The sequence below is a fragment of the Lygodium microphyllum genome, chromosome 9 (genome assembly GCF_053477565.2).
Source record: "Lygodium microphyllum isolate KBCC chromosome 9, Lygodium_microphyllum_v1.1.10, whole genome shotgun sequence".
Lineage (NCBI taxonomy): Eukaryota > Viridiplantae > Streptophyta > Polypodiopsida > Schizaeales > Lygodiaceae > Lygodium > Lygodium microphyllum.
Window position 1 is genome coordinate 125,586,713 of NC_141143.1, and position 65,622 is coordinate 125,652,334.

Sequence of the window (65,622 nt, forward strand, 5' to 3'; positions counted from 1 at the left end):
TGGCATGGTAAATAGGATTGCTAGCCAACATAACACTGCTGAGGTTATCACAATGCAATCTCACTTTGCTTTCCAAATGTATTCCCAAGTCTTTCAACAGTTTCATTAACCAAACTACTTCACAAGACACTAAGGCAGCTCCTCTGTACTCAGCTTCTGTATTAGACAATGCAACAGTAGGTTGTTTCTTACTCTGCCAACTGATCATACTGCTGCCCAATCCAAATGCATAACCACTGGTTGACCTCCTGTCATAGGCACAACCAGCCCAATCAACATCAGTAAACCCTGTTAAGTCAAGGAATTTTCCATATGCATAAAACAGCCCATAACCTATATTACCCTTTACATATCTCATTATCCTCCTGACTGCATCTAAATGTGGTTTGCGAGGCTTCTGCATGAACTGACTAATCAGCTCCACTGCATAACATAAGTTAGGACGGGTAATAGTCAAGTATATCAAGTTGCCCACCATCGGTCAATACATGGTCACATTCTCTATGTCATTCCCAATATCAATGTGCAACTTGACATTTTGATCAAGAGGTGTCTCCATAGGCTTGCATTCAACCATTTCATACTTCTATAACATGTCATGAGCATACTACTTCTGTAGCAGCCATATACCTTGAGGCATAGAGACCACCTCAATCCCAAGAAAATACTTTAGTTTACCAAGGTCTTTGACTCTGAATTCAACCTGTAAACATGATTTAATTTCAGCAATGCCCTCTTCATCATCTCTAGTGATGATAAGATCATCTAGATAGACCACTAGATGTTGGGGGTAAAGGCGCCTCCACCTAGCCGCCCGTGTGTTACTACACTGACAGTCAACGCCACTGCACACTGCAGGTGGCAGGTGCCCGTCACCATCACTTTATTCTTTATTCTTTTAGTGACAGTTTGAATAAAGGAAGGCCCAGTCACACATTGTGACTGTTGGAGTTCCCATTTCTTGTCTTTCTCTCTCTTGCTCTTGCTCTCCCTCCCATAGCTCTCGAGTCCAAGCTTCGATCCTTCTCTCCCTTTCAACTGGTATCAGAGCTCGGCTTTCCGACTCTTGAGCTTGGTTCGTGGCATTCTCAGCTTCCCATCGACTCCCCACTCGCATTGGGTCTCCTTCCCGACAGCCATAGCTCATTCTCTTGAGCTCCCGTCACTCCCCGGCTTCCCGAACTTCTTCCTTCTTCCCGGCCTATTGAGGCACCATCAGAGCATTGACATTGAGGTATTGCTTCATTATTTCAGGGTTTACTTCAGTTCTCAGGTCTCACAGGCTGTAAACAAGTTGTGGGCAGCCATAGCTCACACCTCTTGGAGCTTCCTTCACCTGGATCTTGCTTCCAGCCTATCAAGGATTGTTGAGGCTTGGTGCAGGCCTTCTTTGGCCCTCATTTGTGCCCCCTTTGGGCCCCATTGTTGATATGTGGGACAGTAGACCCCCCCAGCCAGCTCACGTTTTTTTTGCACCTATTTCAAAATCTGGCTCAAAAATCACTATTTTTGTCACATCTCGGGCATTCGGAACCCAATGCAGGCAAGGTAAGAGTCTAAGTTAGGGTTTTGGCACGCTCCGGACGCGATGGTGATGTCGGATTTGCCAAATTCTGATGACAAAATCTTCTGTAATAGATTTCAGGTCTGAGACAGCATGTATTTGTATGCCTATGCTTGTTTGGGCATGACTACATAAGCGGTTTGATGCCTATTGCATCCTGATTGATTGGGGGATTGAAGCTACATGTAATGCTATGATTTTGGCCTGATTTTGGGGCTAGAAATACAGAGTTTATAACAGTAAATGCATGCTGAATACTCTTGGGCTGAAGCTATCTTTCATGCTTTGACATATGTCTATTGGTTCCGGATGTATGTCTTGGGTTATGCTATGATGTATTGATCATCGAGGGACGACTTTGAGCTTGTCATTGAATCCAGATGCTTTTGGAATCTTGAGCTTATTTCAGCCCGCACTTATTGACATTGGTATATGCTTTGACAGTGATGCTTCTTGGATTTATGCATACCCATTGCCTACGGCTTGATGCTCATGTCATGGTTGATTACCCTATGTATACGTTGAGCTTGAGTGCTCATTGAAGCTCCACCTTAGATGCATTTTGGATTATCTGGAGTAGTCTTGGATATTACTTGGCTTGTCAGAGTTTGGATTGGGATGTATTTGATGTCTTACATGCTTACGGATGCTCTAACGCCTACATGTTCGGGATGTACTATTGATGTATTGTCTTTGACTTATGTCATTGGTATTGTGTCTTGACTTGGCTTGAGCTCTTGAGCTCGTACATACAACTTTTGTGCAAGTGGGAGCATTCTTGAATGCTTATCAAACATTGAGCATGCGGTACTTTTATGCATTGAGCCGTTACATGCTATTGAGCAGTTACAGACACTTGAGACTTTGGGACTTCTTACCTTTTGGGATGATACATCATATGTCTTGGTCCATTGTATGCTTATGAGCTAAGTCTCAGTTTTGGATCCGTATCTTTGTGAGCTAACACCTACTTGCGTCAAGTTTTGGTAGTGGCATGAACACTTTGCCCCATTGCCTGGGGGATGTGCCTACTCACTGGCAGATGTTTGTATGACATACTTAGGTGTTGGATTCATGCTTATCGACCGTCTTCTAGTTTGATGCCTACTCATGATACTGTGGATTGGGTGATGCAAATCACAGTCTATTCACGAAGAAGACATATCGGCCAATTACATTTGCATGTATAGCTGCAAATTAGCTATCTTCTGATCCCATGTTTAGTAAGGTACCTGTCAAAGTAATTAGAGGCTAGACATATTCTCCACCTCCATCTAATCTAAGACATGAAATTTTACAGCTCAACTCATTTTCAGCATGCTTCTTGAAGTCCTTGAATGCATCAAACACATCATCCTTATGTTTCAATATGTAAAGCCAAGTATACCTAAAATCATCAATGAAGGATACATAGTAATGAGCACCACCAAACGAAGCATTATGAGACGGACCCCATACATCTAAATGTACCAACTGCAAGGGTCGTGAACTATTCCGTACATGTCTCATAAATAGAAACTATGCTTGCTTTCCAAACTGACACGCATCACATACATGTCCAAAGTCATGATACTTGAACTTAGGTAGTCCAAGCACAATCTCCTTCTGCTGCATAGACTTTAGCTTTTGTACATTCACATGGCAAATCCGCTTATGCCATATCTCACCATCCCGTATAGCACCATCATCATGTGCAAACAGAAAAATAGTCACTTGAAAAGAACTAACAATCAAGCTTTGTAAAGTGATAAAGAGCTTAGGAAAAAGTGTGCATGTGAATCAAAGGCCCTAGTGTAGGTTCTAAAACTTAGAAGTCAACTCAAGAGGAGGAACAAACATTGAAAAAGCAAGTGAAGGTAAGCTCTCAAGAACAACAAGGCCACCTACAAGGGTGAAACAAAGAGCCTAGAGCTTGCAAGAGGCCTAACCTATAGCAAGAACTAAAGTGGTTTATTTGTCTAATTAGATACTAACATGTTAGTTGATGCACTTATGGAATGGGCTAGATATTCCAACTTTGAAATCACTTAGTCCACAATCACTTAGAAAATCAACTAGGGATCAAGAATGACCCCATCCTGCAACTCATTGATAGGATAGTGGACCTATCAAACCTAGAAACCAACCAAGGGCCACTTAGTAAGATGGCAATTGCAAGATATTGGATTGAATGTGTAGCTTGATAGACAAGAGGTGGAGTAGAGAGTGAGAGTGAGATAGACATACAAAGAAGCAAGCAAGAGTACCTTTACAATAATGAATCATAAGAATGAAATTACAAGATCCAACTGTAAGGTCATATAGAACTACTCACTGCAATGTGTTCACACAATGAGAAAACCTTCCCATGCAAAAGTGTAAAATGTGTGTGTGGATAGGGTATGTTCACATTAAAAAAACTCAAAGGAAAATACAAGGTGTATTTAAAAACTCCCTCGAGAGATGTGGATGAAACAATGATGTTGTAGATCAATCCCCAAATGGAAGTTAGCCTAAAGCTTTGCGAAAATCTACAAACTTTTCTTTAGGTAGAGCCTTGGTGAATATGTCTACTATGTTTTCCTATGTAGGCACATAAAACAAATCAATCTCCCCTACCTGAAGTCTCTAGCATAGTAATAATGCACCTCAATGTGCCTTGTTCGTGCATGAAATATTGGATTTCATGCAACTACCAATGCACTCTAACTATAGCTATAGATACATATAGCTAATGAAAGTGCAATACACACTCATTTGTACTTGCAAGAGCTTCCTATATTCAAATTTACAATTCAAAGTGGCCCCTTTCAGTTGCTTCTTGCTATGCCAAGAGATGCAAGCATCATCAAATTAGAAACTATTATCACTAGTGGACACTCTCATGTCAAAACATCTTGCCTAGTCACTATTTGTAGAAGCATGCAAGGAAATAGAGGTTCTATAAGGATAAAATAGCCCCAAAGCTTTTTTAGATATCAAGAAGAGACACAACTACTTTCCAATTTTGTGAGCTTGGGCTATGCATAAATCTACTCAATTAGGATACAACATATTGAATGCTCAGCTATTTATTGCACAAATAGATCAAACATCCAATTTCTTAATAAAGGGAAGTGTTAAAAGGATCAAAGCCTGACTCAATTGAAGTAGAGATATGTTTGTAGTCCTCATACTGAAAGTATTGTAGTAACTATCCAATGTACCTAAACTACCTCAAAACAACCATCCCTTAACATTACTAAATTGGATACCAAGATAGTATTGCAAGTGGCCAAGATTTGTGTCATAGCAAATGCTTGTTGTTTATCAACCTCAAATGCCAAAATTTTTCACTCGCCACCCCTAATCAAGAGCATATCATTAACATACAAGATCGAAAAGAGGAGAGCATGCACCTCATATCAAATGTAAAGTGTGCTCTCAACCAACCTCTTTTATTATTCTAGGCCAAAATCAAGTAAGAATTATTCTTCTCATACTATGCATGTGGTCTCTATTTTAGCCCATACAAGGCTTTCCACACGTGGCATACTTTATTTTCCATATTGTCTTGTACAACCCTAGTGGTTGGATGACCTGCTAATCTCAATGTCAAGTTCATGTATAATCCATCCATGATGTGCTACCAGAGCAATGACTATATAGATGGTGGTCATTGCACTTGACATGGGTGCAAAGATATGCTTGTAATCAATGCTCTGTCTTTGAAAAAATTTGTTAACCGCAAAGGAAAAGGCCTGTAATTTTTAAGAAAAAATTATTCTAGTAAAATTTACTTGGATCTTTCGTTGGGAGTTGGGGGCTCCCTCCCATGCAAATTGTATCTAATTGAGCAACACCATCTGGTTACAATTTTACATAGTTAAAACTAAGGCCTAGGTGCATGCAATAGGAGGTAAATCTAGTCATGTAGTCACAAAAAGGGGTTGGATGACCAAGGGGGATGGGGAAACCCTAACACTAGAACTCATTTATAAAAGAGAAAAAATCATGGAACTAGCTATTCATGTGTGTGCAAACTTTTTCTTCTAGGTTTCTTGTTACTCTATTGACTTGAATGAGAGTGAAGGAGAGGGAGTATGAGAGTGTGTGTAGGATAAGGGACATGCCAATGAGAAGCTCCTTGCATTCTCCTTCTTCTCCATCCCATCCCTTTGGTGAGTTATGAATGAAAGCTAGAGTGTGTGAATAGAGAGCGTGAGGGAACGAGGGATGTGGCTCATGAAGCTCTCTTCTTCTTTTCATCTCCTCAAGCTCATCATGGGCATCTCCTCTCATTCATGGGAAACAATGGAAGCAAGGTCAAGAGGAAAGAAGTGCACACATGGATCAAGGATAACATGGTGAGTATTGATACGTGTGCTCCTTTAATCGTAACTAGTCATTAGATCTATCAAGCATATGAGTGGGCTAGATGAGAGAGAGTCATGAACTTTGTAGGTAGTAATCCTTGAAAGTATAAGGATGTATTCAATAGGTCCAAATGTTGAGCTCATAGAATGCGACAATAACCCTTTTCCACAAGTCTAGCTTTGTAGTGATCAATGCCACCATATGATGCAGGATGTTTAAGCTTATAGACCCACTTAGTGCCGATGGCACATTTGCCCTTAGATAAATCACGTAACTCCCGAGTAGTATTCTTGTCAATGCTCAGTAACTCTAATCTCATAGCATCCAGCCAAAGGCTCTTCACCACAATTAGTGGTCAATAAAGCATAGTGTGTAAGACTCCTTAATGCCTAACATGCTCTAGTATGTCTAGGAAGAGAGGAAACCTATCTCATCCTATAAGGTATCTAATAGCCATCAAGACACTATATTTTCTTTCGAGATAGCAACCCTCTATATGGTTGTTGCATCATCATGATTTGCTACCTCAATGGATGGAAAATTAGGGTGAAATGCTCCTTAATACCTAACATGCTCTAATATGTCTAGGAAGAGAGGAAACATATCTCATCCTATAAGGTATCTAATAGCCATCAAGACACTATCTTTTTTTTTGAGATAGCAACCCTCTATGTGGTCTTTGCATCATCATGATTTGCTACCTCAATGGATGGAAAATTAGGGTGAAAATTTAACATGGAGAGGTTGTTGAATTTGTTGCAATAATGCATGAGATTGAGTGGGTGCATGCTCAAATATATCTAGCAATGACCTAAATAATGGCATAAGTGAATCAAAGTATTTTTAGGGCCAATAGTTGGTTGATTTTTGCAATCATGCAAAGGCATGCATATAGGAAAGGCATCCAAAAGTACACATACTAGTTTTTTTTCCCTCATAAGACATAACAGCTATTAACTCGATGCAAACGAAGCAAGAAAAATAAAAATTGAATATTTTTTTTCAATGTAAGTGCTATAATGCCATCTAAGAATATAAAAGGCCGTGTTTCTTCAAAATATGACGTGTTCAGGGCTCACTCTATGAAAGTTGTAATTATTTTAGTTTGGAGTTGAGCCTTACTTGGAACCCAAAATGCATGTAATATAAAGGCTAGTCAAAGGGATAGAAGAGTGGGCTAGATGCCCAAAAAGTTAGAAATCCTAGAGGCTGTGTTTAAAAGAGATAGAAAAGAATGAAACAAGCTATTTATGTGTCTGTAAACTTGTGGTCTCCTTATTCTTACTTATCCTTTCATGCTATTGTGAGAGTGAAGAAGAGGAGAGAGTGGTGTGAGAGTGAGGGACTTATTTGAGAGAAGCTCTTACTATTCTTCTTCTTCCATTCTTTTCTTTCATGGTGAAAACTGAGAATGAGGGCATGTGTGAGAGCTAGAGCTGAGAGGGATTGAGGGACACATTAAGAAGCTTGCTCTGCTTTGCCTCCACCCTTCTTCATGTTTCTCTCTCTACATTGCATGTGAAGTCAAACATGAGGACATGGAGAAACAAAGGAGCATCACATGGATCGTGAAGTGTACTCGTGTTGAGACTTTGCGACTAGAAGGAGATAGGTGGTAAGCATATTCACAACACTCATGCTTTGAGTCATTCTATTGCATGTGTAGTAGATAGATTTGTTGTAAGGCCTTCTTGAGTGTGGGTTGGCTAGGTGAGAGATAGTTGTAAGAACATGTGTCCTACCCTTGGATTAATAAGGGTTGCATCCTATGTCTTGCATTGGACCATGGAGTGCAACACGATTTTCCTTTACTGGGACCAATGACATGCCAACCATTGTCATTTGGTTCCATGTCTAGAGGTTGAAACTTATGGGATGTCTATTAGTGTTGATATCTTCATCTATGTGCACGTAAATAGGTTGTTCACTCTTCTATTCATAGCTTGCATAAGGAGTTCTACCGTGAATTGGGTGCAATTTATTGCTCTTACTTGTTCTGATTAGAGGCATATTGTGGATAGATTTGAGGTATACCTATTGCACTATTGTAGGCAAATAAAAATAGGGATTTTTGGCTAAGAAAAGAGTCTTCTTGAAGCTCTAGGATAGGATAATTTGATATATGTGGGCTGGTACTAGGTTGTTTTGTGCATGTTTAGGGCTTGATTGGGAGTGAAGGGTTGAATCCATATGGACATAGGGCGGGCTACCTATTGCATAAACTAGAGTCGAGGGCATAGGTAAAGGATAGAGGATAAACCTCTTCGAGGTTTTCTAGAACACCTGCATTGACGTGGGGTGTTCTAGATAGATGATAAACCTCTTCATATGGACAAGGCCTTGACTTGCAAGGCATGATGATTTTTTTCAAGGCTCCCTTTTAAAGATATTGCACAACTTCTAGAAAATGCTATTAGAGAGTCTTAGCTTGAAATGGCCTTGAAAGTTGATCTTTTAATTGCACTAGCTAATAAATCATATCCCAAGGATACAATAACAATCATTAGAATCGAGATAAAGACCTCATAGCAAAATGATGAAGACAATAGTCATATCCTACAAATTTTTTAATCATAGTTAATCTCATCCCTTGCACCCCCTTTGAGTGGTCAAGCCTCCATTCAAGCCAAATCTGAGCCCTTTATTGTGGGATGCCTTCCCTCTAGCATCAAACTTTTAGGATAGAGGAAATTTTTAAAAATGCCTATCTACTAGTCTATTAGTTCATGGGGCAATTACCCTATGTCAATGTGGGGTAGTTAATGCCTATCTACTAGCCTATTAGTTCATATGGGGCAGTTAATGGGGCTAAAACACCCTATCTTAATGTGGGGTGTTGTAGGGTTTTGATTCGCACTTGGTGAACTCCCTAAAGTGTTGCTTTTCATGGAGTCAAAAGTTTCCATGACCTGTCGTTCAACACTACCTTTAGTACCGCATAGCTTGGACCACCCCTTTGAGCTTTCTATGATACTTAGTACCTCCATTACCACTTCTTATACTACAATGTACAGCCTCAGTAGACTCCTTTGTACAACATTGTACCACCTATTATTTTATTTCCATCTTATTATACATATTTGATTTATCATATAGATTTGTGTAGTCATTTGTTGTTCCAAGAGTCTGTTCTTTGTTCACTTAGTAAGTCTACTTGTCCTCACACTCCATGTGGTTGATTGAGATTCAAATGAAAAATTATTATACTTGTTATTTGATCCATTTTCTTTGTTTTCTTGGATAAGGCACATACCCCCAAATGCCCACAAAGGGGGTGCCTCCCCTCCAAAAATTAGCTAAGAGAGCACACAAGAGCCATGTTGGCATTATCCTATGTGCAAATTCAATAGTTTGCAAGATGTACGAATAGCTAGATTCAAATGTAGAATTTTGATATTGATTATTGAGACACTTCTTCCTCTCCTAGATATGCACTATATTTTTTAATAAGAAATGAATTACAAAGAGTTTTTTTTTTGGGACCACACTGAGAACTTCAATTGTGTTTGAAATTGTTGAGAGGCTGGTATGCAAATTGGATGTTGTATGCGCACGTAGTGAATGCCAGAAGGTCCCCAAGAACAAAGAACTCTACAAAAGCTTCATAAAAGCAAAAAGAGATTTTGCACGACAAGAGACAAGAATACCAATTGGGTGCAATCTCCCCCTATGCCTTGTGTGAGCACTTCACAAGGCATGTATTTATAGATTTATTTATCTTTAAGCTAAAAAATAGCCCACTCTACAAATAGCCACAAAAATAATAAAAAAACCCACAAAAGTGAATACCTAGTAATCTACAGCTACAAAATAATTAAATAGGTTGGTTCACAATTGTTAGAAAAGAATAAAATAAAATTCGCAAAAGTGAATACCTAGCAATCTTCAGCTACAAAATAATTAAATAGGTTAGAACTCTATCCTAACCTTAATTTAATACCAGTGCACTCTAAACTCATAAACATCCATTAATTTAATATGTATTTTGCGAAATCACGCATTGTGGAATTACCCACATGCATATTAAATTAATCTAATGCCCGAAAAGGACAAGCATCCCGTCAACTTCTTGCACAAGGAATCCACCTTGTGTACGAGCCCTGCAAATAAATATAGTTTTACAAAATCCACCAAAAAAACTCATGGAATCCATTGTGGAATATGCCTCCTGGCATCATATCCATGGGGGTGGGATAGCAATTGTCATCAATGGCTATTAGCTCAATGTGGAGCAAGCAGTGAGGGGTAAGCACTTAGGTCGCAGGCGTACATCCATTAGGCCTCTTCAACAGGATGATTTTTAAACTTAACCAAATATCTAGAATATCTATGGCCAGTTCTAGTGATCATAAAGTCAATGTCTATAATAGTTTCAGGTTCAAGGATTTCAGTTTCTTCTTCTAGCAAGGAAGGGCTTTCATAGACAGGGTGGACATGTAATTGGCCTCTAAAAGGTCGTAACAAATTGATATGAAAAGCATGATGGATTTTCCAATGTTGGGGTATTTCTAATTTAAATGCATTGTCATTGATCTTGTGAATTATTTTGAAAGGTCCATAAAATCTAGGTGCTAACTTAACAACAGGGTGTTTCTCAACACTTTGCAATCTTCTCTTTTCGATGTGTAACCAAACATAATCATCAACATTGAAACTCATGGCTTTTCGTTTCTTATTAGTTTGTTTATTGTATGATTGCTAGGCTTTTGCAATCATGTCTTTAACTTGAGCAAAAATAGTAGCATGCATATTGGCAATATCATCAACAACTTTAACTTTATTCAACAATGATGTAACATGTGTAGGCAATCTATGTCCATAAATGATTTCAAAAGGTGTTTTTTTTGTAGCTGTGTGTGGTGTATTATTATATGCAAATTGAAGTAGATGCAAGTGTGTGTCCCATGTTTATGGTTTTGAAATTGTGTATGCACGCAAAAGATCTAAAATTGTACTGTTGGTAGCTTCTGTTTGCACATTGGTTTCAGGATGGAATGCAAATAAGAAATCAATCTTATTATCCAAATTAGCAAACAAAGCAGTCCCAAATTTGTTACAAAATCTAGAATCACGATAAAAAATAATAACTTTTGGCAAACCATAGTTAGTGAAAACAGTCTTCAAAAACAATTGTGCAGCTTGAGATGTAGTTAATGTTTCTTACATGGTAGGAAATATGCTTGTTTGCTAAATCGATCTACTATAGTCCAAATCATATCATTATTAGCTTGTGTATTAGGCAAACCAGTTATAAAATCCATTGAAATATGTTCTCATGGACGTTCAAGAATTAGTAACAGCATTAATAAGCCATATTGCTTACCATGGTATCACTTGAATCTTTGACAAATTAAACACTCAGAAACAAAGTTAGAAACATTAGATTCCATTTGTGGCCAATAAAAATCTTCAACCAATGTTTTTAAAGTGGATATAATACCTCTATGGCCTTGATATGGAGGACAATGAATTTCGTGCTACACAAATGATCTAAATTGAACAATGACACACAATCTTTTCTCATAAAACATAAATCCATCAGAATAAGATAAAGAATCAATTGGAATCTAGTTATTAGCAACTAATTTGTTCCAATTAGCTTGAAAATTGGGGTCATGGTTATAGGTATCCTTCATAGGAATAAGGGAATCAAAAGATAGAAGGGAAATATTATGGATACTTGGTCTTCTACTTAATGCATTGGCAACAATATTTTCTCTTCTGGGTTGATATTGTATAAGTGGATGGAAAATTTGAATGAAAGCAACCCATTTAATATGATGGTTAGAAATTTGTGGCTGACTAAGGAGATGTTTGATAATTTGCTAGTTAGTTTTGATCATAAATTCGGATCCCATCAGATAATGTTACCATTGACGTAAGGCTTGAACTACAGCTAATAATTCTTTATCATAGGTGGAATACTTCAGTTCAGAGAGTTTAAGTTTGCAACTAGAATAGACTATGGGATGTGAATCTTGCATGAGGATAGCTCATATTCCTGATCCGCTAACATCAGTGACTACTAGAAAGAATGGTCGATTAAAATTAGGTAATTGCAAAATAGGTACATGTGTTAGAGCATGTTTCAATAGATCAAAGGACTTTTGTTGGTTGTTAGACCAATGATACACTTTCTTTAACAATTTCATAAGAGGCAATGCAAGCAATGAAAAGTTTCTCACAAAATTTCTATAAAAGCTAAAAAAACCTAAGAAAGAACGTAACTCATGCACATTTTTAGGGATTGGCCAATTCAAAATTGCCTCTATCTTTTTAGGATCAACCCGCATACCATCAGAAGAAACAATGTGACCTACGTATTCAATTTGGGTTTGGAAAAATTCACTCTTGTCAGGGTTAGCATATAATTGATTCTCTTTCAACAATTAAAAAACCTAAGATAGATGTTTACAATGCTCATTCTCATTCTTACTAAAAACCAATATATCATCAAAGAAAACAATCACACAATTCTAATACTTCAAAAATATACAATTCATCATACGACTGAATGTAGCTGGTGCATTGGTCAAACCGAAAGGCATAACAAGAAATTCATAATGAACAAACTGAGTTCTAAATGTAGTATTGAAAATGTCAGGTGTATTTAATCATACTTGATGATATCCATATTTGAGATCTATCTTTCTAAAAATAGTGGCCCCTTGTAGTTTATCCATGAGGTTGTCTACCCTAGGAATCGAATATCTATTCTTAACAGTGATCTTGTTTAGGGCACGATAGTCAATGCACATCCTATAGGTATTATTTTTATTCTTAACTAATAGGATAGGTGCACCAAAAGAAGTACTAGGCCTTATGAGTCCTCGGTTCAATAGTTCTTCAACTTGTGCTCGGATTTCTTTCTGTTCAAACTGATGATGTCTATAAGGTGCTTTACATGGTGTTTGAGAGCATGAGATTAAGTCTATTTTATGATCTTCAGGACGTGTAGGTGGTAAGCTAGGTAGTAAATCAACAGTAAAACAATCTTTAAATTATGAAAGAAATTGTGCATGCCTAGGATGCATATGATTTTTCTTAGCTTCAATTTCATTCACCCATACTAAGTATGATTTACTATCTTTTCTCAATGCACGTTTGGCATGTGTGTGACTAAGCAATGAAAAATTATCAAAGGTTTGTAATCCATATAATATGATTTGGTTTCCGTTAAGATAAATTTTCATGGAATGTGTGAAATAATCTATGTCAAGATTATATTTATGACGCCAAGGCATTCCTAAAATAATATCACTAGCTTACAAAGGCACAACCAAGAAATTTCTATGCTCGATATAATCACCAATTTTAATTTCTAAATCACGAACTTCTTGTGTACCATTGTATCTAGTGCCTAAGAATGTAGCCTTTATCCGATAATGAGTTTGAACACTAGGTAAATTCAATTCATTTACCAACTTTGCGAAAATAAAATCATGCGTGCTTCCATCATAATGCAAAACAATCTTTTCTTGACCATGCACAAAACATTTCATCGTTAATAATGAATGAGGATTTGGCATACCTCGTAAAGTATCTGAAGCATTGCCGATATCATCATCACATTCAGTGAACTTTGGCATATCTTCATGGTCTTCGTCTTCAGTTGCTCCCAAGTGATTGATTTGAACAACTTGCTTCTTGGATTGACAATTCATTGCTAAGTGTCCACATTGATGACACTTGTAGCAAACTATAGGTTTTGCTTTGGAAACATTATTGGTAAGGGCTGGAAATTTGGGTATGTTGGGATTTGGCTGGAGAAAAGGCATTAGTCAAAAATTGTTGTGGTTGCTTTTCTCGTCCATAAATTTCATCTTCCACATCATGCACTAAAGAAATCACATCCTCCAAAGTTTTTGGCTTGAACATATTCACTTCCTCATAGAAGCGACCAAGCAAACCGCACATATACTTGCGCTTGTGGATCACCTCAGGAACATCTTCAAGCATTCGAAGTTGTAGTAAGGCACTCCAGAAATACTCAGTGTATTGTAGGATGGATTCACGATCTCTTTGTTGTAGAAGATACTACTATTTGATTGCTTTTTCATGGAATTGAGGTGGAAGGAAATTCTGCAAAAATTTCTTTTGAAAGGCCTTCCAAGGAGAGGGACAATCAACACTCTTATGGACAACAGTCCACCATAACGATGCTCTCTCTGCTAGATGGTTAGTGAGCATTTAAGTTTATCTTTTTCAGCATATTGCTCTTCATGAAAATAGTCATAAAACTAATTGATGAAAGTGAGAACAATTTTTCCATCATGTTGCCCATTAAAAGTATGGAATTTGACATTTCTTTTACTTATCTTGACTTCTTTTCTGAGAGACTATGCATCAAGTGGCGCATCAATCGCACGTTGAATAACATCTTCAAGTTGCGCTCCTCCATCTTGATTGACAGTGGATCGTTGAAGTGTAGCCAGTTGTGCTTACAAATTTTGCCGTGCTCTGTGCTCTTCTTGAAGTTGCATCATAATTAGATCCAATTTTTGCTCCATAGTCAACTCTGGCAAATCACCTTCGCCCATAAAATCTTCCATGTTTTGATTGGACATCCTGCAAAAATCTTAAACAACCTCACACACTCGAAATCTTGTTAGAAGGATGAGCGTAGCTCAAATTTGGGTTTACAAGGCTTACTTTTTAAAAATATATATATGGCTTTTGCTTTCACGATCTTGCTTCTTTCACGGATACATCAATTGATGTCAAGAAGTGAAAATTTCTTCCATATAGACTACATGTGACAATTTGCTTGCTGTGAATCAACTCTACCAAATTACAAGTGTGAACAGAGGCTTGCTAGAGTTTCAAAGCAGGTTCGGGGTAAACTTGGTGTGAACACCTACTAGATAGGAGATTGTAGATTGAATTTTAAGATTTAGTAAAGCTTAAAACTTTAAGCTTTAAATAAAAAGCTTTAAACAATTCAAATTATTTGTGACGTGATAGCGACATCTTCTTGATGACGATGATTGCAGCGAGTACATCCTCCCGCTATCGATCGTTGAATTTTGAAGAGCTTAGTTCAAACTTAATGAACTTATTCTCTACTTCTCTTGGTCAACAAAAAGACTTACAAAAGATCTTCAGAGGTGGTCCTCCGCTTCCTAGGTGAGGTGCTTCGCGATTTGAGAGCATAGCAAGGTGTTCTTCACTGCCAGAAACACGCTTGTATTGATGGTTCATCTCACGAGACTGCCTGTAGAGCCTGTTTGTTTCAGGAGCTTTGCCTTCGCGCGAGATGGCAAGCGATTGGAAGCCCTTGATCTCACTTCCCTCTAATACCACTGATGCACAAATCGGATGCTGTATGCGCGCATAGTGAATGCTGAAAGGTTCCCAAGAATAAATAACTCTACAAAAGCTTCATCAAAGTAAAAAGAGATTTTGCACGACAAGAGACAATAATACCAATTGGGTGCAATCTCCCCCCATGCCTTGTGTGAGTGCTTCGCAAGAAGGCATGTATTTATAGATTTATTAATCTCCAAGCTAAAAAATAGCCCAATTTACAATTCGCATGCTTTTGGCTTTTGTGTTTGCTTTTGCCCAAATAAAGAGTAAAGCATTTGGGCGTCCAAAAATTGAGCTGTGCCCAAATACAAAATACAATGTCCAATAATAAAATATTAAACCGAGCGCCTATGCACATACAAAAATAATAAATATTTGTCAGGTGCTTTAATAAATAAGCGCACCTAAATAAATATTGATGCCATGCCTTTTAGTGAGAAGACATACGCTCATCAAAAATAATAATTCTTCTAGGAAATTTGAATACACGCCATTGCCCGGTGCTTTTGAATGCCACTGCTGCCTGATCTACACATCAACTAAAGCATTCACAATTGTTAGAAAATAATAAAATAAAACTCACAAAAGTGAATACTTAGCAGTCTTTAGCTACAAAATAATTAAATAGATTGGTTTACAATTGTTAGAAAATGATAAAATAAAACCCACAAAAGTGAATACCTAGCAATCTTCAACTATAAAATAATTAAATAGGTTGGAACTCTGTCCTGACCTTAATTTAATACGAGTGCACTCTAAACTCATTAACGTCCATTAATTTAATATGTGTTTTGCGAAATCACCCGATGTGGAATCACCCACATGCACATTAAATTAATCTTATGCCCGAAAAGGACAAGCGTCCCCGTTAACTTCTCGCACAAGGAATCCACCTTGTCTATGAGCCCTGAAAAATAAATATAGTTTTATGAAATCCACCGAAAAACCTTACGGAATCCACTGTGGAATATGCCTCCTGGGCATCAGAGGCATACACAAATGATGACACAATTGCACTATAAAGAGGTTATTTTCAATTTAGTGTTAAACTGACACTTGGGTTTGAGTAGAGTTACTTTGTGAAAATTCTCAACTCTTTGGTAGTATGGGATGCCTTCCCTCTAGCATCATCTTAATGATAGAGAATAAACCTCTTCATCCATATCATTGTCCCTGTGTATAACACTTGGAATTGATAAGGGCAGTGTCTCCCCAAAAAGAGCATCCTCATGACTTGAGAGACCTAGAGGGCCAAGGGCACTTTCTTGGCTTATTGCTAATGATCCATTAGTCACTTAGCTTGTCACCTTATCTGAAGAGCAACTATGGGATGCCATGGAAGACTAGCTTCAAGTTGCTTAAGGGTGTCAACTTGAGGCAAGGTGTCAACTCAAGGTCACTTGGTAGTGTGTGTTCAACTAGAAGTGGAAACTCTAGTTGAAAAGACAAAGCATGTGATGCTGCTACTTGATTAGGTGGAGATTGAAACTAATGTAATCAGCTCTAACCATCTTGAGGTAAGAATGTGCAACTCAAGGTAATATTCAACTTGAGATTGATAGAGGATGCAACTTGGGGTGAGAAGATGTGTGCACCCTCTGGTGGTGGGTAGGATACTTGGTTGTTGCAAGCTTGGAGTCAAATGGCTTGTAAATTGATGAGGGTGGATTTTTGGATTGAAGTCACATTTCAAGGATGCTTACACAACCTCAATACATAGGGGGTGGAAAGCGCATGCTCTTTATGAGGAGAACCCCTTTTTAAGAGAACTTGCCTAGGTATCCAACAACCTTCTTATTATCCCTACTAGTTTTAGGGTTAACTTTACTTACTAGGGTCATCTTTCTGATCGTCTTTCAATTTCTAACCCCTAATTACTGCCCTAACATTATTAGGAGATAAACTCTCACAATGATTGGCAAAGTCTTAACCAGAATTATCCCACTAGGCATTTCCTCAAGTGTGGCTTTACCCCTTTGCAAATTTTTCTTAGGGTCCTTGCTCTTAAAGGGCATTTGTTGTGCCCATAATAGTCTAGCAAGACTCTCCTACCACAATCTTGTCTAGTCACGATGGAGTCCATGATGTAAGGTATTATCACTTCTTTACAAAGCATCTAATAGCAAATCTAGGAGCTTCAAGAAAGTAATGCAAAGCTACAAGAAGCAAAGAAATTGCAAGATTTAGGCTGAGTTGCACAAGACCTACAATGACAACTGCAAGAAATTCAAGAGACAAAGCCTACATCAAGCCTAGAGGTCCATCAACTATTGGCAACCTTCATGATCAACATAAGAAAGGACCAAAGATTAGCCTTCCAAAGAAATTTGATGGCATAAGGTCAAAATTCAAATGTTTCCTCTAACATGTATAAGTATTTATACATATGCAACCAAATCATTACCCAAATGATGCTTCTTAGGTTAGCCTCATAGGGACTCTTCTCTCAAGTATAGCTCTCTCTTGGTTTGTCCCCTTGGTTGAGAAAGAATCCCCATTGCTATATAATTTTTAGGGCTTCATACAAGAGTTCTCTACCACATTTGGAAATCTAGACAAAGCAAGAATAACTAAATCAAAGATTAGAAATCTAGGCCAAGGGTTGAGATCCACCTTAGTATATACATCATAATTTTGGCATCTCACATCCAACTTAACATGGCATGAGGATTATTTTATTAGTCAATTCCATTGAGGATTGAAAGATAATGTTAAAGATCCTTTGCTCACTATGCCAAAGGTGCATACACTTAGTGAATTTATCTATCAAGCAAGTGGATGTGACAAACACCTGTTTGAGAGGAGACGAGAAAGACATCAAGGAATTGTATTGAATTCAAGCATGATGAAGACTTTTAAAGACTCAACTGCCTATAAAGACCAAATATCTAAGGCAGAGCCTATGCAAATTATATGGTGTGGTTCAAGCCACATTGATAGTTTAAGAAAAATAAAGGCAGCACATTAATGGATTATGCATGTATTGTGGCCAATCAAGACACATAGATAAATATAGTCCTAAAAAAGAATGAGAATTCATGGCACCACTACTCCATCACTATCAAGAAATGTCAATGTCCAACCTCAATAGAGACCATGTGGCTGGGCAAGGCTTCAAGAAACCAAAAAGAAGGTCTCCTATCTACAGACCCAACATTTAGATTTATGTTACCAATAAGGATTCACCTGGAGGGAAGATCGATAGATGGACAAGCTTTGTTAGTCTCTAGTGCCACAACATGCTTCAAGGATGAGAAATTCGCAAAGCAACATGGTATACATCTTCTAAGGAAAGCAAAGCATGTATGTGAAGAAATAATTGATGGTCAACCTCTTGCTTCGAGAGATGTCAGTAGGTATGAGACTCAACCCATAAAAATAACCCTAAGGAGGTTGGATATAGCCTTCAACATCATCCATTGCCTAAATAGTCTTGTTTTTATTGGGCTACCCTGGCTAGAAGTACATAATCCTAACATCAATTGGAGGTCTAGAAAGGTTGAACCAAGGCTAGTGGAAAATAATAAGAGGAAGAATTCCCTATCAATATACATTGGGGAAAAAGTGTTCCTGCATCAAGCAAAGAAGAATCCATCCTTTTTCATTTATGTGATTCTAATGGAGAAATCAAAGGACAAAAGCATGGACACACTCCCATCTCAATATGTAGAGATCAAGGATGTGTTTGAAAATAAGAATGTGGATATGCTACCGAAACACCAACCTTATGATTGTGCAATAGATTTACAACGAGTTCAACCCCATCTATAAGCTATCCTAAGATGAATTGACAAAGCTCAAGAAAAATATTGGTGATAATCTTGCCAAAGGATTTGTATGTCATTCAAAATCTCCAATGGGTGCTCGAATCTATTTGTTAAGAAAAAGACGGATCCTTACATATGTATGTGGATTATAGAGGGCTCAATAATATTACTATCAAGAATCGATACCCTCTTCCCTTGATTCTAGAACTCCTTGAAAAACTTGGTAATGGCAAAGTCTTCACCAAGATAAATCTTTGTGGCACTTAGAATAAAGGAAAGTGATGAATGGAAGATGGATTTTTGCACAAGCTATGGGCATTTTGAATATACTATCATGCCATTTGACCTTACGAATACTCCAACAATTTTCCAACATTTGACGGATGATATATTTCTATAATACTTGGATGATTTTTTGTGATCTATTTGGATGACACCTTGATCTTTCCCAAGAACCAAGAGAACAATGAGCATCATGTCAAAATAATATTAAATAAATTGTGAGAAGTAAGCTTGTATGAAAGCTAAAAAGGTGTTTTTTCCATCCAACTGAAGTTGGGTTTTTGAGGTATGTCACTTCTAAGAAGAGAATTTCTATGGAACCTAAGAGAGTGCAAACTATTCTAGAATGGGAGACTCCTTCCTTTGTGAGATGCTAAATGCTTTTCTAGATTTGCAAACTTTTATGAAATCTTTATTAAGGATTATCCTGATATTGCTGCCTCTCTAACCAACCTAACTAGAAAGGATAAGTTTTTATGGAATAAAAATGACAAAAATTAAAGCAAGCCTTCCCATTCTCATCCATAAAAATCCATTGAAATCCTTTATCATGGAGACATATAACTCACATTTTGCACTTGGAGCTATTATATGCTAAATCAATGTGATGAAAATCAAGTTTATCTAGTAGCTTTCCACTCGAGAAAATTCTTCAGTGTAGAAATCAACTATGAAATTCATGATAAAGAACTTCTAGCTATGGTGGACTCCTTGGAGACTTGGCAATAGCTACTTCAAGGTGCCCCTCATAAGATCACTATCTATTCAAATCACAAGCATATGGAATATTTTGTGACTTCTTGTGTCTTGAATCATTGTCAAGGAAGATGGAGTGGTTTCCTATCTGGATTTGACATTGTCATTACCTATAGGCCTAGCCACCAACAAGGAAAGTTTGATGCCTTATCTTGAAGAACCTATATGGCACCTAAAGAAGGTGATGAAGACCATGACTAATAGAATTCAGTAATCTTGAGACTTGAGCAACTAAAGATTCACCAAGATAGATCTTCATGGCGCTTACAATCTTGTCAGGATAAAGGAAGGTGATGAATGGAAGATGGCTTTTTGCACAAGGTATGGGCTTTTTGAATATGTTGCCATGCCATTTGGCCTCATGAGTGCTCTAGTATATGATGAATGATGCCTTTCAACAATACTTGGAGGAATTTATTGTGATCTACTTGGATGACATATCAACCTTTCTTAGAACCAAGAGGAGCAAGAGCATCAATCGAAATAGTCTGAAATAAATTGCGAGAAGAAGTAGGCTTTTAGGGAAAGCTATAAAATTGTTCTTTCCATCAAATTGAAGTTCAATTTTTAGGCACGTCACTTTTGAGAAGGGAATTTCTATGGATTTAAGAAGGTACAAACTATTCTAGAATAGGAGGCTCATTCATTTATGCAAGATGCTCAATGCTTTTCGAATTTGCAAATTTTTGTCGAATATTTATCAAGGATTACTCTGATATTGCTGCCCCTCCAACCAACATAACTAGAAAGGACAAGTTTGTATGGGATCAAAAGGTTGAAAAAGCTTTTCAAAAATTAAAGCAAGCCTTCACCTCAACACCCATTATCATCCATACAAATCCATTGAAGTTGTTTATCATGGAGATAGATGCCTCACATTTTGCGCTTCGAGCTATACTATCCCACATCAATGATGACAATCGAATTCATCTAGTATCTTTCTACTCAGGAAAATCCTATGTTGTGCAGAAATCAACTATGAAATTCATGATAAATAACTTCTAGCTATTGTGAACTCCATGGAGACTTAGGAACACCTATGTGAAGGCACCTCTCATGAGATCACTATCTATATGGATTATAAGAATCTAGAATATTTTATGACTTCTTGTGTCATGAATCACTGCCAAGCAAGATGGACATTTGACTTTTTTAATACCTGTCGACCTAGCCACCAATAAGGAAAGTTAAATGCTTTATCTCAAATATCCTACTTGGCACCATAAGAAGGCAATGAAGCCCATGACCAATAGAATTTAGTAAACTTGAGACCTGTGAGCAACTAAAGTTTCACCAAGATAGATCTCTGTGGTTCCTACAATCTTGTCAAGATAAAGGAAGGTGATGAATGGAATATGGCTTTTCACACAAGGTATGGGCATTTTAAATATGATGTCATGCCATTTGGCCTTATGAATATTCTAAAGTTTTCAACATATGATACCTTTTGGGAATACCTCGACAACTTTATTGTGATCTATTTGGATGACACCTTGATCTTTTCCAAGAAACAAGAGGAGCATGAGCATCATGTCAAAATAGTCTTAAATAAATTGCAAGAAGTAGTCTTGTACAGAAAGCTAGAATAGTATTCTTTCCATCAAAGTGAAGTTGAGCTTTTGGGATACGTCATTTTTGAGAAGGAAATTTCTATGGACCCTATGAAGGTGCAAACTATTCTAGAATGGGAGACTCTTGCATTTATGCGAGATGTTCAATGCTTTTTGAAATAACAAGCTTTTATCGAATATTTATAAAGGGTTAGTCTTATATCACTACCCCTCTAACCAATCTAATTGGAAAGGAAAAGTTTGTATGAGATCAGAAGGCTAAATAGGCTTTTCAAAAATCAAAGCAAGCCTTCACCTCATCACCCATTCCCATCCATACAAATCCATTGAAGCCCTTTATCATTGAGATGGATGCCTCAAATTTTGCACTTGGAGATGGTTTGTCCTAGATCAGTGATGACAATTGAGTTCATCTAGTAGCTTTCCACTCAAGAAAAATCTCTGTTACTACAAAATTCAACTATAAAATTCATGATAAATAACTTCTAACTATTGTGGACTCCTATTTGAAGGCACTTCTCATGAGATCACTATAAGAATCTAGAATATTTTATGACTTCTAGCGTCTTGAATCATTGCGAAGAAAGGTGGAGTGTGTTCCTATCTAGCGCCTTTGACTTCTCATTAGCTACAGGCCATGCCACCAACAAGAACAATTAGATGATTTATCTCAAAGATCCTATCTGGCACCAAAAGAAGGAAATGAAGGCCAACACCAATAGAACTCAATAATTTGGAGACTTGAGCAACTGAAGTTTCACCAAGATAGATTTTTGTGATGCTTACAATCTTTTCAGGATAAAGGAAGGTGATGAATGCAAGATGACTTTCGCACAAGGTATCCATATTTTGAATATATTGTCATGCCTCATGAATGACCTAGTAGTTTTCCAACGTATGAGACTCCTTCATTTATGTGAGATGTACAATACTTTTTCGGATTTGCAAATTTTTATTGAATCATTATTAAGGATTACTATGATATTGCTACCCCTTTAGCCAACCTAGCTAAAAAGGAAAAGTTTGTATGGGATTTAGAGGTTGAACAAGATTTTCAAAAATTAAAGTAAGCCTTCACCTCAATACCCATTCTCATCCATATAAATCCATTGAAGCCCTTTATCATATGGAGACAAATGCATTAGAGATTGCACTTGGAGGTGTTCTATTCCAAATCGGTGATGACAATTGAGTTCGTCCAATAGCTTTCCACTTGAAAAAAATTCTTTGATGCAGCAAAAATTAAATATGAAACTCATGATAAAGAACTTCTAGCTGTTGTGGACTCCTTGGACCTAACGACACCTACTTGAAGGTGTCCCTCATAAGATCATTATCTATATGGATCATAAGAATCTGGAATATTTTATAACTTCTCATATCTTGAATCATTCGCCAAGCAAGATGGAGTGGCTTCCTATCGATATTTGACTTTGTCATTATTTATAGGCTCGGCCACCAAGGAAAGTCAAATGCTTTATCTCCAAGATTTTGTTTGTCACCAAAAGAAGGCAATGAAGACCACCAATAAGGAAAAGTCATATGCTTTATCTCCAAGATTCTACCTGACACCAAAAGAAGTCAATGAAGTCCGTGACCAACATAATTCGGTAATATTTAGACTTGAGCAACTAAAGTTTCACCAAGATAGATCTTCGTGGCACTTACAATCTAGTCAAGATAAAGGAAGGTGATGAATGGAAGATAGTTTCTAGCATAAGGTCCATGCATTTTGAATACGGTGTCATGACAGTTGGCCTCATGAATACTCCAATAGTTTTTCAACATATGATGAATGATATCTTTTGAGAGTACTTGGACGAATTTATTGTGATCTATTTGGATGACATCTTGATGTTTTCCTAGAACCAAGAGGAGCATGAGCATCATGTTAAAATAGTCTTAAATGAATTAGGGGAAGTAGATTTGTACAAAAAGCTAGAAAAATGGTATTTCCATCCAATTGAAGTTCAGCTTTTTGGGTACCTCATTTTTGAGAAGGGAATTTCTATGGACCCTAAGAGAGTACAAACTATTCTAGAATAGGATACTCCTTAATTTATGAAAGATGTTCAATGATTTGTTAGATTTGCAATTTTTTATCAAATCTTTATCAAGGATTACTCTGATTTTACAACATATGATGAATGATATCATTTGAGAATACTTGGACGACTTTATTGTGATATATTTGGATGACATCTTGATCTTTTCCAAGAACCAATAGGAGCATGAGCATCATGTCAAAATAGTCTTAAATGAATTGTGGACAGTAGACTTGTATGAAAAGCTAGAAAAGAATTCTTTCCATCCAACTGAATTTTATTTTTTGGGGTATCTCATTTTTGAGAATGGAATTTATATGGACCCTAAGAAGGTACAAACTATTCTAGAATGGGAGAGTCCTTCATTTATGCAAGATGTTCAATGCTTTTTTAGATTTGCAATTTTTTAATCAAATCTTTATCAAGGATTTTTCTGATATTGCTACCCCTCTAACCAACCTAATTGTTGGAAATGATAAGTTTATATGGGATCAAAAGGTTGAACAAGCTTTTCAAAAATTAAAGCAAGCCATCACATTAGCACCCATTCTCATCCATAAAAATCCATTGAATCCCTTTATCATGGAGACAGATGCCTCACTTTTTACACTTGGAGCCGTTTTGCCCCAAATTGATGATGACAATTGAGTTCATCTAGTAGCTTTCCACTCGATAAAATTCTTTGCTAGGTAGAAATCAACTACAAAATCCATGATAAAGCACTATTGTGGACTCGTTTGAGACTTAGCGACACCTACTTGACGGCACCTCTCATAAGATTATTACCTATACGATTCACAATAATCTAGAATATTTTATGACTTCTCATGTCTTGAATCCTCACCAAGCAAGATGGAGTGGTTTCCTATCCATATTTGACTTTGTCATTACCTATAGGCTTGGCCACCAACAAGGAAAGTCAAATGCTTTATATTGAAGATCCCACCTGACACCAAAAGAAGGCAATGAAGCCCTTGACCAATAGAATTCAGTAATCTTGAGACATGAGCAACTAAAGTTTCATCATGATAGATCTTCATGGCACTAAAATCTTATTAGGTTAAAGGATGGTAATGAATGAAATATGACTTTTTGCACAAAGCATGGGCATTTTGAATATGCTATCATGCCATTTGGCCTCACAAATGCTCCAGCAATTTTCCAACATATGATGAATGATATCTTTCGAGAATACTTGGATGAATTTATTGTGATATATTTAGATGACATCTTGATATTTTCCAAGAACAAAGAGGAGCATGAACATCATGTCAAAATAGTCTTAAATAAATTGCAAGAAGTAAACTTATATGGAAAGATAGAAAAGTATTCTTTCCATCAAATTGAAGTTGAGTTTTTGGGGTATGTCATTTCTTAGAAGGAAATTTCTATGGAACCTAAGAAGGTGCAAACTACTCTAGAATGGGAGACTCCTTCATTTATGAGAGATATTGAATGTTTTTTTAGATTTGCAAACTTTTATTGAATCTTTATCAAGGATTACCCTAATATTGCTACCCATCTAACAATAGAAAGGGTAAGTTTGTATGAGATCAAAAGGCCAAACAAGCTTTTCAAAAATTAAAACAAGTCTTCACCTCAATACCCATTCTCATTCATACAAATCCATTGAACCCCTTTATCACGGAGATAGATGCCTCACATTTTGCACTTGGATTTTTTCTATCCCAGATCGGTGATGACAATCGAGTTCATCCTATAGCTTTCCACTCGAGAAAATTCTATGGTGTAGAAATCAACTATGAAATTCATGAGACAAAGAACTTCTAGCTACTGTAGACTCCTTGGAGACCTAATGACACCTACTTGAAGGCACCCCTCATAAGATCATTATCTATACAAATCACAAGAATTGCATCCCCGAGGAGTCCAACAAACATGTAAGATACCACATGAATTCAAAAGAAAGGGTATTATATTTAGTAAAATTTATATGATTATATTTGTAAAAGGGTTTTTTTAATTACAATTTGAAAAAATTCATAAGTTTAGTAAAGTAAAAGGGGTCATCTAAAGGCATTATAGAATGTTTAAAAAATGGTATTTCTCAATATCCTTTGAATACATGTTATACATACAATTTCTTATAGGTGGACCCCCCCAGGCTTGCATCACCACCAAGCAAGATGGAGTTGTTTTCTATCCCGATTTGACTTTGTCATTACCTATAATCCTAGCCACTAACAAGGAAAGCCACATGCTTTATCTTGAGTATCCTACTTGGCACCAAAAGAAGGCGATGAAGCCCATAACCAACAAAATTTAGTAATCTTGAAATTGGAGAAATTGAAGTTTAGGGCAATTATTAGAAAAGTTACCCTAGAAGACTTTGAATTCTTATCAAAGGTCAAGAAGAAAATTACAAAAGACTCATTCTCCAAGTACATAAGGTGGCAATTACATCAAAGCAAAGAACAAACTCAAAGGGATTTTCAGGACATTGATGGGTTGCTCTATTATGATGGACCCCTCTACATTCCTCCCGGGTGTCCTTTGCAAGTGGATATGCTTAAGAAGAGACATGATCTACCCTATGAAGGGCATTTTAGGGTTAACAAGACAATTGAGCTAGTTTCAAGAGATTTTTGGTGGCCGTTAATGTGGAAACTAGTCAAAGACTTTGTGCATTCTTGTGACATATGCATTTGAGCTAAAGTCCCTCGTCATCAACCTCATAACCTTCTTCAACCATTACCTATTCCAAGTAAGCCATGGCCATCCTTATCCATGGACTTCATTGTTGAACTAACTTTTTCTAGAGGGTATGATTCTATCTTGGCGATGGTTGATCAATTCACAAAAATGGCACATTTCATCCCAACAACCAAGAGCATCAATGGAGAAGGGACAATACGGCTCTTTATGGAATAGGTATATTGGCACCATGGGCTACCTAACGATATTGTATGTGATTGTGGCTTCCAATTCATATTTGGATTTTGGAAAAGCCTCTTTAAACTTCAGGGAGTACAAGTGAATCTTTCTTTAGCCTGTCACCCATAGAGTGATGGACAAACAAAAAGAGTCAATCAAGTATTGGAGCAACACCTTAGATGTACAATTAGCTATCATCAAGAAGATTGGGTGGATCTATTGCTCCTTGCTAAGTTTGCATACAATAATTCCTCCCATCCCTCCACTCAATTCACACCATTCTTCGCTAATTATGGTCACACCTAATGATAGACAATCATGTAAGATCACAAGAGAAGAATCCTATTGCTACTATTGACTTAGCTAAGCACCTCTTTGATATTCATAAAGAGTTGCAAGCACAAATCAAACAAGCTCAAGAGAAATATAAGATAAATGCATAGAAGCTTTGCATCATGCAACATCCATCATACAAAATTGGAGATCAATTTTGACTTTTTTAACATGATTTATATACTTCTTGCCCCTACTAAAGACTAGATTATCAATGACTTGGGCCCTTCAAGATTCTTGGCCAAGTAAATCTAGTCATATATCATCTTGAGTTTCCCTAATTCATGAAAACCCATCATGTATTCCATGTTTAAGTCTTGGAACCATGCCATACATCCAGTATCTTTGGAAGGATACCAAAGCCATCGCCTTCAATCATAATTGAAGATCATCAAGAATATGAAGTAGACAAAATCGTGGATTTGAGAATTTCAAGAGGCAGATCACAATATCTTATCTATTGGAAGGGCTATGAGGCAAGTGAATAAACATGGGAACCAACTTCATATATTTAAAGACCCCATGGCAAGGTTCATGAATTTCATCTTCAACACCCAACCTAGCCAAATCCTATTCAAAAGCACACCACCTCCCCTCTTGGAACTCAATGCCAAAAGGGGGGTAAATATAATAGATGTTGAAGTTAGGACAGTCCTTAGTTTGTATGCAAGCTAGGATAGCCCTTGGCTCTATGATATTTATGAAAGATTCTAAATTATTATAGAAGATATCTACATTATTGCTTATGCCATCGTTGATGTCAGCATGCCATGTGTCAGCATGCATGTCATGCTATATGGCATCCTCTTGTAACGACATGTGTTTTCCTTAACCTCCCTAGGCTATAGTATAAATAGGGGGTCATGGGCTACAAGCTCTTTAGTCTTGCCAACACCAGTTGTGAGGCTTCTACAAAGTAAGTCTTCTTCTAGTTCTTATCTTGTTCTAGTCTTGTCTTGTAATCAAGCCACACTCTTGTGAGCATTCTCTTGTACTCAAATTCTCTTGCAATCAAGTTTTAGTTCAATTTCTCTTTCAAGTTCTTCTCTTGTAAATTGTGCAATCAATATCCTTACTCTCAAAGACCACTTGCTATGCTCATAACAGAGGTGACCACCCAAAATAGTTGACTGCATGCTTCGATTAAAATAAGTCAATTGCTTTTTTATTCAATGCTATAGTGTTCAATTCAAGAGCAAGGCATTCAATTCAATGAGCAAGCCACTTTTTAGTTTGATTCGATGAGCTTAGGGAAAGCTCATTTTTTGTTTGATTCAATGAGCATAATGTTTGTTCAATTTAATAAAGCTTGTTCAAAGAGTCATACAATGGATAATTGACTCTAACAAGCATTTGGTGCTAATAAGTTGATTCACTCTTGATAGACATGCTCAATTCGATGAGTAAGGCACTTTTTAATTTGATTCAATGAGCATTCTATTTGATGATCATAAGCCTTTTGATTCGATGCTAAGTCATTTGGTGGGCATAAGGCATTTGATTCACGATATCTAATAGAAGGCATTTTCACTCTATTGCTAAGGCGTTCAATTCAATCCACAAGGTAAAGGTTCGAGTCCTATTTTGATTTTAAAGTGTTTATTTCAACATTCGATCCTTCACAAAGGCAAGTGTTCAATTCAATCCCACTTTATGGAAGGATCCTACTTTAGTTCTTCAATTTGACTCTCCAAGCATTTGTGTGTATTCAATGTCTATCATTTGATTCTTGTTGTCCAAGAGCTTTAAGCCTTATGGGTTGGGTTTGAGGGACCTTTTATGAGTCAAGACACCAATTCATTCACAAACTCTACTTTAAAAGACAATCTTTTGAGATGCTAATTGGTTAGATTTTTATATTAAACTCATTCACATGATTAGGCATCAATGCCCCCTCCTCCATGTCGAGATCAATGAGTTTTGTCAACCAATAAACTTATGAGGCTATGCTTTCTTTCTCATGCAAGTCACCAAGCTTTTTCCATACACTGTATGCACCTTTGGTGTCTTTCACATTAAAATACACAAACTTTGAGAGTATCAATGTAATAGTGGAGTATGTCAACTCATCGAATTCCTCGTCCATGTCCTTAGGTGGCATAGTCCCATTACATTTAGTTTACTTCACCTGCTTCTCCTTGACCAACACATTGTAGTCTTTCTCTTTCTAGCATGAAAATTTCATACCATCAAGCTTTTCAATATTGAATAATGCATTTTTTGAAGTCGATGAAGAAGGTACAATGAGAACAATATGTCTTGCACACCAAATGCCCATGGTATGCTCAATTGTAAGCTCAAAAGAGACCAACAAACTGACAGCAATATGAATGCCCCAAAAGTCAAAAAATGGCTAAAATGGCATCAAGAGTCCAAAAGTAAGACAAATGCATAGCAAAGAAACCAAGATATGGTCAACTACAATACCAAAATACTACAAACCAAGAACTCATCGCAACGGCAAAGGCAATAACATAATAACAAAGGTAATAACATAATAACATATGCACTCTTTACCACATGCAATCTTTTACAAATTTTTTTAAGAATTTCTTGATCGTTAATTGGAAGTAAAATAACCTCCAAAACATAGGTATCTTATTTTTATAGAAACTAGTTCTAGCTCAATTGACCTTAATCCAAAGGCTACAAAAAAGAGTTTCTGAAATAAGATAATACCATGTAGCTTCTAAAATATTAAAAACATGAGAAAATGAGGTGAGTAGCTAGATCACCAAAATGTATCAATACATATTCATTATAGTATAAACCACCTCCTGGAGCATTGAAATAAGTAGTAGCACAACCATAGGCATCACAGTCTTAGCAAATTATAATGTATCTCTCTCTCTCTCTCTCTCTCTCTCTCTCTCTCTCTCTCTCTCTCTCTCTCTCTCTCTCTCTCTCTCTCTCTCTCTCTCTCTCTCTCTCTCTCTCTCTCTCTCTCTCTCTCTCTCTCTCTCTCTTTCATAAACTATAGCAGGCCCCTTGCTTAAAGCCCCTACTTAAACCCCCTACTTAAGCCCTATGCTTTTGGCAAGTAGACCTCCTACTTTTAAATGATAAGATGCCCCTTCCTTACGTAGGCCTTGATGCTCGCATACATAAAAGGCATGATCTATTCTCAAGCATAAAAAACCAAGCTATTTTAATTTGATTCCAACCCCTACTGCCTGCCCAAAGGTAACCAAATTCGGCTACTAAATTGAGCATCAATGGCTTCTCAAGCTGAAATACCTCTCTCAAGATGTGGACAACAAGCACCAATGTTGAAGAAGTTGGAATCCTTGATCTTCACTATGAAGTGCCACTCTGCACACTTCTCACTCCAAGCACAAGCTCCCTCGAATGTTGCTCTAACGCCAGTTGAGATGGAAGCAACAGTGAAATTGATGTAAAAGATATGGAGTGCAAGAGGGTTGAAAGAGAGAAGCACACAAGAGAGTTTTGTGGGTATGATGGACAATGTTCTTATTCTTTATTATCTTCACTTATGACTAAACACTATGTACATATACAAGGGGTGTCTATTTGGCTATAGGCCATTGGCCTTTACCCTAACATGCTTGTGTGTGTGTGTGTGTGTGTGACACTCACATTAATCAAATGGGGGAAATGAGGAGTCATACTTACTATGTTGTGGTGATATTTTCCTTTTGGTTTGATCCTTTATGACAATGCATCTCTAAAATTCTAGAATTGTAATGTCCCTAATATTAATGAAATGAGGCACTGAGGAATCATTTATATATTTTGGTTGTATCATTTTGACATTGCATAGACCGCTTAATTGTCTAGAAATTGGCAGACATGCTTACACGTGTGTGTGTGTGTGTGTGTGTGTGTGTGTGTGTGCGCGCGCAGCTTTTTGTGGAGATGAAACCAAAAAATGTCATTAATCATGGGGACTACAAAACGAATAGTTACATAACTTAGTAGAACCAATACTTGCTATTCCGGTTCCCAAATTTGTATTACTCGGATAGAATGAAAAGGATAGCACGCGCACACACACACACACACACACACACACACACACACACATGTAAGCATGTCTGCCAATTTCTAGACAATTAAGCTGTCTATGCAATGTCAAAATGATCACACAAATCCACGTGTGGAAATCTATAATGCAACTACGACAAGATGCTTATTTGATTAACGAGAACTTATAACATCCTTATTAAGAACTTGAAAATTCTTTTTACTATTTCATTTGGAAGGCTAGAGAGGAGCTTCCCTTTTATTTTCAAAAGCATTGGAAATGCATATAAGTATTTTTCTAAATTTTCTACCATGTATTTGAAGGGTATTGCCTCTTTTGTCACATTATGAGGGACACTTTTAAATACAACCATTGGTCAACATATAAGTAAGAATATGGACATATTTGATCTTTTGGCACTTGTCACACAACTACCCCCTCTTTCTAAATGGTTGAGTTTAGAAGGTGATATGACTTCTTCTAAAACTACAATGTTCAAGCAAAATAAGAGAAACATGTTGGGGGTGTTCCATAGTTACCAAGGTCCAAGCTTTAACATTGCCCTTAATCATATCTTCAAAAGGCCATGGAGATTAATATCTCAAAGCAACAAACAAGGTATGAAATCAAACTAACATCTATCCTTGTGGCTCGAATGTGTTAGGAGTGCTTCTTTTCATTTAGTTTACTCATCAGGAAGTCTATCAAGTATTCAAATAGTTGAATTGTAGCCACCAAGCGCAGCTGGTGTAGTGGTATCATAGTACCCTCCCACGGTACTGACCGGGGTTCGATTCCCTGGCTGCGCACTTTAAATATCCGATTTTTCTGAAAGGTCAGGAGTGTCCTTTATAATTTAAAGACTCCTTTATAATTTAAATACTACATGGCAATCCTTACTGATGAGGAGAGAGGCAGTTTTTTAGAACAAGCTTCAATGACTATATCAGCTGGGCTTGGTGACATTCGGAGTGCGCATGCGAGATGCGGGACCTAACAGCAGGATTCCACGTCTTCGCAAGACCTTGACGGGGAGGTGTTTGTTTATATGTTCCCGTGAAAGCTCGTGCACATAGATATGGATGCCATCTTCTTCCCGCTTTGTAACACTCTTTTAGGATATAAATAAAGAGGAGAAACCTGGCAGTCAAGTAGCCAGCCAAGGATCAGGATGGTGCTTAGTGCTCCGACGAAGAAACCATGTCAGGCAAAGACTTGTTGGCAATGACAGCAGCAGTGGAGGTTGAGGAGGATGAGTGCAATGTTTTCCAGGTATCTTCCATTCTGCAAGACGTTTCTCATTGATGATAATATTGCAGGTGTTATCTAAGGGAGGATACACACTTAGCTACCTTACACGAGTAATCAACAACAACATTGTTGATATAGACTTGTGAAAGGGCAAATATGTGCTGCTGTACAGAAGGAAGTACTCTATTCCGGATGCGAGACTCTCAGCCCCTGCCCTCCAAGTGCAATCGCGAGCAGCCTGATGAAATCCTCTTCACATACTTTTGTTCCTCAAACTTTAAGCTACTTCATGAAGGTTTAGTAGTAGGTGGGTGGTTGGTTCAGATGCAGTTGAAGGGGGTCTGCCAGTGTTGCCCACTGCAACGCACGGAGATCCCAAAGCACCGTTTGGGGTCATATGAGGCAGTGCAACTGGGGGTGAGAGGGACCTGCAAGAACCTCTGTTGAGTAAAGCCTAGCCTCAGGTGTATGACATAGGGAGCTTTATGCTAGCAGTCCATAAGAGTTGGAGATGCATGACTTGATATTCATCATTGTGGTTGGTTCGTGTGCAGTTGTGGACTTGAGCCTTGAAGGCATTGTGTGGGGCCCCCACATACTAGAGCCCTCAATGTTGCAATTGGAGGTGTGGGAGCTTAGGCCGGTTACACATCGCAATGTGGACGGCCATTTCCGAAAAAACAGAGCACCAGCCAATGACGTGTCCAATTATAACAGGCCATGAAATTCAGGGACGTCGCACACTTTTGGGCGGGGGATCTTCCCCGTCCTAAATCTTGTCTATGCCCAACACACTAGGTGACAAATTCTATTCATTAAAAAAGCATGCTATGTCCTAAATCTTGTCTATGCCCAACACACTAGGTGACAAATTCAATTCATTAAAAAAGCATGCTATGCCTGACAGCAATTGAAGCACCACCAATGGGTGATGGTTTAAGGTATTATTACCACTAGGCCATCCATCATTTTTTGAAAATCTGCCTGCAGTTTAGTATGTAAAGGTACGAAAGGATGGATTGCATGCTACCCCAGCCGTCCGGGGTTGTGTGTACCCGCCCTTGGTGGTAGCCTCACAGGGTGGAATATTTGGAAGGCCCACTGCTGCCAACTCACATTCTGCAGAGAGACCCTTTTCATATATGCCACTCTGGCACTGATATATGGACGTCCATTACCCCACTTCCCTTTGAGGCCGTTGGAAGCAACTTCAAGGACTCCCAACATCAAGGGGACTCTCAGCATTGGCAAGGTTACCAAAGCCCATATTTCACACTACGAGATGATAAACCCCAATGAACCCCCATCGTGGCTTCTTCCCCCCTATTTCCCCCAGACCACCCCTAGAGGTCCTTTTCCAGCTACACTGTTGACCACTTGTAATTCATTTTAGTCTTCTTTTGGGTAATATAACTAGCCACACCATTTTCTGCTACATGCACTTGTTATCTGAAAAGCTGTAAACAACATAAAGGTTGAAAAGGGTTTGACGTTCCTGCAAATCTGCCATAAAGCCTTCGGGGGTAGGTTAAGTATTGTTTCCCTTAGTATTCTAGAGGCACTTCTGGCTACTGTTTTGATCCTGGCTAGGCTTGGAGACACGATGGACTGTGTGTAAACCTCATTGAGCTTCTGCACGTGGCTCCTGCCACAGTAAGGCAATCTGTTCACCCAACTTCTTGCACTACTGCCGTGGATTCAGGAATTCACAAGAAAATGAGACATGCTGATGTTCTGTGATGATACAGAACTCAGTTGTTGATATACAACTCTAGTTACATATCTCAGTTTCCACAACCAAGTCATTAGCTAGCTAGCGAGAGAGAGAGAGAGAGAGAGAGAGAGAGAGAGAGAGAGAGAGAGAGATTTAGTCTCTTCGGAGACATCTGATAAAATTGGAACGATACAGAGAAGATTAGCATGGCCCCTGCGTAAGGATGACACGCACAGAGAGAGAGATTTATTTGGCCTTCTTTCCTCCTCAAAAGGAAATTATCATTACATAGAATGTGGTACAGTATATAGTTACAGCAGACATGTACTCAGACCTGTGAGGTTTTACAAGATACAAGATGCTGATGCATGCTTTGTGATTGTTGATGCATCTCATGTAGCACAAATGCATGCAGTAGATTAAATCACCGATTTCAGTTCTCCACAGATGAATAAATTGCGTCGATGTCACAATAACCACACTTGAGCTTCAGTGAATGCTTAAGTTCATGTTCGGTTCGGTGTGCCAAACAATTGAAACCAGGACTATAGATCTTATCATTCACTGATCTCCTCCAATGTGATGTAATGGTCACAGACTGAGTTGCCCCTTTTGACTGTTACCTGCAAAAAAGTAGGTGCAGAACATAAATTAAATGAAGTGGAAACTGGCTCACTAACAAAAGGTAGATCAATTGCTAAGGTTAGCAGCTGCTTACCCTCACTCTCTCCCCCACTTGACGGTTATCAAATGTGGCAAGGAGGTCTTCTACAGCACTCAAAGTCTGTAACAACCAAAATAAAACAGCTAGCATGTTAGAAAGGAAATGCCATTAAAAGGATCCCAGGTACCAACAAGTGGCAGCTCAGTTGGTAGAATGGGTGCATGAGGAGTGAAAGGTCACTGGTTCGGAACCCCCAGGTGAGCAGCTCTGTGCTGCCTGGCCCTTTGGGGGTGAAGAGATTGGGATGAAGCCAATTCAAACAATTCAAAAGATGCTGCTAGAGTTGAACAAACCTGGCCATTGATGGCTACTATCACATCTCCCAACACTATCCGCCCATATGCATCCCTTGATGTGCCACGCAGACCAGCCCTTGCAGCCCCACCATTGGGACTAACATCAAGAATGAGCACACCAACCACACCAACCTGTTTTGCTTGACTGTCACTGGCACAGATGATGCCTAGGCCAGCCCGCATGGCTTTTCCATCCCGTATGATCTCATTGACAACCCTCCTAACGGTATCCACAGGCATAGCAAAGCCTACACCTGCGCTTGCACCAGACGGAGAGTATATTGCTGTATTGACACCAATCAGGCGACCTTGGCTGTCTAGAAGTGGGCCTCCCGAGTTCCCAGGATTGATGGATGCATCTGTTTGAATGACGCCTCGTATCATTCTACCACTGACACCCTTAATATCTCTTCCAACACCTGAGATAATCCCACTGGTAAGAGTGCGGTCCAAACCGAAGGGATTTCCAATTGCCAGGACATGTTGACCAACTTGCAAGGCCTGCCACCGAAAAAAGCAATGTGATTGAGCTTCCTAGTGTTCCAAACTCGTTTTTAAGGACCACACTTGAGCCTACTTCCTAGGAAAGGCTGCAACTATGTTTTTCTAAATAGGCACTGTCAAGGTACCCTCCACCAGACCAAGCATATCAGTATAGGAGAGATTGTGCGGCCAGGTATGTCTTCAATGACACTGCAATGCAATAGGGAAAAAGATGAGGGGATTGAAAGAGAGAGAGAGAGACCTGTGATGTGCCCACTGTGATTGGCTTCAATTTAGAATGGGGTGCAGCTATCTTGACTACTGCAAGATCTTTGTTCTTTGCAACACCAACTACAGATGCATCCCAAGTGGTTGTGTCAGCCAAGGTCACACGTGCTCGGTTCCCATTCATGATGACATGGTAGTTGGTCACAATATGCCCATCCATATCCCAAACAAACCCACTGCCTGTGCCACTTGGAATCTCCAAAGTGTTGAGAGAAATTTCATTTGAGGTTGTGATGTTCACCACCGAAGCACTAGCCTCTTGAAACACTTTGATGGTATTGCGCTCTGCCTCTAGCCACCAGTCTGCATGTTGCACAAACAGCACTCATGTATTGTGATGCTAATAAGTACACTTGCTTCCTCTCACCATGCAGATTACATTAGTATTTCCTGCAGGAAAAGGCTGGTTCACATTCAAAGTACCAACTGCTTATGCCACATCACATTGTAACTACCAAAGGTTTGCAATGATACAACATCTCACCTTCTTCTGTTCCCAAAGCAGACTTTGTGCTACCCATAGAATGAAGGTCCGGAGGATTGTAAGGATCATCATGCCCCTCTAAGTAATGCTGCAAAAGACGTTGAGCAGCCTGAGGAATATATGCTTGTGTCTCTACAAGACGGCCTACGAGCTCCTTTTTCTCAAGACAGTCACGGTAATCCACACCACCAAGGTCAAGAACTTTCTTCAACTGGTTCACCTTGAGAGCTTCAACAGCTGAAGCATCATACGATGGGTTTGATGCATTATAAGGAACTTCTCTTTGAGGCTGTATTGAAATTGGGATCATTTGTGTCTTGTTTTTCAGAGACCTTTCACTGTGCAACCAATCTTCCTCCGAGAGGGACCAACAGGTGACATTCAGGTTTGCAGGCTGTGCCCTCAATACTTGGCTATTATGACCACTCTGAGCCAACATCGTTACATATTTCAGGACTTTTTCTATTACAGAAGATATTAACTGTAAAACGTTACATTCTGACTATATCAGGTCTAATTTTTCAAGCAGGGGATCTATATATGATGGTAGTGAGACAAAAACCAAGCTAATACCGTCATTAATGATAAATTCACAAATCATATTGTTGTGATTATGAAGTAAACAAGCATTCAAGATGCCACATGCATTAGATGTAATCAATTATAAGGTGCGGCGATCTCATGGTATGTTCCAAGCAAGATAGCATTGCTAAGTGCTTAATTTGTTAGACAAGAATAATGAATGGATCTCCTTACTGTGCTTAATTTCTGAAATCTCTCTCGTCGAATTAAGGATGGAAAGCGTGCAGGCAGCGGGGCTCCAATGGCGGCCGTCTTAATCTTGCAGGTGCTACAGAAGTTATAATTGTGCAGAAGCAGCACGGCTCTGCGGACAGCGATGCCGGTGCTGCAGCGGGAGTGCGAGATGGAAGCCATTGTCGATTCTGCGCTATAAAGATGGGAATATACAGGGCTGCTGATTTGCGCCAAAGCAAGTTCTGCCCTCGAAGGCAGCTAACAAAATATGAATGCTCCTGCAGAGACCGATCCTGCAAGCATCGAAGATGCCTTTCTGTTGCTTCATCGAGCAACAAAGGTTTAAGGACTGCACGTCGACTGCAGGGCGGTTTTGTACAGGCGGTTTTCCAAGCCCACCACCACGACACGGAACCTTCCATTTGCGCTTTCTTCGTGTTTTTGGCAGAGGGCTTCAAGAGTTTCATCAAGAGCGGTTTTTTTAATTTTTTTGGTGAATGTTTTCTCTTTCCATGATTAATTGTTTTTTCTTAAATGATGTTGATAGAGATACAATAGGCTTGTTGTTAATGTTCCTATTGATTGGATATCCTCCTATGCTATAAGACATCCAAGAGACAAGATTTGCAATGTGATAATAGGTTGTGAAGATTCAAGCATTAGAAGTGTATCCTTTAAGGTTTGTATGGCCATAAAGAAATTTCTTGCCATTGTCATTCAAAAGATTCTCAATCCTTGAGTTATCAAGATGGAGGGTTTGCTTTGATAGTGCAAAATTAATCCGAAGAGAGCTCAAGACACAATGAAGGTGTGAGATACCTCCTTCCAAGATTGTCATCATTCAAGTTTGCATCATAATGACACTTAATAAAATGGCCCAAAGAGTTTAAGCCTTTATGGTTTCTTGCCTCAACCAAGCATGTTGTGCACCTCTGTATCTCTTTAGGTTTAAGTTGTCATGGATGTCTTTGTTATCATGGTAGTATTGGTGGATGACCTACATATACACATAGACACATACACATGCACATATCTAGAGTATACACAAAGAGGGGGGTAAACAATATTTAAACTTTTTAAATGTGTCCTTTGTAATCAAAAGGTGCCAAAATGGATGAAAAGACATTTGTGTAATTATTAAAATTCAAGCAACAACAAAACTTGAGAAATAGAAACCAAGTATAATTCATTGTGTAAGTATAACTATAAGGTTGAACAACACCACAAATTTAGACATGGCAGATATCTTTGATGGTTGCCCTTAATGTGGATAGGAGTGCCCCCTAACTTGAAAATTGATGTTTGTAAATCTTAATGTTCATTGTGTTATTGACAATGAGTACTTCACCAAGAAATAGGTTGAGATGATAGGGCTAAATAAGGAAAGAAATGGTTTCAGAGCAAAGAGAAGCACAATTGTGAAATTTGAGTGAGAAAAATCACAACTTGAGAGGAATATTGAGAGGAAAAAAAATATCAAACACACACACACATACTCTCTCTCTCTCTCTCCCTCTCATACTCATATTTATATTTGTAATGTATAGTTTTCATACTTGTTTCTTAATCTTGGCTTATGATGAATAAATATGTATATACACACACACTCTCACTTTTATTTATATTTTATATTGTGGAATACACAGTTGGCACAGACTCAGATTGTTCTAAATGACTCCACTTCTTCAGGCATGTGTGCCTTATTTTATAGCCTTACTTCTTGCCTCATAGGGCTACATCAAGGTACCCTTTCTTGCCTCACAAGGCTACATCAAGATAGTGCCTGTACTGCCAGGTGGACCTGTGCCACACCTCCCCCCAAAAACAAAAGAAGGGGTTATCATGTTTGGGAAGGGGTGTGATAAGGCTTCATGCGGGTGATGTGAGCAGTGGTGATAGTGGTGTTAGACAATCGTTGCAATCTATAGGTATTAGTATGAAGCCTGTGTAGGATTTTGTAGGGCCCAACCCAACGGTGTAACAAGGATTCACTCAAACTTGGGAGTCTGCCCCACTTACACTTCTTGAATTGCAGCTGGAGATTGTATTCTTGAATTCTCTTCAAGAATTCATGCAATACCTCTAAGTGTTGGTCCCAACTCTTTGTATGTATGAGAATGTCATCTAAATACACTTGGACTACTCCTTGATCGTTGAGATCTCCAAAGATAGTATTGGCTGTCCTTAAGAATGAGCTTCTTGCATCAGACAGACCAAAATGCATTCTTGTAAATTCATACAGACCCATAAGTGTTTAGAAAGCGGTTTTGTGGGCATTAGATGCGTGCAGAGGGATTTGTCAATACCTAGATGCCAGGTCAAGGGATGTGAAGTGTTGGGATTTTCCCATTTGATCCAATAGGTCATCTATTCTAGGTAAGGGGTAAAGATCATGGATGGTGACTTTGTTAAGCAGTCGAAAGTCAATACAAAATATGTAATTGCCATCCCCCTTTCGAACCAAATGGGGTTCGGAAACCCAATCACTACATGAGGGTTTAATTACTCCCTTCCTAAGCATATCTTGGACTATTAAATTGATACACTCTTTCTCTAAAGGAGACCTATGGCGAGAAACCATGCGTATTAGAGGGGAATCACCAGTATTGATTTGATGCGTGATAGGGAGATTGATTTGGTAAGTATGTGTCTGGTTCTTAAATAGTTTGGGAAATCAATGTAGCATTGTGTGGATGTCATGAAGACTTGTACATTTATCCACAACAACATACTGTGCATGTACGAAATTCGGACCTTGATGTGAGCAAAACATTAGTATGGGATTTGTGTTTGGCAAAATCACGTGTTGAGAGTCAAAATGCAATTGAGCTTTGGTTTTAATAAACCAATCACAACCTAATGTAAGGGAAAACAATTATCGCTGCAAAACATAGAATGCATGAGTGAATTGTTTGTGAGCTATGTTGAATGTGCAATGAACTTGTGAGTGGGAATTGTACTTTTGATTGTTGTCACCAAACAACACGGTGATTGGAGGAGTTGTGCTGGTGAGAAGACCTAATTGGTGGACTAGTTCCTGACTAACAGAAGAGATTGTACTCCTAGAATCGAGAAGTGCCTCATGTGATGTGTCCTCGATTTGAACATGCAACGAACACACCATGTGTCTGGAAGATGCTATTGCTTACATATGCGGGCGATGCTCTTCCACCACCTTCTCACTTAAATGTTTTTCGACAGCTTCGCTAGGGCAGCGGCATCAGCTAGTTGAATTTGCGCATTTTGATGTTGTTAAGTCACTCGGAACCGTCGACAATGCCACCTAATGTGGCCATAAGTGTTGCAGTAAAAACACTTTGGCCGCCCTTGAGCATCACGATAAGGCAATGCTCACCTTGAATTGACTTGAGCATGTTGAATATCAATATCCATGGGTGTTGGTGCATGCCTTTGAGTAGAAGGTTGTGATGTTGACACGGTAGAAATGTCAGGTTGCAATGTACCTTCAATGCGTTGTGCAATTTGAATAGGTGATGGAATGAAGTAGGTCCCTGATAAGAACACGTCGAGAGATGTTATGTCGCAGATGAGGCCAAAGAAAGAAGAGTTTCATTTCTTTTGACATAGTAGGGTCAGCACAAAGGAGCATCTGATTCATTTTTACAGCAAATTGGGCTATAGGTTCTAATTGATGTTGTTTTAAAGCATATAGCTGATGTAAAGCACTTTGGGTAATGTTCTAGTGAGCAAAATTGTGAATCAGTAAAGATTTGAGTATAACCTAGTCATCTTTCATGTCCTCCAGTTGCTGGATGAACCAAGTCATGGCAACGCCTTCTACGAGTGTGCGTGCTTCTGGAGCTTTGCGGTCATCAGACCAGTGATGATAACTGGCCATGTTGTCGAAGTGGTCTAGCCATGTGAGGACATCTATAGTCGGTAACCCAAAAAAAGGCTTGGGCCTAATCTTGGAATCGGGCCTCTGTGTATGTGGTGCAACAATGGACATATAATTTATCAAGGACTATTTGGTATCGCTAACATGAATCATCATGTTCAGGATGGCCTGCAGCATTTGCTCCATTTGTGTGCTGCTGGGAGTGAACTCAGATGCATAGAGGCATCCTCGTAGTGAGGAGAGCTAGGCATTTGGCGTGGAGAGAGAGGATGCCTCATCTTCTTGGCAAGAATCTAATGCACAAGGGAGAGCTATGCCAGAGAGCAACAGATAGCTGTCTGAAAGCCCGTGGTCTCCACCAATGTGGATTACACAGTTGGCGCAGACTCAGATTGTTCTAAATGCCTCCACTTCTTCGGGCTAGTGTGCCTTATTTTATAGCCTACTTGCCTCACAGGGCTACATCAAGGTACCCTTTCTTGCCTCACAAGGCTACATCAAGATAGTGCCAGGTGGACCTGCGCCACACCTCCCCCCAAAAACAAAAGAAGGGGTTATCATGTCTGGGAAGGGGTGTGATAAGGCTTCATGCGAGTGATGTGAGCAGTGGTGATAGCATTGTTAGACAATCGTTGCAATCTATAGGTATTAGTGTGGAGCGTGTGTAGGATTTTGTAGGGCCCAACCCAGCGGTGTAATAAGGATTCACTCAAACCTGGGAGTCTGCCCCACTTACACTTCTTGAATTGCAACAGGAGATTGTAGTCCTGGATTCTCTTCAAGACTTCCTGCAATACCTCTAAGTGTTGGTCCCAACTCTTTGTATGTATGAGAATGTCATCTAAATACACCAGGACTACTTCTTGATCAATGAGATCTCCAAAGATAGTATCGGTTGTCCTCTAGAATGAGCTTCTTGCATCAAACATACCAAAAGGCATTCTTGTAAATTCATACAGACCCATAGGTGTTTGAAAAGCGGTTTTGTGGGCGTCCGATGTGTGCAGAGGGATCTACCAATACCCAAATGCTAGGTCAAGGGTTGTGAAGTATTGGGATTTTCCCAATTGATCCAATAGGTAATCTATTCTAGGTAAGGGGAAAGATCATGGATGGTGACTTTGTTAAGCAGTCGAAAGTCAATACAAAATATGTAATTGCCATCCTCCTTTCGAGCCAAATGGGGTTCGGAAACCCAATCACTACATGAGGGTTTAATTACTCCCTTCCTAAGCATAACATGGATTGTCAAACTGATGCGCTCTTTCTCTAAAGGAGACCTAGGCCGAGAAGCCATGTGTACTGGAGGGGAATCACCAGTATTGATACGATGCGTGATAGGGAAATTGATTTGGTAAGTATGTGTCTGGTTCTTAAATAGTTTGGGAAATCGATGTAGCATTGTGTGGATGTCATGAAGACGTGTACATTGATCCACAACAACATACTGTGCATGTACAATATTCCGACCTTGATGTGAGCAAAACATTGGCATGGGAATTGTGTTTGGCAAAATCAGCTGTTGAGAGTCAAAATGCAATTGAGCTTTGGTTTTTAATAAACCAGTCACAACCTAATGTAAGGGGAAACAGTTTGCTGAGGCAAAACATAGAATGCATGAGTGAATTGTTTGTGAGCTATGTTGAATGTGCAATGAACTTGTGAGTGGGAATTGTACTTTTGATTATTGTCACCAAACAACATGGTGATTAGAGGAGTTGTGCTGGTAAGAAGACCTAATTGGTGGACTAGTTCTTGACTAATAGAAGAGATTGTACTCCTAGAATCGAGAAGTGCCTCATGTGATGTGTCCTCGATTTGAACATGCAATGAACACACAATGCGTTCAGAAGATGCTATTGCTTGCATATGCGGGGGATGCTCTTCCACCACCTTCCTGCTTAAATGTTTTGTGGTAGCTCCACCAGGGCAGCAGCATCAGCCAGTTGAATTTGCAAATTTTGATGTTGTTGAGTTGCTCGGAGCCATCGACAATGCCACCTAATGTGGCCATAAGTGTTGTAGTAAAAACACTTTGGACGAGGCAATGCTCTCCTTGAATTGAGTTGAGCATGTTGGATATCAATATCCATGGGTGTTGGATGTGATTCTCCTGCATGCCTTTGAGTGGAAGGTTGTGATGTTAACACGGTAGAAATTTCAGGTTGCAATCTACCTTCAATGCGTTGTGCGATTTGAATAGCTGCATGGAATGAAGTAGGTCCCTAATCATGAATGCGTCGAGAGATGTCATGTTGTAGACGAGGCCAAAGAAAGAAGAGTTTCATTTCTTCTAACATGGTAGGGTTGGCACAAAGCATCGGATTCATTTTTACAGCAAATTGGGCTACATGTTCTAATTGATGTTGTTTTAAAGCATGCAGTTGTTGTAAAGCACTTTGGATAATGTTATGGTGAGAAAAATTGTGAATTAGTAAAGATTTGAGTATACCCCAATCACCTTTCACGTCCTCTAGTTGCTGGATGGAACCAAGTCACAGAAACGCCTTCTAGGAGTGTGCGTGCTTCTAGAGCTTTGCGATCATTAGACCAGTGATGATAACTGGCCACGTTGTTGAAGTGGTCTAGCCATGTGAGGACATCTTCAGTCAGTAACCCCAAAAAAGGCTTGGGCCTAATCTTGGAATCGGGCCTCTGTGTATGTGGTGCAACAATGGACATATAATTTAGTAAGGACTGATTGGTATGACTAACATGAATCATCATGTTCAAGATGGCCTACAGCATTTCCTCCATTTGTGTGCTGCTGGGAGTGAACTCGGGATGCATAGAGGCATCCTTGTAGTGAGGAGAGCTAGGTGTTTGTCGTGGAGAGAGAGGATGACTCATCTTCTTAGCAAGAATCTAATGCACAAGGGAGAGCTATGCCAGAGAGCAACAAATAGTTGTTTGAAAGCCCGCCGTCTCCACCAATGTGGATACACAGTTGGCGCAGACTCAGACTTTTCTAAATGCCTCCACTTCTTCACACCAATGTGCCTCATTTTATAACCTTACTTCTTGCCTCACATGGCTACATCAAGATACCCTTTCTTGCCTCACAAGGCTACATTAAGATAGTGTCGGTACTGCCAGGTGGACCTGCGCCACAATATATTCTCTTATTTTATAATATTTTTTTATTTTATTAATATACACATTTACAATTTGTACTTTGTCTCTAACTTTATTTAGCTTTTTTAAGTATGAAAAATACATTAGATAATGTGTTTTTCAATACCTTCTCCAATATTGCTTTTGTTAAGGTTATTTGATTTAAGAAAGTTGCAATAATTATACCTTGACAAGGTGATGATGACATTCTTGAATATTGCAATATTCAAGTTTGCACTACGCAAGGGTATTTGATTACTATATCTAATTTGCATAAGGCCTATATGCCTTTGTTGTATGTGCTTCTTTGGATGGATGGCATATTTAGGTTCCTTATAAATATGTAGATCCCCACTTAAATGTTTAAAGTCTCACAAATAAAGATTGCATTACTCAATTGCAATACTATGCTTTTTGACTTCAAATTCACGATGTCAAAAATGCATGTCTCTTACATGGTGATCACTTGCTACAATAATAAATATGGCGATGCATATTGTAGTATTGAGAATTGTAGATTGGCTTGGTGTTGTCATAATCAAGAAACTTTGAAAATTGAAATGTATGGGAGATTAGTTGATATGATAGATGTGATGCATGGAAATGATATTACTATTAATGGAGTTGATGTGGGCAAGAGAATAGCATTGCCATCCTCATTAACATGTGGACCTAGATTCATATACTAGTTGTATAAAGATGCTATGTGTGTAGTAAAGGGAATCTTGATTTGTTTATCACCATGACATGTAATCCTAAGTGGCAAGAAATTATAGATGCTTTGTTGACTAGAAAATTTACATATGATAGATTAGATTTGACACTATGGGTTTTTCATAAGAAACATAAGGACATGATGGATTTGATAATCAAGAGGGAACTATTTGACAAAGCTTTTGGATATGTATATGTTATACAATTTCAAAAGATGGGATTGCCTCATTCACATGCACTACTGATATTAGAATCATGATTTAAGCTCTTGGAAATACATAATTATGACAAATTTGTATGTGCAGAGCTTCCTAATGATAAGCAAAGATTTTCATCTTTAAATGAGAATATTACTAAATGCATTATACATGGTCTGTTTGGAGCTTTCAATGCAAAAATTTCTTGCAAGAGTGATGGTAAATGTAAAAGGGTTGTTTGAAGAAGTTTATGAATGAACCTACAACATTACACCATTGAGAAGACAACTACAAATTAGAGGTAGCTTACACAGTATGATGTTGGTGAGAATAATACAATTGACTGATTGCAAAGCACACGTTAAACACATATTAGTCATTTTAATGATGATTGAAGATCATTTATAGGGATTAGGGCACCCCACACATAGGCCAAGGCTAGTGTGAGCACATCATTTCCCAATAGTGCATGAATATTATAGACCTAGCTATTGGTGCATTTTGTTTGCATCTACTTTCTAAAATGAATGAAGATATGTGTTTCTTATTCACCTTATAATTGATAAGACCATTTGATGTTAATAGACTTGTATCTGCATCTAGGAGTGGTAGTGAGCAGAATGTGTGGTAGATGTTCTGGATGTCATCCATGGCTCTGTTGTTAGTGAAGAGCTTAATAAAGGGAGGACCAAAGTGGCACTAGTTGAGAGGGGCATTTTCTTTTATGACCATTTTTTCATACCACCTCTCTCCAAAGTGCAATGGAGAGCCTTGTCGAGCCTTTCCCTTCCAAATTTTAAGAATAGAGAGTGGCCATTACCAAACTCTAGAATAAGAAAGTGTTATAGGTGCAAAATGTTTCATGAGGTGTAGAAATGCCTAAAGCCCAACATTTCAAGTAGTCAAAGCAAAGTATCCACTTTTATGCCTATAGCCATTTCTGTGGACTTCTTCTCTGGCACTAAAGTCGGAACCTCAAGAACCATGTCCCTAGTAAAGGACCCATTGCGAATGTAGGCTAGGATACAAAGGTACAAGATGGAATCACCTACAAAGTGCAATTAGATTTTGTTGTATATGATTGGCACTCAAAACTTCATCATGACATTTTTGTATAGAAGATGGTACCATGTTTATGGAAAACTCATGCCACTAGACTAAGACATGAGGGATTTTCTTGGAAATTCATTACAGTCGGGTAGAGCTACCTCTGATGAGGACTGCACAGTTGTAGGATAGCAGGTGCCTACTTGCAAGATTCAAGGAGGTACACCTAAAATCAAGGCTTGGACTATGAAAGAAAGACACATGTCATCATCACCTAAGAAATCCATCTACACTCAGCAATCACAAAATGAAGCTATCCTCACTCCTATAAAGAGTTCCAATGACAATGACAAAGGTAGATAGAGGTAGAGAGTGAGAATATAGAAATAGAACAAAGGTTGTATAGATATAAAGCTTATATAAAGTAGAATAGGCTGAAGTTTAAGCATCACATTTAGCATTTGGATAGTGCATTCCCTAGCTCTCAACACTTTGCATTTTGGAATCATTCCATACTTTCGTCCATGACTATCTTTACTGGTGGTTTTCTCTGTTCCAGGGCACCAAAATTGGTAGTTTTTGGTACTTCCTTGGTACCGTTACTGTCGATCTCACTGTACCATTATTGGTAGTCTTGGTACTTTTGAGTACCAAATTTGATAGTCCCATAGTATCTTTCTATGGCATATAGGTACTTTCTGTACATGATAAATAGGCTCATAAATGCAAGTTTCTTGTACCTCATTTGAGTAGTAATCTCTCATATTAGTGTGTACTGGTCTACTTTGGGCCATATAGGTACTTTCTGTACATGATAAATAGGTTCATAAATGCAAGTTTCTTGTACCTCATTTGAGTAGTAATCTCTCATATTAGTGTGTACTGGTCTACTTTGGGCCATGAGTAAATCACATTTGAGATAATTGTCATTGAGAATGGCATCGAATTTGAGTAGTCTACACTTGGAATGTCATGACTAAGTGATATGGGGGCCGTTGCCTCACAAAGGTGCCTCTCTCACTCAGTGGTGACCCACATGGCATTTAGTGCACACAAGGGTTAACATCAAGCAAAGTAGGGGCTCTTTGGCCTAGGGAGGGGTCTTGGTGACCTTTGTGGTGTTCACCGCACATGATAGCCGTGTCAATCAACCCAACTATAATCAAAATGAATGAGCTTTTTCACAATTGTAGACACAAGCATTTTCCACAAAAGAAAGGTAAATGTTTCACAGGGATTTTGTACTTAAGAAAGACCATACCATCAAATAAATGTAAACAACAAGTTTAGCAATACAGGTATCAGAACCTTTCTTGTTTTTTCTTTTTTTCTTTTCCATTTCCATTTACAAAGTGGTAAACGAGCATTAAAAATTTACAGCACAGAGACCTTGAAGGCTAGGTTCAAGGATCTCCTCAAGGGTAGGGGCCAAATCTTCGAGAGCTGGCTCGTTGACCCTGAGAGCAGCAAAGTTATTCTTTGGGTTGTTGTTGGGATGGGGGCAAGGTTGTAGTTGAGGTTGGAGGTTTAACATGCCTCCTCCATATTATGCCAAAGAGCTTGTAATATTTGTGGTTCCCTCTCCACCACTTGTGACCCGCTCGCTACAAATTCTCTTGATGCATCCCATTAACGAACGTCTTCCACAGTAGCCTCATGATCTTGTATATCATCTTCTGCCTCTTGAAGAGCCCTAATCTACTCTTATTACTGCTCATGTCTCCTATGCATTCTCTCTCTGTGGAACTCATCTCTCTAGAACACCTCCTCCCTACAACGCTCGACGATTGTAGATACAAAAAATTGAGTAGTGTTGACTTTGAATTTATTGACGTCAAACTCAAAGTAGCTCTCTATATCAATATCCTGAGCCAAAGAAGAAATCATAAACTTCGAGCTTCAATTGGCAAAACAAGCTTACATCACAAAAATCATTCACATTTGGAGGACTGTATATAACCTTCAAAAGGAGAAACACGTTGAGGCAGGTCCTCTATCCACAACTGACATCTCGAGGGCCTCTTATGGAACCTGCACAATCTTTATAGCCACATTATATAAAAGGGCTCTTACAAAAACACCCTACATACCAGCCACAAGTTTGCACCCCCAGGCTCTTCTACTGTAGCCCCTGCCAGTAGTATTTGTAAAATAACAAATGTTTTGATGCATGTCATACAATATCAAACTCAACTGAGACCTATTCAATCATCAGATAAGATAAATCACCAAAACAAAGATAAAATAACTAGGTATACACAAATAAGCAATGCTATTTAATTAAGCACTTACCGTTGATAGTACGAAATGAAAACAACTCACACATCATTGGTTGACATGTAACTCCATTGCTCCAAAGTGTCCCCATCCATGAGACATTGTCAGAATCAGTGGATGTCGAGGAGTTGAGGTGGAGACAGAGGTGCAAGAAGGTGAGGGAGAGTAGGGGGCTCTTGCAAGTTGGGGCCTCGCACTCGTTAATGAGGATTGCGGGCAATGGGGCTCAACTTGAGGGGCTTGGCTTAAAGGGACTTAGCTTGGAGGGGCTTGTCCTTGAGGGGCTCCTCCTGGAGAGGCTCATCTTGGAGGGGCTTGGGGCCTAAAGGGGCTTGCCCTTGGGGTCCTCGACCTGAAGGGGCTTGTCCTTGGGGAGCTTAGCTTGAAGGGGCTCATCCTTGGGGGCTCGGCTTGAAGGGGCTCATCCTTGGGGGGTGTAGTGAAAGTGATGGTGAGAAAAAGAGAGAGATAATGAGACAATGAGACGAGAATGAATCACACACTTGTATTGCTCACTTGCTTATACACTTTCATTGCAATAGCTGAGAGTACGCACATATATATAATAAAGGTTTGGATATGGTAGGCCTTCTTAGTGAAGTATCCTCCATATTTTCTAGATCTACCTTATCTAGTTCTCCTAAATATCTAGATATTGTCTTCTTAGATATTCTCTAAGTACATGTTCATATGAGTACATTCTAACATTCCACCTCTCTAGAAAAGGATAATGATTTCTTCTAACATTCTTCCTCCCTTCAAAAGAAAATAGGATTTTCTTTTGTAGTACAAAGACTTTTTACCAATCATCTTGGCTACAAGAGTAGTAAGATTACAATGAAGCATATAGCATGAGACCCCGTTCTTGTTGTTGCAAAAAATATAAATTAATCTTTACTTGCAATGATTTAAGGGATGTAAGTTGATGATGAAGATATTTGGGATTTGGTTGATGGATACCTTGATGAAGAGTCGATCACAATAGTTTGCTTCATGATAGACTTGATAAGACACGTGCTTCTAATGTAGATAGATGATGTATTTCAATTGGAGCTTGATAGTTGTGGAGTGAAATAACTATGAGAGCATGTTTGTAGATGGAAATATGATCCAATGTCATTAGATACCATAGTAAGATAGAGATTGATAAGGTGCTTGTGAATTGATCTTTGGGAAGGTTGCTGATAAATAGCTAGCGATTGATGAGGAATTTCAAGCATGTTGTCTTTTGAGAGGACTCCAAGAGTTGGACATAACATCTTTAGTATTAGCATACTTAGTGTTAGTGTGCTATTTTATCCATACAAAATAGTTGGTACCAATGTGCTCATGCATTTCTTTATACTTTATCCATACATTTTCCCTCCTTTGGAAGGTTAAGATAGTTGGCTGATTTAAGAAAGATACAATTTGTAGATGAAAATTTGGGTAAGGTAAGTGGTAGTTCATTTCATGATAATACTAAGAGAAAATTGGAAGAGAGAATACTTGTGATTGTTGATGAGGTTGTTGCCATGTAAGGTAGACTAATAATTGAGACTTGAGTATACAATTAGAGCAATGTGATTGTAGGAGGAAGGTAACTATGTGGATGGTGGGATAGGGTAGGATAGATAGAAGTGATGATTGTGGATTGGGAGATAAATAAACATAGTGTTGATGGAATATCATGGTAGGATAACATCGTGTGTACGGATTTAGGATTGTAGATTGAGAAGTAGTAATGCGACAATGAGAAACTCATGGAGATAGGATTTTGATGTGAATTTGGGATCATTGTGAGAATGACAAATGTGTGGGAGGAAGCCAAGAGTATGTGTAATTGCATTTTGGTCAAGAGATTGCAACACACAGTTGAAGTGGTGTATGTGTCACCGTAAGAATATGAGGATATTGAGCCTATAGAGAGAGTGTAAGATAAGGACCAAGATGTGATCTTTAGATTGAAGTAGAGTTTATATAAAGACTAGATGTTGAGTGAAAAATATAAGGAAATATGACTATATTGAGAGAGGTAAAAGAAATGAAAGCAATGTACATGATGAGGGAGTGACCTTGAAGGTTGGTAGAAATATCCAATAATAGTTGATGGAATGGTAGGAGTATCCATGTTGTCAATTGAGACAGTGGTGAGGGTTTGCCGTCTTCTTGACCATCCAAATGTCTTGTAGAACACAATTCAATCGAGATGCCATAGACAATGCATTCTTGGGCCTTGAGATGTAGAGTATGAAGGGCATCCCCTTCTTCAATTATTGTTCCAATTGAGATATAGTACTTTATTTCACGATGCAAGAGGAGAGACTATCAAGGGTGACAAACATTGTAGTATTGAGAGTGACTGGCAGAGCTAGAACATGCTTGGATGGATGAGCTAAGAAAATGAGAGCACAAAATAGAAGAGTTGTGACAAAGAGATGGATGTGAGGGGCCTTCATGGGCTAGAGAATTGGAGTTGTCCATCAAAGAACTTTCTATGTATTCCACTAGGTGACAAGAGAGAGTGAAATATGGACTTAATGAGGATAGAAGGATGGAACATATGTCTTGCATGATGTTATTTGGCAAGGATAAGATAAGGGAGAAGGCCATGATGTGGATGAGGCTCAACAAAAGTAAGGTGGGAACATATAAGGATAATGAGAAGCCTTAGAGTTAGATGGGTAGTGGATGGGTGGGCCACAAAGGGGAATGTGGAATTAAGGTTTAAACTTTAAAAGTCAAGGGGGTAGTTTAGGGCCACATGTGCTTACCATGTTGAGATTGGTTGTGGAGCCTGCACCATACAAAGGGACTTAATACCTTAGTGTGAATAGTACTTAAGGGAGCACTAAGATTTAAAAACCTTAATTTAAATCTTATAAGCTAAAAGGATTATATATCACAAAAACAATTGATGATTGCACATGTGATGGTGTGTTTGTGGGCCACATACATCTATTGAGTTGGATGTTTTGTTGATCATCACACTAAGATGGCTTTGAAGGCTACATCATGCTAATGCCTTGTATCGTCACACTAAGATGGCTTTGACGGCTACACCATGCTGATGCCTTGGATGCTAACATTGACGTGGATAATGGTGCTTCATGTTTTGGATGATACCTTGGAATATTGTTATTGGACTATCACAATAATGGTTGCTAACTATAATAGTAGCCACCAGGATGTTGATAGAGCTACTTGGATGTCGCTAATGATCGTGCTTGCCACCACCTACCAAGATGGCCATTGACTATACTAATTCCGCTTAATATGGCACATGTGATGGTGTAATGGCTACCTAGTTGTGCTAATAATGCCATTTGCAAGTTATGAGCCAATCAAAAGTATGCATAAGATGACAAGGCCACTGTTTTTTTTTTCTAGGCTATTGTTACATTGATGAAGTCAACATTCACACTGGTGTTGGCATTTGGTGTTGGTGAAGCTTTTGAAGATTGGCACAATGATTTTAGAGTGTCGTGAGCTTAAAGGGATTGAATGATTAAGGTCTAGACAACCTTAATCAAGAAAGGAATCTCTCTATCCTACTATGGTACGTGGCATCCCCTCTCTCTCTTTCTCTCAATCAATGAAGTTGGTAGAGGAAGGTGAGAGTAAAAGAGGGGAGAGTGAGTTTATAGATGGAGAGGATAAGGCTAGTAAAGAAGGTAAGTAGTGGATGGCTTTAAAGGATACTCTCTAGGGGATCGGCATGGAGCGGTTCATCCTTAAGGGGATCTTCTTGAAGGGGTTCATCTTGGAGGGCGTTGAAGGAATCGGGGTGGTGGGGTTGGGGCTCGTGGGCCTGGAGGGGGTCAACATGATGGGGCTGCTGTCTAGAGGGACTCGGCCTAGAGGGTGATGACCTCAGCTTGGAGGGGCTCGTCCTAGAGGGGCACATCCTAGAGGACCTCAAGGACTGGGACTTAGCGGGACTCGTCTTAGAGGGCCTCGAGGGGCGGGACCTGAAGGGGCTCAACATGATGGGAATTGGGGTGGTGGGGCAAGGCCTGGAGGTGTTCGAGCTAATGGGGTTGCATTTGGATCTCCGCCACCTATTGGGCCACTAATGCTCTCTGTAAGTGTGTGTCCCTCTCATGTGCAATGGGGAATCTCAGCCTTGTTTGCCAAGGATGAAGAGGCGGGATGGCAAGAATTTCTTGTATGCGTCAATCTAAGATATCAATAAGATTCAATAGTTTGTTATACCGTAGTCGCAAGTGGTACAAGCTATGGAAATCTCTAGGCATGACCGTTAAGGCTATGAGCATGGGTTGCAATAAAATATGTGTCCTTAAAAAACTCCATGAGGAAGTCCTCTACAATGTCCTGAAGAGAGAATTATAGACACACTCCATCTCATGTCAATGCTCCATTGCTTATAGAATTTTTGAACCAACCTTTGGAAGTGTAGGTGTGGTATTGCAAACTGCATGTGATTTTCTATTCTACATTGCTCGGCGAGCCTAATATCTTGTGTGCCTTGAGTGAGATAGAGGCATCAGTCCTAAACCAAAAACTAAAGAGAGTCACTACCAAATGACAAAGGTTACTACCTTACACTTATAAACTACACACCGCTTAGTGTTGACTCTTTAACTCAATAACATAGGACAATGGCCACCATCAAGTGTTATAGGCTTCCCCTCACAATCGATAGCTATGGTAGTAACCCTCAAAGATAATAACATAGGATGAGGGTCACCATCAAGCAATGGAGGCTTTCCTTGGCACTAGATAGCCACACATCACTTGGTGGTGACCCTTGGAGATAATTACATAGGACAGGGGCCACTACCAAGCCATAAAGGTTTTCCCTCATAGAGGGTGGCCATGCATAGCTTGGTAGTGACCCCAAAGATACAAAACACGGGCTACCACTAAGCGAGAGAGGCTTCTCCTGGCAATGGGTTGTGAGGCTTCCACTGGCAATGGTTAGCCACGGACACCTTGGTGGGGAGCATTGAAGTCAATAACAAGGGATGAGGGCCACCATCAATGGAGCCCCAAGAGGAACACCAAGGAAAAGGGAATTCTCTTGCAAGAAAATCTATCTTGTAACATCAACAAGCTTTTATTTCATTCTTTTGATCATCAAAACAAAGAAAACTACAATTCTTCACGCAGCATCATATAGATATCTCCCACGGATTTGATAGAATCAACCATAATCTTCAACATCTTCATAGAATCCATCAATATAACAAAGAACACAAAGGAATACACCATCTTTGAATGGAAATCAATCACATAATATTCATCTTCAATGTCTTCATAGTTCTCTCTCTCAATCTCTCATATACAGTTACACTGTTTTGATAGAATTGGCTATCTCTGGCTCTCTATATATATATATATATAATTCTCTCATAGTAACCCTAAATAATCCTTCTTAGGTCATGGATGCACCTCCCAAGAGGTATGTCTGATATGAAGAGTCACCAGAGCCACTACAGTGTCTTTTCACAACTCATTACTGTCACTGTCACTTAGTCTTCTCTTCAGTCTTCAGCAACTGCTTCTTCCACTTGTTTTAGCTCTTTTTAACTTAGATTCATCCTTTCCAAAGGTTAGAAAACTTTCCCAAAGTCACACATACATTCTACAAAACACTTACAGAAGGTCTACAGAACAGTTACAGTATAGTACCAGAGCAGCTATAGTACAGTTATAGTACAGAGACAGAGCAGAGATAGAGGCTCTACAGAAGGTCATCAGAACCTCATAACTCATACTCAAACCATTCCAAACTATCAAAAACTATTCAATAAGCTTTCAAAAGATCTCAATCTTCATCAATCATCAATCCATGCTTCATACGAAAGAGAATCAAAACAAAACAGAAGCTATACAGAACCAATCAGAACCTCAATAGAACCTACCAGAACATCACAGAGCTTCATATCTATACTGAGAATCATCATGAACTTCCAAAACATAATCAATATCATCCAAAACACTCTCAAATACTTTCTTTAACAACCCTACATCACTCTAAATCCATCAAAAATCAATCATTCAGACCTTAAAAACAACAAAAATCAGTCAAAAATTCAGTCTTTTTCCACTCTCAACATATCCCCACACTTAGAAAGGAAGCGTCCTCACGATCTAAGGAAAAGAAGAATATAAGTTCATTAAAGAGCTCAATTTGGATCTTCCGTCAGATCTTCAATAATCTCTTCAAAACACGACCCCAACTTATCACCTGTATCTAATAGAAAAACACTACAAAAGGAAAACTTCGTTATTCAGTAACTCATCTGATTAATCATGTAAAAGTCATAACATATTTGTAAAGGATATAAGAGGTTTTCTTCAGCTTTCCACAATAGGCTTTCCATCCACCAGCACCAATCGGTTGAAAAGAGCTCTCGAACAAGTTATTCTCAATCAGCACGAACTCATCACATACAATTATTATAACACACACAAATACTAACACAACCATGTGAATGACTCCTCCAAAAAGAGATATATATAATTAAGAATCATCCAAGATACATTGCAAAGGCATCAATGAAGATGATCCCTTTTGAAGGCTTGGTGGTTTCGAAAACGATCCATAGAGAAGGATTCATCTACAAATGTCTTTGGAGGATTTTGAAAGAACTGCAGGCATCACATCCTTTCTAGTAAAACAAGGTATCTGCTAGGTAGACATAGGGCATGAAAATACAGGACATCCAACTAGTGGGAGTCAATGTTCACATTGACATTCATACAAAGTTTTGGAATTACCTTTTGATCATTATGGGAATGCCTATGCATGTATGCTAGATACCAAGCAAAATGAGCTGTCAATCTCACTGAAGGATCTAGAGATTGTGAATATTGGTGAGCAAAATGAAGGTAGTTCTGGTATGCTTGACTGACAGTTGTCCAATCTCCTGGAATTATTGGCCAGTTTATCTGAGGTCCTGTAAGAGAATCAGTCGAGCTCCATCCTCGTCTTCTTGGAATCTGCTAATCAAACCCTTCATATTCACTAACCAACTGAGGGGGTTGAGAGATAGAAGTGGCAGGAGAGGGAAGTGGAATAAGTAAAAGAGGATGAAGAGATGGGTAGGCAAAATCATAAAAGGAGGAATAAGTTAAAGAAGGAGTGGCTGAAAATTTTAGGGAATCAGTTAGGAAAGGTGTCAATTAATAAATAGGAAAGGTAGAAGGTATATGGATAGATGGAGAAGGGCATGGTGGAGAAGGGAAAAATACTCGATCTTCGATAAAAGAGCAATAGGTAAATATGGGAATTTGAGGAAAAGATTTAGGTTGGAAAAGAAGGGGTAAGATTGCTATTGAATTGGTTTGATAAAGGGAAAGATAGATATCATAACGGTGAGCCATTTGTTGGTAATACAGTAGGCTAGGAAGAGAGGGACCTAAGATAGATCTTCTCTGATAGGCATAAAAAAAGGTTGAATGAAATGGATGGTTTTTGGAAAGGTGAGCTAAGAGATCCACCCTCAGTTGGTTAGTGCTCTGTACATAAGTAGAAGATGTGTTCTAACGTTGATTCAAGACCACAGAATCAATCATTGAGTGCCAGGAATTATCAGGGCAAGTAGCCACTTTTGAAGAGTAACTTTGGAACATGTCATCTATCAGCAACTCCAAATAGTTGACATATAAAACAGCTTGCAAAACCACGTCCCCCACATACCAGGCCATATCTACTTCATCTAGAATCAACGGATCACCTCGTAGATACATATATGACAGCAACATGGTATTCGTCATTACAGAATCTTCAAACACCATACGGACCACTTCTGTCAGTAACTCAAGAGACCAAGCCCCACTCCAACCATCCTCTGGAAGAGGAAGATCCATCGTTGAAAGCTTCGTGTAAAAGGCCAACTTTTGTAATTGATAGTGGACAAAGGTAGAATGGTTCGGAGGAACATATTCCTGGAAATGCTCAAATGTAAACCATAGCAGATCCATCTTGGACTGCAATCTTTCCACTTTATCTTGGAATAAAGGACACAAGGTAGCCTGTATTTGGAGAACTGCCAAGTCCTGCTTTGAGAGAGAAGGGATCAGTGGAACATTGGGGCTTGGAGGAACAGATCGTGACTGTGTCAGTTGGTCTTGCAACTGCTTGATTTGAGAAGCTTGTGATTCCACTGTGTCCTTAGCAGTCTATAAGGCTGAGAATTTTGCATCTAAAAGAGTCTGAAACTCTTGAGCTTCTTTGGACATTTTCTCCTTCTCCTCAGAGATTTTAGTGACCTCGGATTGAGCCTCTGTTAATTGAATCTTCAAAGAAGATATCTCTTCTCTTTGGGTCTCAATCATGTGGGTTTGTTGCTCCATCTGCTTAAACTGATCTGCTAGTGTGTCTTTGACAGAGGCTAACTCTGATGTTGCCTCATGCAACTGGTCTTTGGACTGCATTAGTTCTTCATAAAAGGAAGCATACAACTATTGAACACAGGCTGTCTCACTGAAAGTTCAATTGAACTCTGGATGTCTTTACAGAGGAATGGAATGGCATCTCCCAACACTAAATTGTTCAGTGAAGGGACTGATATGTCCAAGGAACCCTCTCTATGTGCCCTGAACAGGTTGTTACATGTGAGATAAGCAGGGAGATCACTGCCAGATGTAGCAGGAATTGTAACTGAAGGAAGAACTGAAGGAGCTTTATCTGCCACCCGCTTCAAGCATTTTCGTTGAATGACCAGGGGAGGAGGAGAATCCAGATCCTCTATATCAATAGGTTCTGACTCTTCTGAAGGTGGAGGGGGAGGTACTGGATCAGATGGAGGAGGTGGTAGCACACCCTTCTTTAAACCTGAGTATGTCAAGAAAGCAGACAGGTAGGACCCATATGTAACATTTGTGACATTTCCTCTGGTTACTTTGATGAAATGTTGATCCATCTTTGTGAGTAGGTAAGTGCTCCAATCAATAGCTACTCCTTTTAACACCATCTTGGAAGCTGTAAAGAGCTCTTTGGACAAGTAATGGGATGGTGTTTTGGCAGGCATAAACCTATCTTGGAGGAACTGGCAGACCAACTTCCACACAGGATCAGTGATCATGGAAAAGGAAACTCCTGAAGTGTTGATCACTTTCTTGACATCCAGAATTTCCTTGGTTTGTTTCTGTAACAGCTTCAAAATCTCATTGTTAGAGAATAGTTGGCGAGCTGTAACAAAGGGCTCTCCTTTGTAGGGAAGAGACAGAGCCTTCCCTAACCCTCGGGGTGTCAATGTCATGGAAGTATCATGGACCAGTCTCGCGACTTCTTGCTGTATGAGGCAAGGAACTCATCACACATGGATGGATCTTCTGGAATCAAGGGGAAGGAGGTAGCCACGAAAGTCACGAGTCCTACCTTCGCTATAGGCTCAAAAATGAGTAGGAAAAAGTAATCCCTACTAACTAGTGGGACATATTGGATAGGGGGAGGAGCGTGAGGCGCCATTTAGATGGAAAACACACACCACAACATAGACAGTCACAAAGAATGCCTGCAAAACAACCAAAAGGCTATAAAAAAGGAATCAATCAAAAAAGGACATATATACAGACATAGACGTAACTAGCCCATTTACCATCCTAGACAATACACATCCTAGAAAAAATTCGACATGACCTCTACATAGATGCGACCGAAAACTTCATGCGATGCAACAATTAGGCACCCAAATCCCCGTATCAGGCAAGAAAGAAAGAACTACACACCGTACCCATAATCGTAACACATAGACAAATCAGACTATCATAAAAATATACCTCAAGACCAGACCATAACCTGGACCATCAGTGTCAACTAAAAGACTTTTACGCACCCATCCCATGGAGCGTGTTTATTAAAAAGGAGAAAAAAGTGCAGTGATGGAGAATTATTTTAATGAAATGTTCATTTTAAGAAATTATTAACAATGGATGACATTTTATTAGGTTATAAACCTTAATAAGAAAACGACGGTTCCTTCTTAAAATTTTAATTACAAATTATTAAGGTGAAATGGTGCTTTATCGCAATCCGGACTACGATTCCCAGACTGGGTCTCTAAATGCAAATTCCTTAATTAAAAATTAATAGTGATGTGGAGCGCTTTTTTGTCGGCATGTGCTTTTTGTGATGGCTGGTTCATTTTTAGTACAAATTAAGGTGCCTCTTAAGCGCACGTAGCGCGTGCAAAGTGAACGGCTGGTTGATTTTAAAATTATTAAATTGTGTGTTTAGCGTGAATACGCGTGGAAAATGTGGGTGAATAAATAGTTCATTTTAGCAATTAATTGTGATTAAGGGGGTAATGAAAATAAATAAAGCTCACAAAATAAATACCTGGTACGGGTGTGTATGCAATGACCTGAAGGCGCACAGAGGAGTCCCCTGAAAGCAATGAATCCAGTCAAACAAAATCAAAGACCACTGATTGACTGAACAAAAAAGAAAACACCTTAGTGGGTTTGTCGTTTTTAAATGTATTTTTAATTAATTAATTAATTATTTTATTTTTATTTTTTTTGTTTTGTATTGATTATTTGGTTTGGTTGATTTGTTTTATTATTTGGTTTTGGTTTGTTTTGTTTGTTGTATTTTTTAAAAATTATTGTTTGTGTTTGTTTTGTTTGTTTTTTTTCTTGTTTTTAAATAATAATAATTAAATCAAAATACATAGCACATGGATATGTGATGAAGGAAAAAAAAAAGCCATGGAGAAAATATCCACAATTTATGTTAATAAAATTAGGATTTTTTTCAAAGAGTATTTGTGCCTTGTATGAAAATATTTTAAAGTGAGAAATTAGTGGAAAAATGTCAAGGGGGATGGGTGGAAATTTTTGAGATTTTTTTATTTATTTTTTGTAATTTTACTAATTTTAAATGAATTTTATACATTTTTTAGATAATTTTGAATAAATTTTCAGAATTAAAAATTTATGCAATTTAGTTGGTTTAATTTCCAACTGACAAATATTCCAAATAATTACAGAAATAGGGGGAAATTTTTAGAAATTTTTCTGAGTGGAAATGAATTGTGAAATTAACTAAATCAATTAAATGATAAATCAGGTTAGTTGGTTAAGTGAGGGCAAGTTAGGTCAACGAAGTCAAGTTAGTCTAGATAAGTCAGGTAAGTCTGGGTAAGTCAAGTCTGGGCTAGTTAGGTTAGTCAGGGTTGATTAGGTTAGTTTGAGTTAGTCTAGGTTATTTAGGTCAATTAAGTTAGTGTAGGTTAGTTAGTCAAGTTAAGTTAGTCTAGGGTTAGTTAGTCAAGTTAAGGTAGTCTAGGGTTAGTTAGTCAAGTTAAGTTAGTCTAGGGAAGTCCGAACTAACCAGGGTTAGACTAACTAGCCTAGGGTGAGGTAGTGGGGTTGATAATTAACCATAGTACAGTTAGTAGGGGTGGAAACTAACTAGGGGTCAATTAGGTTAGTTGTGACCTAACTATAGTTAGGTTAGTAGGTACTAACCCTAATTAGGTTAAGTTAATTCTAGGGAGGTTAGGTTAGGACTAACTAAAGTAGGGTTAATTAACTAAAGTTAGGGTTAGCTTAACTAAACTTAAGTTAGTTTAACCAAAATTAGGTTAGTTTTAACCAAAACTAGGTTCGTGTTAACCAAAGTGAGGTTAGTTGCCAACCTGGCAGTTAGGTGGTGGGGGAGGAGGAGAGGGAGGAGAGGAGGAGGGGGAGGAGGAGGGGGAAGAGGAGGAGGAGGAGGGGGAGGAAGCGGCCAGTCGATGGTGGCACAGGCGGTCGGAGCCGGGGATAGCGGCCGAGGTGGTGGCGTAGGGCGCAGGTGGCGTTAATGGTGGGACCAAGGAGCGCGCAGGCGGTGGAGTCCAATGGCGCGATGTCCAGGCGGCAGTGCTGAAGGGGTGGAGGTTGAGGAGGGAGAAGAGGTGGCACTGAAGGGGTGGAGGCCTGGAGGCGAATTAGGTGCATTATACTGCGGCACTGTTTGCATCTGGGGATAGGGGTAGGGAACTGTCCCTGGGACTGCATTTGGTGGGTATACCATTCCAAGCATGGGAGGAGGTAAGACTCCTCTTCTTGGATTCATTGATAGCCTTGCTTCAACTTCGTCATATAATCTTGCACCTTCCACTGCACCTTGCAGATTGACTGGTCTTCTCAATTCTACGAACTTGCAAACTTCTGGTTGTAGGCCCCTGAGAAACACTCCTTTTTGGATTCCTTCATCCAAATGACGGTTAGTTCATCTCTTCAGGATGGCTTCTACTCTTTCTCCAGAGGACTGACTTAGGTTCATAAACTCCTCTCGCATCCGCTCTTCAAAACCTTCACGCTTGAATTTAGTAAGGAAGGGCAACTTCAGGTCGTCCCATGTGCCAAAAGTGGCGGGGAATATTGCTAATCAATGCTCAGGGGTTTTGGCATTGTTAGCCACACATGCTACCATGAACTCTGCTACATGAAGATCAGGGTCTTCATTGTACTCTCCCTTAAAAACTGGCAATGGGACTACATTTGCTGGCCTATCATCAATATTTCCAGGATGAATCTGACTAGGAAGGGGACCTTGAGTCGCCATGAGGACTTCTGTAAAGAGTGCTTTTAGGGCGTCAAAGGAGGCTTCTGTTGCGAGCTCGTTCTCAGCTTTGATTTTTGCCTTCTCTCTTCTCACTTACCTCTGGACTCGTTCTAACGCTTGCCTCTTTATTGTGTCATTCATCAGGGGGTTGGCTTCAACCAGTTGGTCTGGACTCAACAGGATAGTATCAGAGAGGGCTTCAGTCTCTGATGGATTCTCTGGCCAACATCTCCTCTACTTCCTTCTTTTCAACATCTCTAAATTCAGCTTTCAAACCACTATAGAGGGGAAGATATTCTGTTTTGAAGGTATCAAAACTCATTCTTCTTAGGATCGTTGTTGCGCCATTATAATAATGCCAGCTTCTAAGGGTTTCAACTGTGTATGTTGTGAAAAACTTTCTATCAATTTCCAGTGGGTTGCTAATTGGACAAACAGAAGATTGTCAGTGCACCAAGCATCCCATGTATCTTGCTGTTGAGCATCCACGAACAAATCCCAACTCTTTTCCTTCTTGTCTTCGTGAACCTCCACAGACCACAACTCCTGAAGCTTCTTCACAATCTCCCACTTGATGATGTCTGGAAACTTCTCAATGAATGCCAAATCTTCCATGGATGGTCATTCTCTCTGTTTTTGCTCTTCAGTTTGTTCCCAAACAGTTTGCCACCAAGATGCAAGTTTCTGCTGCTTCAACAGGAAGACGAAACAGTCCACCACATAGAGCATGCATCATGATGGTGATATGTTTCCACCATTGTGGGATGAATTTCTTGTGGAAAGTGGATTTGATTATGAGAAGTTCCAACTCTTCACTGGAAGAAGGAACTTCACAAACATCCATTAAATTCTCCTCTTCTTGGCAATGCCATTTCCTTCATTTTCAGCCTCTTCTGGTGCTTGTTGATGGCAAGCTTCCCCGGCTGCGTACAAAAAACATGGAGCCCCAAGAGGAACACCAAGGAAAAGGGAATTATCTTGCAAGAAAATCTATCTTTTAACATCAACAAGCTTTTATTTCATTCTTTTGATCATCAAAACAAAGAAAACAACAATTCTTCACGCAGCATTATAATAGATATCTCCCACGGATTTGATAGAATCAACCATAATCTTCAACATCTTCATAGAATCCATCAATATAACAAAGAACACAAAGGAATACACCATCTTTGAATGGAAATCAATCACATAATATTCATCTTCAATGTCTTCATAGTTCTCTCTCTCAATCTCTCATATACAGTTACACTGTTTTGATAGAATTGGCTATCTCTGGCTCTCTCTCTCTCTCTATCAATAGTACATCATCTTCTCACTACAATGCTCTCATAATAATCCTCAATAATCCTTCTTAGGTCGTGGATGCACCTCCCAAGAGGTATGTTTGATATGAAGAGTCACCAAAGCCACTACAGTGCCTTCTCACAGCTCACTACTGTCACTGTCACTTAGTCTTCTCTTCAATCTTCAGCAACTGCTTCTTCCACTTGTTTTAGCTCTTTTGAAATTAGATTCATCCTTTCCAAAGGTTAGAAAACTTTCCCAAAGTCACACATACATTCTACATAACACTTACAGAAGGTCTACAGAATAGTTACAGTACAGTAGCAAAGCAGCTACAGTACAGTTACAGTACAGAGACAAAGCAAAGACAGAGGCTCTATAGAAGGTCATCAGAACCTCATAACTCATAATCAAACCATTCCAAACTATAAAAAACTATTAAATAAGCTTTCAAAAGATCTCAATCTTCATCAATCATCAATCCATGCTTCATACAGAAGACAATCAGAACAAAACAGAAGCTATAGAGAAGGTATACAGAACCAATCAGAACCTCAACAGAACCTAGTAGAACATCACAGAGCTTCATATCTCTACTGAGAATCATCATGAACTTCCAAAACATAATCAATATCATCCAAAACGCTCTCAAATACTTCCTTTAAAAACCCTATATCACTCTAAATCCATCAAAAACCAATCATTCAGACCTCAAAAACAACAAAAATTAGTCAAAAATTTAGTCTTTTTCCACTCTTAACAATCAAGCAAGGGAGGAAACTTGTTGCAAATGGGTTGCCACAAATTGCTTAGTGGTGATCTTGAAAGATCATCCTTCATAGAAAAAGCTTGGTGCAAGGACCATCGCCATGGGGGGGGAAATCTCAAACATGCAGTGCTTGAGGATGCTTTTTGGAAACAAAACACGATCTTTCTAATGAATAGGTAACGATGGAATTGGTGTTGTGGTAGCATAATCTCTTTGTTTGGTGATTGATTCTCGGTGCAAACATGTCAAAGATATGCTCCTTCTAGGGGCAAGCTCAATACAAGGGCTCGTTGGCCATAAAGCAAAGGACCGAGTGAACATGAGAGTAAAAAATTTGCAAAATGCATAAAGATTCTAATTTGGAGAAGCTATTGTAGTAACTCATTTATGGTGTGAGGATTAAGTATTTTGCATTAACATGTTAAGGGTGGGCATCATAGTACTAAGTGCTTTTGCATTAACAGATGCATTAACAAGGTATGATTCAAGGCACCGCCGAGACACGTATTGATTTCTAGGGGTTCAACAAAAAGTAACAATAAAGCATTGCAAGCTGAGAATAGTCGTATATATTTGGGCCATTGATCCCTAATCTCTATTGATTGATTTCAATCATTGATCCTCAATCACGGGAGATAGTCTTGTGATCCACTGCAACAGCACTAGGAAAAAGGGATATAGTTGATCCCTACTCTTTGTTGATTGATTTCAATCATTGATTCTCAATCACGGGAGATAGTCTTGTGGTCCACTACAACAGCACTAGGAAAAAGGGATATAGATATTAGAATCCTAAAAAGGGGTGCCCTTGTCATTATGGGTCTATCATTTAAAGAGGGATCTGCATATATGTGAGAACAATTTATAGTTTAGGGTGTGTCTTACATGTGCTTTCTCGACCTCCTTTGATCACACATACTCTCTTGCATCTGGTGCAACTCGTCTCATCTTGCTCTTGCTTCAGGCCTACTTGATGGCCCTTGCTCCCTCAATGTGGTAGATCAAGGAACCAATCTATCCAACGATGGACACTACTAGCTCTTTATGCAAGGTGCCATCCGATAATGTAGCATGTGTAGGCTACTTCTAACTTTGTGCTGTTTCTAATTTTATGAGTGCCAAGTGAGAGATGCCTCCATGAAGTGGTGAATCCATCTTATCATTCTTTGTTAGCTATGAAGCCCCCGTAGGCCTTGGATGCACATGATATAGAGGGTATTCACACATAAAGGTATTTTCTAATAGGCCATTAATGCACATGATAAAGAGGATAGTGGAACCTCTGTGTACTAACATCGCACGAGTCACTTGATTTTGACCCAAGAATGCACTAAACACAGCACGGGTCACCATCAAGCAAGGAATGGTAGTGCACTAGGGTAGAAGACACCCATATTGCTTGTTTTGACGCTCATGTGCACTTGAATACAATATGGATCACTGCTAAGTGAGGGAGGATGTCCTTAGGCTTAAGGGCCCCCACATCACTTGGTGTTGACCCTTATGTGCACTTGAATGTGGTGTAGGTCACCACCAAGCAAGGGGGGCTTCTCCATAGACTAAAGTGCTCCCATATTCCTTATTTTTTTATGTAGTGTCCACTTGAACATAGTACATGACACCACCAAGCAAGGGAGGCCCCTCATTGGGGCAAAGGGCCCCAGCATCGCTTGGTGGTAACCCTCATGTACACTTGAATGCAGTATGGGTCACCACCAAGTGAGGAAGGATTATCCCTAGATTTGAGAGCTCCTACATTGCTTCATTTTGACTCTCATGTGCACTGAACATAGTATGCGACACCACCAAGTGAGGGAGGCCCCTCACAAGGTCAAGTGCATCGCGTGGTGTAGACCCTCTCTGGCACTTGAATGTAGTATGGGTTACCACCAAGCAAATGAGGCTTCTCCCTAGGCTTAAGAGCTCCGACATCACTTGATTTTGATCCTCGTGCATATTAAAAGCCATATGGGTCACCAACGAGCAAGGGAGACCCCTCATTGGGGCGACAAGCAAAGAGCATCACTTGTTGATTCTCATATGCACTTGAACATAGTATGGATCAACACCAAGCAAAGGAGGCTTCTTCCTAGTCTTAAGAGCTCACACATTGCTTGGTTTTGACCCTCATGTGTTTTGAACACCATATGGCTCACCACCGAGTGAGGGAGGCTCCTTGCTAGGGTAGCGGGCAAAGAGTTTTTCTAATTAGGTATTAACCCTTATATGCACTTGAACACAGTATGGGTCACCAATAAAAAGGAGGCTTCTCCCTAGGATTAAGAGATCCCACATCCCTTGTTTTTTACCTTTGTGTGCACTAAATGCCATATGGATCTCTACACACCCTAGCTCTTCAACAAATTCAAAAAATAATTAAAACCCTTCTAGCTCTCCACCTGCCTATTCGACTCTACCGGAGGCCTTTCACTAGGGTGGCTCTTTGGAGCCTATAGTAGATTTCATAGCACTATTAATGTTAGATTTTATCTTTGATTTACATGCTCCTGACAATTCTAAGCTACCAATTAACCATTCACAACTAGATATGGTGGCAATGGGACATGCTGCAATCCTTGACTTTCTACTACATACAATGAATTATAAAAAAAGATATTTTGAGTTGCAAGTTGACTTGAAGAGTTATTATCATAGATCAAAGAACCTATGTTTTTGTGCCAAGAATGTATCTTACCACTCAAACATTCCACATTCTGCCATTTATGTAGAGTTGATGGATATGGAGCCGTCAGTAAAACATACTTGAATTAGAACAATGCAAATATTATAGAAAAATAATTTTGATGCAAAATAATAAACAATGATAAAATTTTAAAATTTACTTTTTTGTTTATATTTTGCAATGTAGTTCTCTCGTACACATAGATTTGTTTATGTGTATAAACATGTTGGATTAACACTTCTATTATTATATTTATCCCATTAAACACTTTTCTGGACTCTAAAATTCTACCTTTCCAATGTTTGTTGGGATTTGCTCCTCGAGTACTT

The 65,622-nt window shown here is 39.0% G+C and overlaps 1 protein-coding gene, 2 non-coding genes and 2 pseudogenes across 3 annotated transcripts; 2 read left to right on the forward strand and 3 right to left on the reverse strand.

Moving 5' to 3' along the window:
• The first annotated feature begins 31,580 nt into the window (after window positions 1–31,580).
• On the forward strand, window positions 31,581–31,651 carry TRNAG-CCC (transfer RNA glycine (anticodon CCC)). Its single transcript has one exon. It is a non-coding gene; the product is annotated as a tRNA-Gly (tRNA).
• A 2,312-nt stretch (window positions 31,652–33,963) lies between these two features.
• On the forward strand, window positions 33,964–34,066 carry LOC148031549 (U6 spliceosomal RNA). The gene has a single exon (XR_015692045.1). It is a non-coding gene; the product is annotated as a U6 spliceosomal RNA (small nuclear RNA).
• LOC148031550 (protease Do-like 1, chloroplastic) lies at window positions 34,062–37,270 on the reverse strand. The gene is made up of 6 exons (XM_087685092.1): window positions 36,839–37,270; window positions 36,083–36,509; window positions 35,573–35,901; window positions 34,825–35,328; window positions 34,526–34,591; window positions 34,062–34,430 (listed from the first exon to the last, which is right to left on the reverse strand). Exons 1-6 carry the CDS (start codon window positions 37,016–37,018, stop codon window positions 34,365–34,367), a joined length of 1,572 nt encoding a protein of 523 aa, XP_087541218.1. The 5' UTR covers window positions 37,019–37,270; the 3' UTR covers window positions 34,062–34,364.
• A 2,751-nt stretch (window positions 37,271–40,021) lies between these two features.
• LOC148031551 (uncharacterized) lies at window positions 40,022–40,951 on the reverse strand (annotated as a pseudogene).
• Window positions 40,952–42,598: 1,647 nt separating this feature from the next.
• LOC148031552 (uncharacterized) lies at window positions 42,599–43,547 on the reverse strand (annotated as a pseudogene).
• Window positions 43,548–65,622: the final 22,075 nt, after the last annotated feature.

Excerpts from the sequence above, each read along its gene's own strand:
- LOC148031550 (XM_087685092.1), bottom strand. The coding sequence starts at position 37,018 with ATGGCTTCCATCTCGCACTCCCGCTGCAGCACCGGCATCGCTGTCCGC. Across the intron at positions 35,902-36,082 it reads TGCTTTGGGAACAGAAGAAG|ACTGGTGGCTAGAGGCAGAG; the intron begins GTGAGATGTTGT and ends TGCAACATGCAG. Across the intron at positions 35,329-35,572 it reads TCACAGTGGGCACATCACAG|GCCTTGCAAGTTGGTCAACA; the intron begins GTCTCTCTCTCT and ends TTTCGGTGGCAG.